This window comes from Muntiacus reevesi, chromosome 3, assembly GCF_963930625.1.
Source record: "Muntiacus reevesi chromosome 3, mMunRee1.1, whole genome shotgun sequence".
Lineage (NCBI taxonomy): Eukaryota > Metazoa > Chordata > Mammalia > Artiodactyla > Cervidae > Muntiacus > Muntiacus reevesi.
Window position 1 is genome coordinate 38,487,058 of NC_089251.1, and position 72,089 is coordinate 38,559,146.

General features: G+C 39.9%; 1 protein-coding gene and 1 pseudogene across 2 annotated transcripts; both read left to right on the plus strand.

The window, feature by feature from the left end:
- The first annotated feature begins 547 nt into the window (after positions 1-547).
- LOC136163969 (large ribosomal subunit protein eL13 pseudogene) lies at positions 548-25,534 on the plus strand (annotated as a pseudogene).
- Positions 25,535-34,066: 8,532 nt separating this feature from the next.
- C1D (C1D nuclear receptor corepressor) lies at positions 34,067-55,170 on the plus strand. Of its 2 annotated transcripts, none has more exons than XM_065929037.1 (5): positions 34,067-34,136; positions 49,142-49,288; positions 49,984-50,050; positions 50,496-50,551; positions 53,181-55,170. In XM_065929037.1, the coding sequence occupies exons 2-5, from the start codon at positions 49,151-49,153 to the stop codon at positions 53,343-53,345; spliced, it is 426 nt and encodes a 141-aa protein (XP_065785109.1). In that variant the 5' UTR covers positions 34,067-34,136; positions 49,142-49,150; the 3' UTR covers positions 53,346-55,170. The 2 variants fall into 2 exon arrangements, with proteins under 2 accessions (XP_065785109.1, XP_065785110.1); XM_065929038.1 differs by lacking the exon at positions 34,067-34,136 and adding an exon at positions 42,504-42,634.
- Positions 55,171-72,089: the final 16,919 nt, after the last annotated feature.

A 72,089-nucleotide genomic window follows, 5' to 3' on the forward strand; every position in this document is an offset into this window, starting at 1 on the left:
CCCTCGGCCGGGCACCACGACTCCTGAGCCTTTGCCTTGAGCCTCCAGCTGTAGCTGCTGCAGCCCACGTGCTCCAGCGCCTGCGTGCTGCATCTGAGTCCACTCACCACAGCTACTGTGCCCGAGTGCTGCAACTGCTGAAGCTCGCGTGCCTACAGCCTGTGCTCTGCAAAAAGGGAAGCCACCGCAGTGAGAAGCCTCCGCACCTCAACCAGAGAGTAGTCCCTGCTTGCCACAACTAGAGAAAGGCTGTGGGCAGCAACCAGACCCAGCTCAGCCAAAAATTAAAAAAACAAAGCAAAAAATCGGTTGTTGGAGCATCAAAAGATTGCTGTTAATTAAGAAAACCAGACATCTTAAATTAATGAATTTAGCACTATTTTTTTTTTTTTATGAGAGGATGCAGTGGTCACTAAAATCATCCCTTTGATATGCACCTTAACTATCTAGGGCCGGTATCCTATTCTTCTCCACCCTGAATTCCCTCAGGGTGCACTCTAGGGGCAGCTGCAGTAGCTGATGGCCACAACCCCCTCTGTTTCCTGATATGGCAGGCGACATTCTTCATCCACAGGCCCTAAGAATGCTCACTCAGGTGCCTTTCATAACAAATCAGAATTGTCAGCTCTGGAAGAGGCGTCAGAACCGGCTGAGACCGATGGGTTCATTTGGAGACAGGCCGGGTGCTGCGTCCCCTGACCCTGGCCTAGGGCTGTTCTCCACGCACTGCCCAAGGAGGCCGCTCTACACTCCAGTCCCCCGGAACCAGGACACCTCTCAGGCCTCAAGCCAGATGCCGAGATCAGGTGCGCAAACCACACCGTGCTCAGAGGCGATAAGAGTGAGCGAAGAAGTGACTGGAGGAAGAAAGGCAGAGGCTTGGCACTTAGCACCTGCAGATAAGTGAGTGTTTGACCTGGGCTGAACACACTCCTCATCTGGTGAGAGATAGCAGTCACACTCCTGTGCTGTGGTAAGAAGCTGGCCTGATTCTCAAGGCCACTGAACAGCAGGCTCGGAAGGATAGACAAGGGGAGGCTGGTAGCACCCACCCGGGGGCCCTGAGCTCCTGGGAGGGCTCAGGAGGGGGTCCTGGCAGCTAGGCTCCTTACTCATCTGTGCAGAGCCATCGGGCGTGCACTGGACTTCCCAAATCTGCTCAGTAAAACTTCTTAGGAGAAACATCCTAAGCCTCATCCTAGTTCTCACTGTTCAGGCTCCTGAAGCTGAAGAAAGCTGTGAAGAATGAACCCAGAGGGAAAAGAACACCATGAGTTTGTCTCTGGAGAGAATGACCAAGGTAACACAGAAATAATCACACTGACACTAATCACAGCTAGTATTTACTGCTTAGTGACTATGTGGCAGGCCCTATACTGTGTCCCCTCCCGCAGTAACTGGTTCACTCTTCCCCACAGAACTGTGAGGTCAGCACTACTGCTGTGGGCATTTGCAACTGAGCAACAGGCTTCAAGAGGTTAGGAGGTTTACCTAAAGCCCTGTGGCCAGGAAGCAGGAGAGCCAGAAGTACAGAAACATGGTCCAGGGTGGGGATGGGATGAACTGGGAGATTGGGATCAACACATATACACTATTGATGCTATGTATAAAATAGACAATTAATGAGAATATACTGGAACTCTACTCAATGGTCTGTGGTGACCTAAATGAGAAGGAAATCCAAAAAGAGGGGAATTATGTATGTGTATAGTTGATTCCCCGGTGGCTCAGATGGCAAAGAACCGCTGGCAATGTGGGAGACCTGGGTTCAATTCCTGGGTTGGGAAGATCCCCTGGAGAAGGGAATGGCTACTCACTCCAGTATTCCTGCCTGGAAAATTCCATGGACAGAGGAGCCTGTCAGTCCCCACTCCATGGGATCGCAGAGTCGGACACAACTGAACAAGTTTCACTTTCACAGCTGATTCACTTTGTTGTACAACAGAAAGTAACACGACATTGTAAAGCAATTATACTCCAATAAAAATTAACTTAACAAATTGCAATGTGATTTACCTCCTTTTAAAGAGGTTCCCTCTACACTACAAAGGAAATGAATCAGAAAAAAAAAGAATATAGACATATACATATATATATATAATTGAATCACTTTTCTGTACAGTTGAAACTAATACAATATTGTAAACCAACTATCCTTCAATTTAAAAAAATGATTTAAAAAAGAAAGAAATGTAGCTTGTCCATCTCTGGAACCCAGACTCTGAGCTTCATCTTTCTGATGTATCGGTGGAAGCTGCTGATGCATTTGGGAGGAGTTCTGGTGGGGGGAGGAGGGAGCAAGGAGCACTGCAAGGGGCGGAGGGGAGAAGGAAAAGTGTGGTTCACAGGTGGGCTGGGCAGCACTTTCCACCACACACAACAGTCCGTGCCCAGGGGTACCTCCTTCATCAGTAACAGAAGCCCAGTCTTTATCACAACCCATAATGGAGATTATATTTGCCGGCCTCCCCTTCAGGTAGGTGTGGGCAACATAGGGTAGGTGTGGGGGACCCCGAGGAAGAGGGTAGAGTCTAGAGGGTGGGGAGCCTGGGTCCTGATGACCTCGGAGCCTCCAGGCCCACACAGTCTGTTTACCTCGACTGCTTCTACCTGAAGACTAATGAACGTGTTTCTTGTTTAAGCCAGGGACAGCTTGGGATTCTCTTGTATGCAGGGATGCTAGCGCTAACTGCTAACTTTCACCCACTTTTTACAAAGGGGGCCTCAGGCTCAGGATGAGTAGATATCTTAATCCAAAGTTGTAGGAGTATTACCTAGTAGAGTTCAGATTTGCCTCTGTCCATCTGACCCTAGAGGTTCTGTCTTTCTAGCACAGTCTATATTAGCAAAAGGAACAGTGACATGCATGTATTTGGTGCTTTATAATTTGAAGACATTTTAAAAGATATTTTGAAAACATTTAAAAATACATTAGGCAATGTGTATGGTTTGGGATTTAGGATCTGCAAGCAACAGAAATAGATTCTCCATCAGGAGTCCCCAGCCTCTGGGGTCTGAGATGCCTGATGATCTGAGGTGAATCTGATGTAATAATAATAGAAATAAAGTGCACAATAAATGTAATGTGTTTAAATCACCCCAAATCCACCCACCCCCCGGCCCTGCCGGCTGTGGTCCCTGGTGCCAAAACAGCTGGGGACTGCTGCTCTAGATAACTTATACTAAAGAGCACTCTATTGGGAGGATTTGAGGTGGGTATCAGTAAGTGTTCAACCAGAGAAGCAGAGTGACTGTGGGCTTATTACAGGGGCTTGACATGCAATTGTGGGAACCGGTTAAGCTGGTTAAGTAGAGTCTGTAAGGCTGGTGTCCTCAGATCTGAAGCTGGAGCGTGGTGTCCACAGGCCAGACGGGGACCAGAAAAACCTGTCTACATGCATCTGCAGTCTTGGTTGCCCAGCCGCTGGCCTGCTTCTCTGCCAACATAGCCTGACTTCAATGTGGGAACTACTGCAGCCTTCATCTTGCTTGGAATCTTGGGCCTTGTTGATGAAAATAATAAATCAATAAATAATAATTCTATAATAGAAATGCAAGAGTTTTATTTGAGCTAACTGAGGACTATATGCTGTGCTCCGTAGTGTCCGACTCTTCGTGCACCTTTGGACTGTGGTTCACCAGGCTCCTCTGTCCACGGGACTTTTCAGGTAAGAATACTGCAGTGGGTTGCCATTTCCTGCTCCAGAGGATCTTCCCAACCCAGGGACTGAACCTGCATCTCCTTTCCTGGATTGCAGGCAGATTCTTTACCAGCTGAGCCATCAGGGAAGCCCAAGGATTATAGTCTGGAGACAGCTCTCAGATGACTGAGGAACTCCTCCGGAGAAGCATGATTTCCAGCGCGGTTCTATGTCTTGTCAGAACAAAGAACATTAAATAAGTCAGGTACACACTCCATCAAGATGTCAAAAAAGCCAGATCAGCACGTATACAGTGAGACACCACTATATTTTACATGAACATTCTTTACTTTTGGTCAAGGTGCCCTTTTCTCTAATAATTGAGGCAGATGGACAGTGCATGCTTCAGTTCAGTTCAGTCACTCAGTCATGTCCCACTCTTTGCGACCCCATGGCCTGCAGCACACCAGGCTTCCCTGTTCATCACCGACTCCCAGACCTTGCTCAAACTCATGTCTATTTTTGGTGATGCCATCAAACCATCTCATCCTCTGTCGTCTCCTTCTTCTCCTGCCTTCAATCTTTCCCAGCATCAGGGTCTTTTCCAATGAGTCAGTTCTTTGCATTATGTGGCCAAAGTATTGGAGTTTCAGCTTCAGCATCAGTCCTTCCAATGAATATTCAGGACTGATTTCTTTGAGGATTGACTGGTTTGATCTCCTTGCAGTCCAAGGGACTCTCAAGAGTCTTCTCCAACACCACAGTTCAAAATCATCAATTCTTCGGCGCTCAGCTTTCTTTATAGTCCAACTCTCACATCCATACATGACTACTGGAAAAACCATAGCTTTGACTAGACGGACCTTTGTTGGCAAAGTAATGTCTCTGCTTTTTAATTTGCTGTCTAAGTTGATCATAGCTTTTCTTCCAAGGAGCAAGCGTCTTTTAATTTCATGGCTGCAATCACCATCTGCAGTGATTTTGGAGCCCCCCCCCCCAAATAAAGTCTGTCACTGTTTCCACTGTTTCTCCATCTATTTGTCATGAAGTGATGGGACCCAATGCCATGATCTTAGTTTTCTGAATGTTGAACTTTAAGCCAACTTTTTCACCCTCCTCTTTCGCTTTCATCAAGAGGCTCTTTAGTTCTTCTTTGCTTTCTGCCATAAGGGTGGTGTCATCTGCATATCTAAAGTTATTGATATTTCTCCTGGCAATCTTGATTCCAGCTTGTGCTTCATCCAGCCCGGCATTTCGAATGATGTACTCTGCAAAGAAGTTAAATAAGCAGAGTGACAACATACAGCCTTGACGTACTCCCTTCCCTATTGGGAACCAGTCTGTTGCTCCATGTCCGATTCTAACTGTTGCTTCTTGACCTGCCTACAGATTTCTCAGGAGGCAGGTCAGGTGGTCTGGTATTCCCATCTCTTTAAGAATTTTCCACACTTTGTTGCTTGAAAGGCCACAAACAGGCTGTTTTAGTTGACATGAAATTCAAGTGAGCTCATCGATAAGCAGAATAACTTTCTCAGACCTCAGTATGTGAACTTTTCTTTTACCAGCCTGTGTTTTAAGATGGGAACACTCCTGTTCCCTGATCATTCTGGTTAGTTCAGGAGGGCCTGGGCCCAGCCAGGCCAGTGAGCCTTGGTCCCCAGAAATCTGGCTCCAAATCTCATGTTCCTTCTACAAGCAGGCTAAACGACTCAGGTGACAATGAATCATTACTTAGAGCAGAGAGATCCCCTGGGTTTAACTGAGCTTTTGCCACACTTGACTCCAAATTGACAGGTTATGCAGGTCCCCGTGGAGATTAAAAAAGAATTTTATTTGCTGTCTTTATTTACTAGGAAAAGTGGGATTTGGTTGGGTACTCAGCTTACTTGTCAGACACCGTATATAACATCTGTCACCAAAAGGGCTCAAGCCCCAGCCAGGATCCCTCCAGAAAATGTGAAGAGAGTCACTCCTAGTTTTATATTGAAATTCTAACTAAAAACCTTAATTTATCTACTTAAAAAATAATTGTAAAATATATTGGAACTATATGTAGTCTTGTTCTGTATTTTCCAAGTCTCCTGTAAATATGTTATCATATTTTCATAATTTAAAACATTTTTAAAAAGGGAAAAAAAGAAAGTATATCACTCCTGCTTGATCCTCACCAGGGACGGGAGAGTCTCAGCTGCTGATAAAGGTCTATCAATCTTCAGAGGGCTACAGGCACCACATTTATTCAAGAGCAAATATGGATCGTTAGGCGAAGCCGACCATGAGTTAGAACAGTGGTCTCTTAATTGTGCTATTGATATTCATCACTGTAATAAAATTGTCTAATTGAAAAAGTCCATATTGACAAACCGAAAAGAAGTGCATTGATTTAATAGTAGTTTTGAATTATTAACTCTACAAATTTTTATTCCATGGAGCTGTCACATTTTTCATCAGGCAGGTTATCTCTTAAAGGGGGCCAAAATGTTATCCTGGAAAATTCCTGAGACTGGAAGATAAGGAACTTTTGTGGGCCCCAAGAAAAGCTGATTTGTTTTTTGTAGGCACTGGTGTGTATGTGTGTGTGTGTGTCCACAGACTGATTTCCTTAGATGATCCGAGCCAAAGAGTTGGGAATGTCAAGTTCGCTTGATCAGTCCTGTGGACTGAGATCATTTATGGGTAGGAAAGGATAGGGAGTCAATGTATTAATACAAGGTCACATACCTGGTGGCACTGACCCCTGTAAGAAGGAAAGCCCAATTTGGGGATGGGCAAGGCCATTGTGGTGATTATCCATAGCACTTGACTGGGCTCATCATAGTAAGTACGCAGCAAAGACTGGCTTATTGGTTAAATGTTCGGAGGCAATGAAGTCATTTAGAGATTGCTTTCAGTTGCATGTAACAAAGACCCAGAAAGTCCTGGGTTTATTCTCAACACAATGGCAGTCAAGACGAAGGCAGTCTAGGATTGCAGGGCAGTGCTCCATGATTCTGTCTCCTTGCCCCTCCACAGTGCCTGTGTATGGTCTATCTTCTAATCACTTCATGGTCCAAGACGGCTACTGGGATGCTAGCCATCTAACCACTATGCAGGTTGGAGGGAGAAAAAAAGGCAGAAGAACCAAAAGAGGCATATCTTCCAGGAAGCAGTATTTCAGAACGCTCCACACAACACCTGCATTCACAGTTCTGTGGCCAGAAGGTAGCCCTGTGATGATATTTAACTGAAAGTGGGGCTGTGAAATGCAGTGTTTTGTTAGGTTTACCACCACTGTGAAACTAAAAAGGGAATCCCTTACTAAGAAATTAGAGGGAAATGGATGTTGTGCTGGTGTTAGTATCAACAGTTTCTGTCACAAACACTGTTATATTAGCATGGTTTGGGGGAAAGACAAATTGGTGATATCCATTAAAATGTGAAATATTCATACTCTTTAAACCCTCAAATTTATTTTATAAATCTTTTCTATAGGTTACTCTCACATATGTACACACATATACACATGATTATTATATCACTACACTATTTATATAAGCAAATTGGAAATAACCTAAATGTCCATTGACTACTAAATTGTTAAAAAAAAAACACTGCGATAATACTATGGAGTAGTATGCAGCTCTGAAAAACAATGAGGCAACTGTAAGTATTGAGATGGAATATGTGTGTGCTAAGTTGCTTCAGTTGTGAATGACTGTGATCCTATGGACCATAGCCCGCCAGGCTCCTCTGTCCATGGGATGCTCCAGGCAAGAATACTGGAGTGAGTTGCCATGCCCTCCTCCAGGAGAGCTTCCAGATCCACGGACTGAACCCACGTCTCTTATGTCTCCTGCATTGGCAGATGGGTTCTTCACCACTAGCGCCACCGGGGAGGCTCCCTGGGATGGACTATGATATGTTCTTAAACCAAAAAGCAAGCTGCAGGATATTATACACCTTGTAACATGTATAATATGACTCCATTAGTAACACTGTGTTATATATGTTCCTGGAAATGTATCAGAGTCTTTGAAGACAGAGAAATGAGCCTGTGTAATTTGAAAGAACTGCCAGAAATGCTAAAAATCAGTTAATGACTGTGAGCTAAACTCCTCATAAAAATAAAAGAATCAAGTCTGTGGTCAGAGTAGGTGGAACCAATCTGGTTTCCAGAAGAATTCTGCTGGGACCAAGTCTGCACCAAAATGTTGGATGGGCCAATCAGATGTGAAGTCTTTGCAGCACATTTTAAGGGTGAAACTGGAACGCTGCTGGCAGAATGGTGAACAGATGCCCTGATGTGATATTCCAATGGCATTAGCGCAGGATAATAATAGGCTTTGTAATACACTGAACTCTCACAAGAAATAGAGGGAGGGAATTCCCTGGCAGTCCAGTGGTTAGGACACTGTATTTCCACTGTAGGGTGCACGGGTTTGATCCCTAGTTGGGGAACTAAGATCTCGAACACCTCGAGGCAAGGTCAGAAAAATACAGAAACAGAAGGAAATTTCCAGCAATAACAAAATAATAGGACATACATATACATGCACAGTGAGCTAAAACTAGAATCAAGGGAGAAAAGCAAGGCTTGGAGGATCAATGTCAGTGTCAGCCTCAAATTCAGGGATTGGAAGCTAAGCCCTGAGCCTGCTACCAGGGCTGATAATCTCATTTTGAAGTTTAAAAGCATCCCCTGTGGGTAGGATACACGACTCCAGGAAAAAGTAAATGCAAATCCCTTTGGGGGGAGAGCTCAGTCGTTCAGTTGTGTCTATCTGCGACCCATGGACTCTAGCCCAGCAGGCTCCTCTGTCCATGGGATTCACTAGGCAAGAATACTGGCGTGGGTTGCCATTTCCTTCTCCAGGGGATCTTCCTGATCCACATCAGGAAGATCAGGAAGATCTTCCTGTGTCTCTTGCATCTCCCACATCTGCAGGAAGGTTCTTTACCACTGTGCCAGGAAGGTGTCAATAATTCAGGATTTCAAGATTCCTACAGATTAAAGACAACTAAATAAAAGATCAAAATAAGAAATTACGAAACAGCTTCAGTCATGCGACTGCTACTTAATTGCTTGTATGACCTTGGGTAAATCACCTAGCCTCTTCAAGCCTCAGTATTCCCACCTTTCAAATAGGGGCAATAAGTTCTTATCCCTTAGAGGTTTATAAAAGATATCAAACTTGTAGAGCACTTAGTAAATGCTCAGTAAATGCAAGAAGTAATTATTATAATTACTTTTATTCCTGGCTATCCCTTCCCTCTGGTCACTGTGTGCAATCAAGTCCACTGATTAGCATGTGTCTGGGTATAATCCACTCACTTTCATCTCTAGGTCCCCAGTGCATCTTAGCTTTGATGCCAGCACCCCGACCCTCTTCCTTCCACCCCCCTCTCACAAATATAAGTATGAACCATATACACGTGTGGTGTGGTGTGACCAAATATTTTTTAAAAAATAAATAAAAGCACATATATGGATGCTAAGAAGGGTTAAGTATAAAGGGCCAGAATCTTTGTGTTAGGGCCCAACAGATGTGGCATATGCTTCAGAATGTTTTTGGATGGTTCTCTCTGACTTTTGGGGGCCTCCCAAGTGGCTCAGTGGTAAAGAATTCTCCTGCAAATACAGGAGATTTGGGTTCCATCACTGGGTCGGGAAGATCCTCTGGAGAAGCAAGTGGTAACCCACTCCAGTATTCTTGCCTGGGAAATCCCAAGGACAGAGGAGACTGGCGGGCTATAGTCCATGTGGTCACGAAGAGTCAGACACGACTTAGCAACACAAGAAAGATGAAAAAGTTGACACTGAGAGTCTGGCTTGTCTTCAGCCATCAGTCAGGTTATTTGCTTTCACATCCAGGGCACTTATTGTTCTGTGCCCCCAGGGCTGGTCACCTAGGCAACCAACCCCCGCCGCCCTGCCACACACATCTGGGCATCTCACGCCTCTTATAGAGACTCACCCTCCTCAATCACAATCTTGGGTGATTTAAAACTGCTTCACCATGGTCCCAGAACACTCTTCCTTCTATAAAAGCCTGGCCCATTGACCCTGTCTACGGGCCTATGATTTAGCCAGCAAGCACGTATGAATATCTTTCAGGATAAGGACGGTAAAGCGTCTGCCTACAATGCGGGAGACCCAGGTTCGATCCCTGGGTCGGGAAGATCACCTGGAGAAGGAAATGACAACCCACTCCAGTATTCTTGCCTGGAAAACCCCATGGACGGAGGAGCCTGGTAGGCTATAGTCCATGGGGTCGCAAAGAGTCAGACAGGACTGAGCGACTTCACTGTCACTTTCACTTTTCAGGGTAAGGCCCTCTATGTGTTCCATTCCATATGTTAATGTTTAGTTGTTGGTTTACAATGAGTCTAGAGCTGAAAACAACACAGACGGTGTCTTGGGTAAAATTTCGTGGAAGCAGAGCTTGACACAGGGATCTGAGTGCATATGAGTCACTGATGGAGTGGCCATCAGAAAATAAATAAAAGAATAAAAAGGAGACAAGAAAGTCACATAGGGAAGCAAGACAGGCCTTTGTGATCCCTAGGGGTAGACTCTGGAGCAGTGCTGTCCAGGAGAAGTTTTTGCAGAGCGGAATGGTCTATGTAACTTGCACAGTACAGTAGAGTTACCACTATTTACATAGGGCCACTGAGCATTTGAAATATGACTAGTGTAACTGGCATATAATTTTGAATTAAATTACATGTGTACTTTAAATAAATCACCTAACTTTAAATAAATTACATAATTTTAAATAAATTATACAATTATGTGTGACTGATGGCTACTATCGGACAATGCAGTTCTGGAGTACGAACCTCAAGTCAGAATTGAGAAGAGGGAGTGAGCTTCTTGTGGTCTCATTGATGGCGGGCTGCCCTGGCTTTGGTGGGGCAATTTTCCAGGCAAAACTGTCAGCAGTGCTTTTCTCTCTACGTTTCTCCTCTTAACAGATGCTCTTCTGTGTCTGTGAATCTATTTATGTTTTTGTAAATAAGTTACAGAAAACAAGCTTATGGTTACCAAGAGGGAAGAGGAGGAGGGATATACTTGTAGTTTGGGATTAAAATATGCACATTACTGTATATAAGATAGGTAACTGACAAGGACCTACTGTATAGCACTGGGAGCTATACTCAATATCGTGTAATAATCTACAATGGAAGAGAATGTTTAAAAAAATATATACATATATATATATATATGTATGTAAACACTTTGGCTACCTGATGTGAAGCGCTGACTCACTGAAAAAGACCCTGATGCTAGGAGAGGTTAAGGGCAGGAGGAGGAGAGGGTGGCAGGGAATGAGTTGGTTGGATGGCATCACTGAATCAATGCACACGAGTTTGAGCAAACGCCAGGAAACAGTGAAGGACAGGGAAGCCTGACCTGCAGTCCATGGGGTGGCAAAGAGTTGGACTTGACTTGGCAACTGAACAACAGCAACAATAATGGAGTCACTTTGTTGTACATGTGAAACTAATACAACACTGTGAATCAACTATATTTGTATAGAAATTAAAAAAAAAAATCTATTAGCAGTGGACATTCAGACAGTTGGGAGCGTCCCTGGTGGCTCAGATGGTAAAGCATCTGCCTGCAATGAGGGAGACCCAGGTTTGATCCCCGGGTCGGGAAGATCCCCTGGAGAAGGAAATGGCAACCCATTCCAGTATTCTTGCCTGGGAAATTCCATGAACGGAGGAGTCTGGTAGGCTGCAGTCCATGGGGTCACAAAGAGTTGGACATGACTGAGTGACTTCACTTTATTCAGACAGTTGAGAGGGTGTGTGAGTGTGCGTACTGGTCAAGTAGAGAGGATCAGACACTAGCACGCCCCCTACAGATCACAGAATGATCAACTGGGTCACCCTGACACCCTATTTTCTTCCCATCTCACAGATTCTTCGAGAACTGAATTATAGCCATAGAATAACCTGAAGACAACACCTGGCCACTGGCTTCATGGAGCAGAACAAGTTTCCTGGTCCCCAGAGCTGGTTCCTCTCCCACCTCATTCTCAAATTGTCCCTGGCAATTCTGCTGGTTTGCTGGTTCCCAGAGGAGCGTCATGATGTATTGCACAAATACACAGAGGAAATTTTTCTGTGGGTTTCTGATTATTAGTTGTTTCAGCCATAGAGAGGAAATACATTTAATTTTACACTGTCTACTACAAGCTTTGAGATGGCTAGCCCAACAGCTCTAAAAAAAGAAAAAAAAATAACTCTGTCCTTTCTACACTGAAGTATCATAGATATGAAGTTATAAATGAGGAAACCTAGGTTCATGTTTTATTTATACCTATTACCTTTGATTTATGGTGTTGAAAAACACATTCAACCTAATTTATGCAGGAATTAACTTTGGTAGAGATTAATTTTGGATCTATGGCCCCTTCCTAAAATATATCATCTCTATTCATAATCTTGGCTTGCAGACAGAGATGGTAGTGAGGAAAAGAAGAAAAAAAAAAAAAACCTTCCAAAAGGGAAACACTTTTAAGTCCTTAAATGAGGATAACAGAATGTTTTTAAAATTAGGATCCCTTGCAGTTCAGAGCCAGAATTTAGAGCTAACCAAATGGTGTTTTCCACTGAGTTTGGACATTTGGTAGAGCATTTTAAATGAAGATACATAAAATAGAAGAAAATAAAAAACAGGACTGTGGCATACATTAATGCTTAATAATAAGTCATTAGTAACTCTGAAATATTTAACCAGTAACTCTTACGTTACCTATGTCCTATCTTATAGACTACTAAGCACGTGTGTGTCTGAGTGTGTCTTGGAAGAGGAAAAGGATAGAAGGAGAGGGGAAAAAGCAAAGGGAAAATTTTTAAAAATCAAAAAGAAGTACAAAATATAGCTCTGAGCCTCAGGACAGTCAAGGGAAAAAGGCTACAATGAATGTCATGCCTAATACAAGAAAGCATATTAGTTTGCAAAGAGGAATTAATTTTCAGAAAGTTGCCTCTGTTTTGAAAAACAAACAACATAGTAGATGGTGTCTCTTTTGCTTTTCTTTTCTTAGACCCCAACTGTCTTTACAGTTTCACACCTCACTGGCTGAGGTGAGTCACTCACTGACGTGACCTGCCTGACCCCAGTCCACACTTGGGCTTGTGACCCCTCGTCCTGAGGGTACCGTTCAAAGCTCATCACGCCTCTTCCTGTGGAAGCCTCGGGCCAAAGAGCCACCAGATGTGTAGAGGAGGAGAGAAGTGAGTGGTCCCCCACCCTCCCTACGGCGGGTGACCCCTCTCTCCACAGCCGTTAGTGCTTCTGGAACTCTTCTCTCCTGAGTCCCCTGCACAGCCGCCATCCCTGCCTCCAGCCAGCACTCACACATCCAGGCCCTCGCTGGTTATGGGATGGTGTACCCCAGGAGAGCATCTGGGGAGAGGGCCCCCAGAGAGCCTCCGTCATCGGTGGGGTTGTGTCTGGGGAGAGGGCCCCCAGAGAGCCTCCCGCATCGGTGGGGTTGTGTCTATTAGTTTTCACTTGTACGGGAATACAGGGGCATTCCCCTTGGCTATGTGTCTTATTGGACCAAAACAGAGAGTGTATAATATTAAGTCACTGTCCTGGAGATTATCTGACCAAGGGAGTGATTCCGGTTGGCTTCAATACTGTGTGCTTGACAATGGCATGCTTTAGTTCTGAAAGGGAAAACAAATCTCTCTCCTCTACCAGCCTGCCACAAAAAGCACTGTGCAAAGCTTAGTCAAGTGCTCAAATCTCTACTGTGAACTTTCCTGCCATATCTGGGGGAATTACTGGGCCTTGAAAGCTCTCACCAACAGATAAGAAGCAAGGTTATAACACGATTTGACACGCAGTTTTGAAGACCCCACTCGGAAAAGTGGAGAGGGCAGCTTTTAAGGCACCATTTCAGGAGATTAAGATTCGAAATTGTGTTGCTTTATCTTACTGTTCTCTTTCACAGGCTTTTCCTTAGGTCTTGCTGGGGAGTCTTTTTTTTTTTTCCTTCATTTTTTCTTTCCCCGGTGTACATATGAAGGTTTGTAACGCTTCACGCTTGAAGACTAAAGGAAAACTGAGTAAATTCAATATGACCGACTTCAGAGTCACTGGCTTCACATGCATTTACTTGCTGTGAAGAGAAAAGCATGTGAGGAAAATACACTGCCACTGCAGAAACGGATCTGTCCCACGTATAATAGCTCATTTTTATCCACCCCTCATGTCTTACCAGAATAGGTTACTAAAGTGGCTGGCCCTGCAGCACGGAGGCCTCTCAGCCTCAGCACTGTGGGATGGGCCTCATCCCCAGGCCTCCTTGCCTCCCCCGGGCAGACCCCACCTCAATGACATTCTGGAGCTTCTCTCACATCCTTTTTGGTTTGGGGTTGCACAGGGTCTTAGCTGCGGCACTCAGCACCTTCGTTGCGGCACTCGTGATCTAGTCGTGACCAGGAATCCAACCTGGGCCCCCTGCATTGGGACTCCAGAGTCTTAACCACTGGGGCATCAGGGAAGTCCCTTCTCACAGGTCTTGAGCCCCTGTACTGTTGGCAGCTGAAACAAAAGCTGAAAGAAACCCACTCAGATCTGTGATCGATGTACTTACTGTAGCCTCATCCACAGCAAGGGGCCAAACCCTTCCATTTTTCATCCTGCAGAGGCTGGAGCTGCTGGGCTCAGATCCCCGGGTTAATGGGCTTGGAGAAGTGGAGACCAAACTCCAGGGTCCACAGGGAAAGAGAAGATTCAGCCCCAACACAAAGCTGCCTCTATTTCCTGAGAAGAAAGAGGAAGCAACCACTCACCTCAGATTTTCTGGAGCAATCATGTCTTGAGCATCCTTATTTTGTGATCGATAAAAGTTCTTCTGTCTGATGAGAGCACATATTCTAACTGTGGCAGGGGTGAGGGGTGGAGAGGTTGGGGAAAATATACATCTAGGAGCAAACAAATTGATGTCGGAAAACTTTGTTCACAGTGAAGGGACTCCCTGCAACCATTAACGTACTGTGTTACTAAGAAGGGCCATGGACCAGCGAGGTGGCGGAGGCTGGTCTATCTGTTTGGCCCATTCTCAATTTCATCCTAAGTAGAAACTGGGGCTCTGATGAATGGTGGGGGCAGAAGAATGGCAGAGTATGGAGCTGGAAACACAAGAGAGGGCCTGAAGCCCCTAGCTGTATACCATTTGGTGTCTTGTACAGGTAGAGGCTTCCAGAGGGCCCTGGAGACCCTGGTTGGGGGGATGGGGAGACTCAACAAAATGAAGGACTGGGAAAAGCTTTGCCTGTTCCCTTGTTTCACTTAAGTCAATGCCATATCAGTAAACAAAGGATGATGTGGCCCTCAAGCTGTCAGCCACTGCAGCTGCCCCTGACTGAACCTTGAGGGGATTCAGGATGGAGAAAAATGGGTACTGGCCCCACACAGTTGAGGAGGATATCAAAGGAACGATTTTGCTGAGCCCAGAATCTTGCGTAGAAAACACAAAGTTCATTACCTTGAAACGGCTGCTTTTTCCTTTAACAGCTCTCTATTAATGTTTTGACAAGCTGGCTTTTTTGCAAAACCTCGTATATATGCTGGCTTCTCCCTCCTCTTTGGAACAGCCCCTCAGAGCTATCTATGAGTCTGGATCCCTAGTTTAAGTCCCTGACAAGTTTGCTGAATAAAATAAAATTCTCAACTTTTAGGTTGTGCTTTTTTTTTTTTCAGTTGACAGATTGAATATCTGAATAATGAATTAAAAATTTTGCAAGGAGTAAATAGTGACCTAAGATAGTAGTATCAGTGACGAGACACATCGCTGGGACTATTGATCAGTTCTTAGCAGTCTTGACGGCATGTGTGTTAGCAGAGGAAGAGACATCAGTCTGGTGTGACCCTAGGATTTTGATCATCCAGCTCCAGCTTCTCTTTCCCAGTTCATCTTTCCGTCTTCACACCAATTCCTTGCTTTTGTCTTTCTGAACTCTTCCCCATTCCCCGGGCACAAACTGTACTTACGTGGCTGTGCTCAGAGGATTCTGTCTGATAGAAGTCCTTCCCTTTCTGTTCTCTGAAAAAGTCTTATCAACTGTTCTTCATGTTCCCAGTCAAGTTGCTTCTATAATGGTTTTTCTAGCTCCTCAGAGGAAATTAATCCTATCCGCTGAAATTTTTTTGATGTGGACCATCTTTAAAAGTCTTTATTGAATTTATTACAATATTGCTTCATGAGATATCATGTTTGTGTTTTTTTGGCCTTGAGTTATGTGGAATCTTAGCTCCCCAACCAGAGACTGAACCCACAGCCCCCCCGCATTGCAAGGCGAAGTCTTAACCACTGGACTGCCAGAGAAATCCTTGAACTTTCACTTTATGGTACTATAGCATATGTGAATTATAATCATTCCTTCATTGGTGTTGCTATGCTAGATCATGTATGCTTTCACTGGGGAGATCAAAGTTAAACTGAATTGTCTTGTCCTGTATTAAACTAAATGAAAAGTCTGAAATAGGCAAGAATCTGGTGAAGTGAAAGTCACTCAGCCATGTCCAACTCTTTGTGAACCCATGGACTATACACTCCATGGAATTCTCCAGGCCAGAATACTGGAGGGGGTAGCCTTTTCCTTCTCCAAGGATCTTCCCAACCCAGGGATCAAACCCAGGTCTCCTGCATTGCAGGCAGATTCTTTATCAGCTGAGTCACAAGGGAAGCCCCAAGTATCTGGTAGGGGTTCATACAAGGGGGAAGGGAATAGAAGTGGAGAAACTCTGTCTCTCTTATCACTGTTGGATGCTGGAATGCACACACACAATGTGTACATATTCACATACACACATATAGATGTATTGAGCTATTTACTATCTACCATATACTGTACTAGGCGATTTTACATGGACATTTTAATTCAGTCCTCACAAGGACTTGTTTTGGAAGCAAGGAAAGAGACAGGATTAAGGGTTTAAATCCTTTGCCCAAGGTCCACAGCTAGTGATAGAGCATAAATTCAAATTCAGTTTTAGTCTGACTCCAAAGGCCAAGGCTTCATTTATTATTAACGACCTCCCTTCATCACCGCTCTAATGGACAGCTGTCATTCCCTTGGCTGCCTGCCTCCACTTTAGAAGCTGAAAAGCCCAGACATTGTCTCAGCCTCCCTTGCAGCTAAAACACAGGCAGGTGACCTGGGGTTGACTGGATGGATGCCTCTGCTACAGACTTTGAATTGAGAGCTGGTGACATAAAGAGGCAGAGACAGCAGAGAATCCAAAGGCACTGAGGGAGTGGTACAGGAGCAAACTGTGGCATCCATTTTTCAGAGGTGGGTCAGTGTAGTGGTTCCCACTAGGTGGATTAGGTGATATGGAGTCTACCTGTGGCACAGCTTCCCTCATCTGGTCTTTTTTTCTAGTCTGGTTTCAATCATTTTGGAAAGTCCTGGAACTATTTCATAACTCAGCAACAAATGCTTTTTTTCTGCTTAGTCAACCAGAATGAGTTTCTGTTGCTTACAGCCAACAACATTGACTGATATAACATATACTCATAATCTTGAATGTAGGTTGACTTTGCCATGCATCATTTTTACCTGGAATTAAAAACACACATGGACACAGAATTTTATGAAAGTTCGACAGAGTGGAGGGTGATGGTGGGAAGTCATTGGGAACAATTTCTAGCTCACTGATCTATTTATGATTCATGTTACAGTTTGCATGGATGATTATGGGACTTTTCAGTGTGGTTTTACAAAACTGGGATCCAGAAGTGGACTTTTACCTTTCAAGTGTAATTTGATTTCTGTCTAACTCGGAGCTTTAAAAATTTTGTGATGAATTTGGCCTTTGAATAATAAGAAAGAAAATGACTTAAATACATATCTTTCCTGTTATTATAAGCAAAATGGCTTCCCAAAATTGTACTACTTACAAAACTAAGATCACAGAGGAAGTTGAACTGCTGAATTATTTAATTGTAACCTGACTCACTGGAGGCTTAGCTTCTGAGATGGAAGAAGATACGATAGCTTACAAAAAAGTTACTGATAAATTCCAAGATGGAATTCACTTTGAAGAGAGTGAAATGTGGTTGGTGGGTAATGGATCTCTCTGACCTTATGCAATGAAAAGGTTGAATTTGCAGTTTGACAAAGGGGTTATAATTACAAGGCATCGCTGAACTTCTGGAAGAAGCTACTGCTGTAGATGGCCAAGTGGTCTACGGAGATGCCAGATATAAGACAGAAATAAACCTTACAGAGGCCAGGGGTTTGACCTTGGTAAGTCTAGACACGCTAATATGATTATCATCTCTCTAATCAAGTTAGAATGTAAACACACATTCTACAAAGCAAAGACTCTTGGGGTGATTATTTAGAGGATGATGAAAAGCTGCTTTCTGTCTCTGCTGAGAACACAATGAGAAGAAATGAGGTGACTTTCGTTAGGTCAGTGACTTTCAACCAGGGATGATCTGGCAATGCTGGTAAGAAGTGGGGAAAGGCAGAGTGTTACTAGCATCTAGCTGGGGGAGGCCTGGGATGCTGCTAAATATCCTACAAGGCACAGGGCAAACTCCCACAAGAAGAATTATCTGGGCCAGAAATGTCAATAGTGCTGAGGTTGAGAAACCCTGGGCAAGATAGAATAAAGAAATTTCTGAACCTGAGGTTGTACAAATCTCAGAATGCGTTTACAGCTCCAGGGCAACTGTGGGGTGAATGAAGCACTGGCCTCAGGGTGCATAATTTGAGAATGTCAAAAGCCCCAGTAATCAAGATAAATGATATATTTTAAAAAATCAGTGCAAAAAAATCCAGGATGATCAGGGTGTCAAAATTTTAAATAAGGACAGGATTCAACAGAGATGGGCTTTGAGTAGAGGAAGTTAATATAATATTTATCTTGATTACTGAGGAAGGCAAGGACCTCAGTCTCATTCTAGTCCTGGCCTATTGATTATCAAGGGTGTGGAATTGTTTCAGCTTAAAGGTGACTTGATTTGATTGTAATTAAGCCGGAGGTAGTTAAACCTGAGTGAAAGTGTTAGTCATTCAGTCGTCTTCACTCTTTGTGACCCTATGGATTGTAGCCCGCCAGCCTCGTCTGTCCAAGGAATTCTCCAGGCAAGAATACTGTAGTAGGTAGCTATTCCCTCTCCCAGGAATCTTCCTGGCCCAGGGATTGGACCTGGCTTTTCTGCATTGAAGGCTTCCCAGGTGGCTCAGTGAGTAAAGAATCTGCCTACAATACAGGAGACACAGGTTTGAACCCCAGGTGGGGAAACCCCCTGGAGGAGGGCATGGCAACCCACTCCAGTATTCTTGCCTGGAGAATACTATGGACAGAGGAGCCTGGTGGGCTATGGTTGGTAGGGTCACAAAGAGTCAGACACGACTGAAGCGACTGAGCGCTCACGCTCACATGCTCTTGCGTTGCAGGCAGATTCTTTACTGTCTGAGCCACCAGTTAAGCCTCATAGGAGGTAAATGAGAAGGTCTTTTCTGGTTCTAGAATTTTAGATTTCGGTGATTAAGTTAAATGAGGAAGCAACCCTCATGTTAAGTTGCATAGAATTTGTAAGATGGCTTTTTAATTTCTCTGATTTATAGCATGGCCTCGGTTAGCCAAGATCATCTCTGTTATGAAATGTAATGTGTGATGGCATCTGAAAGAAATTTGTGGCATTAACTGTAGTCTTTAGCAACACACTTCTATTGCAAATTTCTCTGCCAGGAAAAACTGTTGTGTGACTTTCCCATTTTATTATTTTTCATCCTCTCCTCTTCCCAGTCCCCAAACTTACATACTATTATTTTCTGGGATATACAGATATTGCCATTCTTCTACATTTCTTGCTTCTTTTGTTCCCCCAAATGCCGTGGATGGACTCTTTGTGTTTTGTATTTGTGTGTGTTTGTGTGTGGGGGGGAGGGCAGATTTTAAATATTTTTCCTTCTAATAGCCTTGGGGGGATAGGCTGTCTATATTTAATGACTAAGTTTATGTATGTGGGCTATAGTGTACTTAAAACATAATGCTGACCTCCCAGAAATGCCAGATGAAAGCTTCAAAGATAATTTACTACCCTGGGCAGGGCAAGATAGGCAGTTATAAAAAATTACAGTAATATTACTAATTAGGAGAAATGTGGTCTTGGAGCCGTATTAGAACAAACACTCTAACCTTTATAGATTGCCTTCCATTAATTTCCCTGGTTTCCATCTATGAGCAGCTCCCGTTAAGAGTACCTGCATTCAGCAAATGTACTCTTGCATGAAGTAACTGGATCTGGGACCTACCACTTTCCCACATCCTGTCACTTAATCTAACTGACATATGTACCATTCCTTTTGATCTATGCTAACCATCATTATCTCAATGCAGATCTCAACTTCCTATCTGTTATTTTTAAAAATGCTTTAATCAGAGGGTAGCAACAAGTTGGGTTGAATTATAGGGTTTGTTTTGGGTTTAGAATTTTTTTCATTCTATTAGAAACAAAATAGCGTCAATCTTGGGCTCCTTCTTCCCAGCCCCTTAGTGGTTGCTATTTTGATGAGCTCTTTTGTGTTTATTTCTTGAAAAATGAACAAAAGGAAAACAAAAGAAAAAGGAACTAAGTGGTAGATGGGTAGATGAAGGATAATGGAACTACCAAAGCTAGACATATCCAAGTGCTTTCTTCTCTTTTTTCTTCATACTTCTCATTTTCATTTTTCATCCTGGTCCAGGGTGAACAGAAGTTCAAGTAGACTGACCGCTACTTAAGCAAAGGATGTGTTTAATTGTTTAGGATTTGGGACTATGAGCTGTCTGGGTGTGTACTTTGCTGAAGAAAATCCACCAGGATATCACAGGATGTAAATGATCCATGTGTGCCTAGGTCCTCCAGTTTTCAAGATGGTGATGAAGATGTTCAAAGTTTCCTTTATAATAAATAGGCTACCTGAACGTTAGGTTTGTGGGCTTCCTATGGCAGAAAAGAAATTATATTCCCTGGATAATTTTAGTTACATCCTCAGAAAGAAGATTAAGTGAGACAAATGGGGTATTTCTTCCCTTTTCTATACTCCTGTTCTTTAAACAGGTGTTACTCCACCTATTTTATAGAACCCTACAAACATATACTGAACAAATGGAGGAATAAATAAATGAATCAGAGTTCATTGCAAATGGTAAGGATTCTTTTAGAAAACTTTGATCTTGGTCATAGATTAAGTATGAGTCACAAGGTAAAATGTATTTCTTTTTACAGTGCTTTGCATTAATGACTGCTTAAAAGAGAGTATCATACAAATAACACCGCACCCCGCCCCCCCAAAAAAGAGAGAGAGTACCATACGACTTTTAAACAGAATCTTACAACTGCTAAATAAACTGTTACTTCTTTATTGGAGGCATAAACTTAGGGTTGGGACATTTTCCTTTAATCACCCTGCTCCCTATGTTAACAATATAATTTCAGCTATGTTAAAAACAACTCCCTCGATTGTACTATTGTGCTTCTGTGCATGTTTAAAATTTTTCATAGAAAAAAAATTAAAAGCTTCCCACCCACTATACCAATTTATTGTTCACAGTAAATAAATCAGGGAGTGTCTCTCATGTCTAATACTTTGAGACAAACTCTTTTAAATGCCATCTGGGTCGTCTCAGGGCCAGGTTCTGTGCCCTAAGTTGCAGCTTCTGTTCAGGTCTGTTTCAGATTATGTCTGTAGGATGGGAAACAATTCGTTACCACAGTAAGTCAGTACCTTCTCAATATACAAGTTCAGTTATGATATTCTCACAGAAAGCTTCCATTGAAAGAAACTGACAAAAATAAATACTAGGCTCTTAGGAAATGATCATTTAGAGGTTGTCTCTTCTAAAAGAGTTGTTTTCTTCTCCTTTATAGATTTACTAGAAACTCAAAGGAGGGTGAACCTCACGTTTGTAGGACACTTGTACACCAGGCATGCTGCTAGGGTCTTTCGCTCAGTACCTCCATACTCTCCACTGCAAATGTGGGGTGACTGGTATCAGCCTCACCTTCCAAGCGAGAACTGAGGCAGCTGAAGTTCTGACCCCATTGCTTCTGGTGAGGAGGACCAATGGCGGACCAAAATATGGCTAAAAGCTTTGTGAGGAAAGAGCTGTGCATCTACAAGGGATAACAGGATGACAGGAGCCAGTCACCTCCTCTGGGAGGACGCGAATGATGTTGGAGTCCTCAGGTTAGCCCCTCAGGAGGTAGAAGCCACCTTCCTTATTCGAGGGCTCTGGGTTTCACACAAAGGCCATCTCCTTTGGTGGGGTCTCAGAGTGCTGTAGAAGAGGATACTGACCTTCAGAAATGATGCCTCAGCACCCACATGTGCTAAATTTATTAGGATGATTGATTTGTTCCGGGTCACCTGTGACTGTCCCATTTTAGAAGTTACGGTCCTGCATCCGGAGAGCCCCATCAGTCTTTAGCAAACTGAGTTGGTTGGGTTCTAACACGGCTTTGTAAAAGTTAGTTGTTTGATTTCCAACAATCACACTGATATGAATCTCATGAAACACACCAAGCCATTGTAAAGACATCAAATTCATAAAGGAAGGCTTAGTGGTAAAGAATCCACCTGCCAAAGCAGGAGATTTGGTTTTGATCCCTGGGTTGGGAAGATCCCCTGGAGAAGAAAATGGCAACCCACTCCAGTATTCTTGCCTGGGAAATCCCATGGACATAGGAGATTGGCAGACTGTAGTCCATAGGGTCCCAAAAGAGTTGGACACAATTTAGTGAATAAACAACATAAAGGAAATAAAGTATATTTTCAGTGACTCCTCTGCCACAGGAGAGACTAAGCCTTTGTGAGTTGGCTTTGATAGTGGTAAAATGTAGTCACCACAGCTCATGCTGGCAAATCAACATAATTTCTGGGTTCCTCTAAACCTGAGGAATTGATATTTCTTTCACAGGTCAGTCCTGCCCCAATGACTGCACTATTCCTATTTGAATGAGTGGGTAGGCTAAACACATAAAACTTAACTTCGTGTTATACCCACCATTAAATAAGGACAGAGGGTGTAATTTCATAAGACAGAGTGGGGTCCAGGGAGCCATTTCCATTTGACATCATAACAGCATTAGCTTGGAAAATTATCTGGAGCCATGCAGAGAATACACTGGGTTTAGTTCAAACCCACTAAGTCCAGCTGTTTATAATAGATTCCTTTATGCAGTCTCTGGACACTTGACATGAACTATGAAGTATACTTAGCAGATCTCCAAAAAGGGAAAAAGTATTTGGAGGTATTTAGTAAAGTGAACTCTTTGTAAGAAGGAAAAACAGAAAGGGTAAAAAAATAAATCCATCAGGATGAGAAAGGAAAAAAATAGGAATGGAAAGTATAGGGAAATATAACAAGTTTCAGTTTAGATCTGTTAGTTTATCTTTTAAAACCTATTTTGGGCCTGAGTTATGTTGTAGCCTAGGAATATTTAATCCAGACAAGGCTAAATGGTAAAGACAGATTGATTTTTATAGTAATTCATTTAGCATTAGATGTCTGTGTCATTTTCTTCCTGACTGTTTTTTATAACTGTGCTCTGGGAGTCCCCAAATAGCAGTTTGGTCTTCAAGTCTTTCAACTGGTTTCAAATAATTTTTCAGATAGGCAAAATGGTTTGTCTTTCAGAAAACTTCTCTCCTATTATTTTTTTAATAATAATAAATATCAGGGAGAGAAATCATCTACATCCTGAAGACAAAAAGAACTTAACATCTATTAAAATACGATCAGCATGGGACTTCCCTGGTGGTCCAGTGGTTAAGACTTCAAGCTCCCAATTCAGGGGGCCTGGGTTCAATCCCTGGTCAGGGAATTAGATCCCATATACTGCAACTAGCATAGATAGATTGTCAGAGTTCATTTAAATAATGGGAGTTCTGTGAGTCTCAAAGTGTGGTCTGGAACCAGCAGTATGAGTGTCCCCTGGGAACCTGCCAGAAATGAAAATGCTCTGCTCCCCACCCCAGACATGCTGAATAATTAACTCTGGGGGGAGTGGAGAAGGGGCAGCAATCTGTATCATAGCCAGTCTTCTGGGTAATTCTGATGCACAAGCAACTTTGAAAATCACCGCATTCATATATCCACAGTGGTGGTTTTATTTCCTAACTATTCTGTTTTATCACAAGGACAGGCTTTACCAACCAGGCAACTAAACTAAAAAGTTCACTCAATCTTCAAAAATTGGTCACATCTTGCCTGATGCTGCCTCTGGTGGCAGCAGAGTCTGCAATCTACAGAATAACTCTAGCATATTGGTCATATTGTCAATCATTATTAAAATCCTTACTAAGGATTCTTTTCTAATTTCAAAATTTGTTGAGATATAAATGACACACAACATTGCCTATATCCTGCACACATTTTCTTTCTTACATGTTAAATCATCTCTGAATTAGTTACAATACATCATACAATGTAAATGCTGTGTAAATAGTTGTAAATACAATGTAAATGCTACATAGATGGGCTTCCCAGGTGGTAAAGAACCTGCCTGCCAATGCAGGAGACATAAGAGACGCAAGTTTGATCCCTGGTTCTGGTTTGATCCCTGGGTTTAGAGGAGGGCATGGAAACCCCCTCCAGTATTCTTGCCTGGAGAATCCCATGGACAGAGAAGCCTGGTGGGCTACAGTCCATAGAGTTGCAAAGAGTAGGATATGGTTGAAGTGACCTAGCACACAGCATGCTATGTAACACGTGCCAGTAGGGAGCAAATTCAAGTTTTGGTGTCTGAAACTTTCTGGAATTAAAAAAAACTTTTTTCCCTTTGATTTGCAGTTGGTTGAATCCTCAGATGTGGAACCTGCAGATTTGAAGGGCTAAATCCCTAACTATGTTTGTATGATGCAGGGGCTTCTGCTTTTCTGGTTGAACCTTGACTGATACAAATTGGCAATAGTGTCAAGTCCAACCCAAGGCCTGCTTTTGTATGACTCCTGAGCCAAGATGTCTTTTATGTTTTTAGTGAGTTGTTAAATAAAGCAAAGAATATGTGACAGAGACCATATATGTCCTACAGGGTTGAAAATACTTACTCTCTGGCCCATTACAAAAAGTTTACTGACCCTTGTAGGAAAAGTAGGAGTGTAAAATGCTATGGCTACTTTTTGAACAGTTAGGCAGTCTCTTAAAAACATAAGCACAAGGCCGGGCTCACTACCATCCCAGGGTGCTGTGGGGTAGCTCCTCCTTCCCGGCCGTGAGCCCTCGGAGGAGGCCTTTCGGCCGCAGCCAGGCGCCCAGCCGGAATGGCATGATCCTGAAGCCCCACTTCCACACGGACTGGCAGCGGCGCGTGGCCACGTGGTTCAACCAGCCGGCTCGCAAGATCCGTAGACGCAAGGCCCGGCAGGCCAAGGCGCGCCGCATCGCCCGGCGCCCCGCGTCCGGTCCTCTCCGCCAGTGGTGAGACGCCCAACGATCAGGTACCACGCGAAGGTTCGCGCCGGCAGAGAGCTTCAGTCTGGAGGAGCTTAGGGTGGCAGGCATCCACAAGAAGGTGGCCTGGATCATTGGGATCTCGGTGGACCCGAGGCGCCGGAACAAGTGCACGGAGGTCCCTGCAGGCCAATGTGCAGCGGCTCAAGGAGTACCGCTCCAAGCTTATCCTGTTCCCCAGGAAGCCCTCGGCCCGCAAGAAGGGAGACAGCTCTGCTTAAGAGCTCAAACTGGCCACTCAGCTGACCGGACCTGTTATGCCCATACGGAATGTCTATAAGACGGAGAAAGCCAGAGTCATCACAGAGGAGGAGAAGAACTTTAAGGCATTTGCCAGTCTCCGCATGGCCCGCGCCAACACCGGCTCTTTGGCATCCAGGCCAAAAGGGCCAAGGAAGCCGCAGAACAGGATGTTGAGGAGAAAAAATAAAGTGCTGTTGGCAACTTAAAAAAAAAAGCACAAATTTATCATATGGCCCAGAAGTCCTGCTCCTATGTATTTTCTGAAAAGAAACGAAAATTCGTGTCTGTACAAAGACTTGTACCTAACCGTTCCTAGCTATTTAATTCATAATAACCAAAAAATTAAACAACATAAAGGCCCATTAACAACTGGATAGACAAATTCTGACACATTCATAGACTAAAAAGGAATTAACCACTGATACCCAACAGAGAAAAACATCAAAAAAAATTATGCTAAGTGAAAGAAGGCAGAGACAGAAGAACGCATATTGTATGATTTCCACTCCTTTTATAAGAAGTTCCAGAATTTATGATATCAATCTCTAGTGACAGAAAAAGTGCTGGTTGCCTGGGAGGCCAGTGGGGTGTTGATCTGAAAGAGCTTGAGTGAACAGCCCAAGGAACGTTGTATATCAACAGCTTGATTGAAAAGGTCTCACATGTGCCAAAACACATTAAACTGAACAATTAAGGTGCATAAATTACACATCCATGAAAGCGTTTTTCACTCAGTTGTGTCCAACTCTTTGTGACTCCATGGACTATAGCCCTCCTGGCTCTTCTGTCCATGGAATTCTATGAACAAGAATACTGGAGTGGGTGCCATTCCCATCTCCAAGGGATCTTTCCAACCCAGGGATCGAACTTGGGTCTCCTGCATTGCAGGCAGATAGATTCTTTACCATCTGAGCCACCAGGAAAGCCCTATACCTCCAAGAAGCTGACTTAGAAAAAAAAGCCACAGATACACATTGGTTTAAAACCTAAACTTCCTATTTAGGCCACCTGGGTAACCTACACGGCAATAGCTGCTGTGTTAGTTTCCTAGAGTTGTTCTAACAAAGTCTACAAACTGGGTGGGCCTAAATGGCAGAAATCTGTCTCAGAACTTTGGAGGCCAGAAATCCAAGATCGAGCTCTTGGCAGCATTGGTTCTTTCTGAGAGAACCTGTCCTGTGCCTCCCTCCTAACTTAGGGTGGTTTGCTGTCAATCTCTGGTGTGTTTTGCCTTTAGATATATCACTCTGATTGCTGCTTTCTCCCTGTGTATGTTTCTGTCTCAATTTCCCAATTTCCCCCATTTCACAAGGACACTGGTCAAGCTGGCTTAGGACTCACTTTCAGGATTTCATCTTAGCTTGAAGATCTGCAAAGATCCTATTATCAGATAAGGTCCCACTCACAGGTACTGGAGGTTAGGGTTGTAACATCTTTTGGAGGTGGTGGGGAAATAATTCAATCACAAATTGACAGTTGTTTACAAATTAATGTAGACATGTAGGACTTGGCCTCATGAATTTGGTCATCTCAACAAATTCCTCTTTTCCTTAAGCCATAAGTCTTCAGAATCTTTGCCCATCTTTCCTGCCTAGCATGTTATCTTGATCTAGGTCAAGTTCTACAGGGTAAGCAGAATTTAATTGATTTGGGAGGAGGCAAACATTTACACAGAAAAAGACAAATATATATATTTAATATGCAGCTAACCCATTCATTGATTTATATCAAGGCTTTAAAGTAAATACTACCTATTTAGAAAGGTTGCTTTACCTAAAATAGTATGGTTGCAGCTGCAGCTACCTTTACAAAGTCTATTTTTGAGACTTCTGAATCTGCCATAGCCACATGTGTGACCAATAAACCAATAGTAAAAATCATTTCTATTAATAATACTTTGCTCCCTTTTACAGAGTGGAAAGTTTCTAAGGCTGATTTCTTCGTTGTCCATTTATTTTTAAATGAAATGCTCTAGAATACTTACTCTAAAATTCTCTAGTGAAAGAGTTAAGATGTTTTTAATGGACAAAGCTATACCTCCCTTGCTTTATCTTTGCATCTCTTAATTTCAACATAATATAAAATTTTCACAGAATAGAGTAATTCTATTGGAAAATAGAAGGAAAAGATCATCCAAATGTAACTATATTTTTTTCTGAAATTCTGTACACACACCATTTAGATGTACTGATTGAACATATTTTTTTTCCTTCATAATATAGATGTTCTTCTTCCTGCTAGCTACTTTGTTAGTATAACATTTCCACTGCAGTTTTGTTCACTGAGAGGAAAACAATGTCAGATTCCTTTCTTTAGATGAACCTGGTTTACACATTTCCTAGCCTTTTCTTTGTATAATAGCTGAAAAGATGAATCTAATCATCAACTAGCCAATCAATGACTAGATGGGATTATAGTAATATTCCAGGCCCTGAAAAGAAATTAAAGAGGGAGAAAAGGGGTCACTGTCCTTAAGAACCGGGAAGTCTAGCTGAGGAGTTTACGAAAGAAGTGTCAGGTCTGCGTGCTGATCAGATTCCCTGCTGTGTTTATCTGCACAGTATACTTCTATGCCACCTCCTCTGAACCGCTATTAGATGACAGCAGCTAAAGGTCAAAGACACTGATGAAAGTGTTCATGGAAAGGAAGCAATAGAGGTGTCAGCCTGGAGAAGGTCCCCCAGGGCTGTTGTGTGTTGGCTGCCAAGGGAAAAGATTTAGTGTGACTTGATCTCTACAAGATATTTGCTCATGAAGCTAAACAGGTGCTTGAGGGAACGTCTGTGAAAATAATACTAATAAGCTAGTGAGATGTCATTTACAATTTAATATGAAAGGAAAACTATGCTATTGACATACTATATGAAAACAGAGATTCCTCTCCATTTGAAATGAAAGAAACTCACGTTGACAGCTGCTAATGAAAAAGAAATTTCTACTCCCTTCCCTGTGAGACAAAGCAAAACCAGCAAGTAGAATCACATAACACCTACCCTCCTTTCACATTAAATACTTAATTTCTGGATGTGGAAAATTAATTATGCTGTTGATGAGATGAAGTCCATTTTTTTAATTTGGATTTTTAAGCTCATAATCTCTTCTATCCAGATGCTAATATTTCATTGGAGGGACAGAGGTTTTATAGATGGAGAGGGCCCATGAAGAATTGTTTTTTTTCTGATTAGTGGAAGTCAGGGCACAGGTCAAGTCCAAAACAGTTAAGATTACTAGAAATGCCTCTACTGAAACATTTCCAGTCTCGTTTGAGTCTGGGGTCATTGTTTCCACGTCCTAGCTTAATTTGTTAGCATGAACAGGTTTTTGAGTTTATCTGAATTTTTTTTTTAACTTTCCAAGTTCCTTTTGCCTACAGGGTCCCAGCCTTTCTTTCTTTCTTTTCAATATCATTCATCTGTTTGGTTGCACAGGTCTTAGTTGTGACATGCAGGACCTGTGATCTTCCTTGTGGCATGTGGGATCTTTAGGTGGGGCATGGGGATCTAGTTCCCCAACCAGGGGTCGAACCTGTGATTTATAATCCTATAAAACAATCTGCTTGATTAGGGTGACTGGGGCAAAATTCCCCAGTAAATGATTAAACACCTCGATGGGACACACTCCCCATCAAGGTATGTTTAATGGAGCTATTAACTCTTAGTGAGGAGCAACCGGAAACATTTGCATTTCACCCTCATGGCTGGCTCACTCACTGGGCATATGAGATTGTCATAATGGCCTCATAAAACAAAACTGATAGTCTCATTCCTCAATTAACATCTTATAAAGTTGGTGATATGATTATGACAGAATAGAATCATAAGTGAATTTACATTTTTGTCTGCACACACCATAGTTTCCTCAAAAGAATGTAAGGAATAGTGTGGTTAGGAAGGGGGCTGTCAAGCTCCTTTAAGCCTTTAAGGAAAATAGCAAAGTTTAGTGAGTGCAAACAGGTGCTGTCAATGGGAAGGAATCTTAGCCCTATGACTCTTTAACCAGTTTCATCTCTTTAGCATATACCGTTTACAATAGCCAAGACCTGGAAACAATCTAAAGGTCCACTGACAGATGAATGAATAAAGAAGATGTATACAGTGGAATATTACTTAACCATAAAAAAGAATGAAATAATGCCATTTGCAGCAATGTGGATGGACCTGGAGTTTATCATACTACTTACTTCAACTTACTTATCATAATTACTTCAACTAAGTGAAGTGAGACAGAGAAAGATAAGTATCATATGATATTGCTTATATGTGGAATAAAAGAAAATGACAGAAATAAACTTATTTACAAAATGGAAACAGACTCACAGACATAAAAAACAAACTTAGGGTTATCAACGAGGAAAGAGTGGCGGCGGAATAAACTGGGAGTTTGGAATTAACAGATACACACTACTATATATATAAAATAAATAAATAACAAGCACCTACTCGATAGCCTCCCTGCTGGCTAAGATGGTAAAGAATCTGCCTGCAATGAAGGAGACCTGGGTTCAATCCCTGGGTTGGAAAGATCCCCTGGAGAAGGGAATGTCTACCCACAGTATTGTTGCCTGGAGAATTCCATGGACAGGCGATCCTGGTGGGCTACAGTCCATGGGGTTGCAGAGAAGTCAGATACGACTGAGCGACCAACAGTTTCTTTACTTTGTTTTCACTGTATAGCACTTCAGTATCTTGTAATAACCTATAATGGAAAAGAATATGAAAATGAATATATATATCTGGGGCTTGGTAGCTCAGTGGTAAAGAATCCGCTTGCTAATGCAGGAGACACAGGTTTGATCCCTAACCTGGGAAGTTTCCACATGTTGTGGAGCAACCAAGTTCATGTGCCACAACTATTCAGCCTGTGCTTGGAGCCTGGGAGCTAGAACTACTGAGCCCATGTGCTGAAACTACTGAAGCCCTCACCCTAGAGTCTGTGCTCTGCACCAAAAGAAGCCGCTGGGATGAGAAGCATGGACACCACAACTGGAGAAGAGCCCCAGCAGGAACAAAGACCCAGAACAGCCAAAAGGAAATAAATAAATAATAAAATTTAAAAAATTAAAGCCTTTTAAAAAAAGAAGATATAAACCTGAATCCTTGATCATAAATCAAGAAAACTCAGGTTATTCTTCATGTGGAAATCGCAGGAGATAGCTTTGAATCGGAGAACAGAGCTACATGCAATTCACAGGGAAGTAATTCATAGGAAGGGTTCATTCTGAGTAATAAATACATATATATATTTATTTACTTTCAGCATGTCTATAAACATTGTTTTTTTTTTTTGAAGAGTGCTATTAAACATCTAGGTTTAAAGGAATATGACAGGAATAAATTTTTTAAAATAAGCATTGCCTTAGCACAATTATGTTTCAAGTGGCTAACTCTAGGAACATTTCCAAATCCTGTCTTATTCCATTTTTTGTGTGTAAATCTTTTAGGATAATAACGCACAGAGAGATACAGATGAATGGTATGGTCTGGGTATTTACATATTCCCCAAATTCCTACACTGAAAATCTAATGCCCAAGGTGAAGGTATTAGGAGCTGGGTGGGGCCTTTGGGAGATGATTAGGTCCTAAGGGTGGAGCCCTCATGATGGAGTTATCTCCCTCATAAATAAGACCCAAGAGAGAGAGAGAGAGCTCCCTTCTTCCTTCCCCAAGTGATGATATTAATAAGAAGTTGGAAATCCTCGACTGGAAGATAATCCTCATCTGACTATACTGACACCCTGATCTTGGACTTCCAGCCTCCATAACAGTAAGAAACAGATTTTATTTATAAACTGTTATTTATAAACTACTCAGTCTATAATATTTTGATACCAGCATAAAGGGACTAAGACAATAATGGAACAACTATCATTCTTCTGTGTTTTTGGAATGCCTTATGAGCTGACAACCTATTTAAATATTCCCATCTCACCAGAATGTTTCTGATCAATCAAATACTGTAACACAGGGCATTGGGGTGGGGAGAAGGAAGGAAAGGACTAGGCAATAGAAAGAAAAAGAGGAAGTGGCTTATATACTGAGGTTACTTAGGCAAACAGTAGAGATGGTGAGGCATCAATTCCTCATTCTCTAAAAACTCCTTTTGTTGGTTTCAAGATAGAAAGCCTCACCATCTGGGCGCTCTCTGGCAGCAATACTCAGGCATGAATCTGGAAGTTTTAAATGTTGAAATCAGGAATTACAGGAGAAAAAAGTGTGGTTAAGGAAAAGAAGAGGGAAGGAAAGGGGATGAAAAGGGAGGAAGAGAAGAGGGGGAGGTATTCCCAACTGGAAATTTGAATCTAAGCTCCATCCTGAGGAGGGTCTTTTCTTCACTGCTCTACTTATAAGACGTAGAATAGAGTCTGTTATTTAACAGAGATTCAGTAAATATTTGTTGAACAAATCATGGGATTGTGGTGCTAATGTGGATGGTTGGGTGTACAGCAGGTCAGGAGGTGAACCCCTCAGATCTCCCTTTAAGAAAGAATTTATCATTCAGTTGTACAAGCGCACAACTTGTACAACTTAACTGAGAATCACTAATTGGCCGAATCTTTAGGCTCTGCTTCAGTTTTTAAGTTGAAGGCACAATCTTGCCAATGACAGACCAGAGAAAGTGAAAGTGAAGTCGTGTCTGACTTTTTGCGACCTCATAGACATTAGCCTGCACCAGGCTCCTCTGTCCATGGGATTTTCTCGGCAAGAGGACTGGAGTGGGTTGCCATCTCCTTCTCCAGGGAATCTTCCAGACCCAGGGATCGAACCCAGATATCCTGCATTGAAAACAGATGCTTTACTGTCTGAGCCACAAGGGAAGTACGCAGACCAGAGAAGTGGGTGCCAATTCCTGGCCATCTCTCCCCAGTGTGGTCTTCTCTGGGGAGTTCTTTTGCTCTGGAACTTGTTGTTGGGGTGGCTGACACACTCTCAGATATCTGAGACTGCTGGTCTGAGACTCTTCTCAATCCTGCTTCCTCCCTCTTTATCTTTTAGAGACATCCCTACTTACCCCAATCCGAAACCTCTTGTACTAACTGCATTTCAGTGTTTGCTTCCATGACTTAAGCCTAAAGGTGTGACATTTTGCCTTGACGTCTCATCACTTTGTGCAGGATGATCTGTCAGGTTCTGAGTTATTCTGGGTGATGTTTCAGTTTTTCCAAATCTCAACAGTCTTCCCGGTAAGGTTATGTATGTAACTTTCAAGGATAGTGCTACTGAACATGTGATTTCTGGACTGGTGCCGATCCCCAAACTATTTGTTATTACCTGTCCACAATAAGATGAGGGCAAAAACTGAGAATAATAGTTTAAAAAATTTTTATGACAATTTGGCATCCCTCCAGCAACCAAGATCAGAGAACTGGTTTTCTTGAGTACAGTATAGATTAGTCTGGATGTTGTTGTGTGTACTAGTCATGTGTTGTAGGATCACACTACGATTTGTGATATTTTAAGGTTTGTAATTATGACTCTAACAATATATAAAATCTGTAATCTTTTGAGATAATTCAAAAGATAAAGTGTTTAAAGAATAAATTGTTGGAACTGGCAATAAATGAAGAATTGAAGGATTTTGAAAATGTCACCATTTGTTTTAGCTAAAAGTTAAAAATGAATATTCTTAGCTTGCATAAATTGATGTGAAAACTCTTTCTATTCCCATCAGCTTATTTCTGTGAAACTAGTTTCCCTACTAAGTGTAAAAACAAAACAGAGGAACAGTTTGGATACTCACCACTCTCAACCAGAAGCCTTTTTAAAAAATTTTTTATTACTCCCACTAGATTGGAATAACAAATTAGAAGAAAGCTCATTTGCGACTTAAAAAACATTAGATATTGACACACACCTTGTTTGTTCAAAGTGCTTTTATAGGCGTTTAAAATATGGAATCGTATTTCATACATAAATTTGTTAATCATGATTGTGAAATAATCAGGAATGTAAGAATGAACAATATGTACAGTCTTCGCAATTCCCCTATGCTCGTTTGATTGTATTTGTTGAAATGTAGTTCTCTGCTTATTGAAATAATTTGAAGTCTGGGCTTGTATTTTGCCTATCTTCCCCTCACCCCCAGCAATTTTTCAAATAACTTATTTTTACTGTATTTTACAAAAGTATCTCTGGGTGATGGATAGATTGGAAATCCATCCTCTCACCACGGATAACTTGGAAAGCTGCTGTTGAAGAGCTTTTTTTAGAGGCGGAAAATAGGAATGTAATAAGACCCTATGCCCTGAAATGAGTTTCAGCAGACGTAAAATAAAAACCAGGACAAAGCTTTAGTAACTAACATTTTTTTTCTGGTTAAGTAGGCTCAGCTTGTATTACGGTATGCGTTGAAAGTGTTAGTCGCTCAGACCTGTCCGACTCTGTGACCCCATGGGCCGCAGCCAACCAAGCTCCTCTGTCCATGTAATTCTCAAGGCAAGAATTCTGGAGTAGGTTGCCATTTCCTTTTCCAGGGGATTTTCCCCATCTAGGGATCCAACCAGGGTCTCCTACATTGCAGGCAGATTCTCTACGGTCTGAGCCACCAGGGATACAAATCTAGAAAACCTGACCGGCGCCCCGCATCTCCAGCATACCCATTCCCTCCCACAGCTTCAGACGGTGGGGTCAGAGAAGATCGCCCTTGAGGGCGGAAGGGAAGGGGCAAAAGGGGTGTGGCGAGAAGCGTGAGGTCATCAGAGAGCGCCGCTCGCCCGGCTCGTAGAGCCGGCGCGCCACTGACGTCACCGCCGCCGACTGCTTTCCGGAAGGCAGACGTCGAAGGCCAGTGAGGTATTATTCTGAACTGGGGTTGGAATTTTTGTTGTGCTTCTGTCTAAACCCGCTTCTCCTGGGAGCCTCCTGTCATGCTCCCGCTGACTGTGAGAAGCGGAGCCGTGCTGCCTAGCCTTCCGCGAGTGCGACGGTTGGGGTAACCTGCAATGGGGGTCCATTGCAGGACCCCCACTTCCGCTTTCTTAAGGCTGCTTGCTGGCTTCGGCTTCTCTCGGCCCCTCTCGTTTCTTTGGGTCCGGCCTTTCGCTTTTTTTCGGCTGTTAGCTCCGCCTCTCAAGTATTGGTGGGTGGAGAAATTAAAAGCTCGTGACTTCTCCCTTAATTTTCTGCTGCTTTCAAACCTGGTTGAGAGAGGAAAGTCGAAGTGGAAGATGTAGGAGAGTAGCTTTCCCTTGTCATCCGCCTTTATCATTTAAGTACATGATCATTCCCTGCCTGCTGCAGCAATATTAACCCACCTGAGATGGGAAGCTAATTTTGATCCTAAGTTGAATTCTAATGGAATCTTTTAAAAGTGTTTTTCTTTGTGGTCCAGGAATAGTGCGATTCAAACTTCTGTTTGAAAGTATCTTTAATGTCTTGCTGTTTGTTGACTGCAATTCATTTTTGGCTTGATAAAGATGTCTCTGTCCCAATGAGATGTTTGCTGCCCACCTGTTAATCTTTCTGGACTGATAGTAGAGTGACCCGAGACTTAGCCGAATGTTGACTTTGGATCCGGAAATAACCAGATAATCCCTATTGAAACTCCGGGAACCGTTTGTGATTGATGGAAATGATATTGTTGAAAGAGAAAATAATGATAATGTGAACAGTGGTTTTTCAAAATAATCAAAACAGTTTATATGTCATATTTCAGTTAGTGACTGTTTTCAAACTGTTGACCTTGCAAGTGTGGCTCTAAGCGGCCCCCAGTGGATTGGGTGTTTGAACATTTTCACATTGGTAAAATAAAAACTAATATTACTGATTAATATATTGAGTCCTGAGACAGGCATTGTTCTAAAAACTTTACCTGTATTGTCCACTTAACCTGCACAGTACACCTGAGATGAAAATCTTGTCGTAAGCAAATTCCATAGTTTTGGAAGGTAATTTTGCTGCTTCACATGAATAATTATGAAAACACTTCGAATGAAACTTTGGAATTAACAGTAGAATTAATTTCATTTTAATCCGATTTAATTATTTGTCTCAATCTTAAGCAACATCTTTTTACTTTATATCTTTTTCTATTATGAGACCTCAGGATAATTTTGTTTTTAGAGGTTAGCATCTCTACCTTTTCTCTGGGATTTTACTTAAATATGAAGGAGAGTTACAAGTGACACTAGCATGGACTGTCTGCTAAAGACAATTTTTGGAGAGATCCTTGTATGGATGGTTCACTGTTATTTTCTAAGGTAATGCTGTGCAAAAAAGTCATTATGTTTAAAGAATTCTGCTGCAACATCTGCAGAGATCTCTCTAGTTTTCCTCCAAATAGTATATTGCTTTGTTTCTGATTTAGTTCCTAATTGTATGTAACTGTGCTTGGCATAAGGATAGAAACAGCCCCGGGATACATTATTGTATATCTTGTATAATGTATATATTGTATATATACATTATTGTATATCTTCTTTTGAATCTACATGGTGACTATCCTAATCTGGTATTGAGATTCTCCAAAATTTGGTTCCAGTTTACTTTCATTGTTTTTAGTTAATGAACAAATAGTTACCAAATACTTAATATGTGGCAAGACTTTATGTTAATCATGTGGAGATAGATTGGGAAATAACCAGTGGAGAGTTTTGAGCAGAGGAGTGATATGATCTGACTTAGGTGTTTAACAGGATCACTCTGCCTGCTGTGTTAAGAGCAGCTTGTTGGAGAGAGGGGTAGGGCAAAGACAGGAGACTAATTAAGAAGGTGTTGTATTCATTCAGATGAGATAGTGTCTTCACAGCTGAAAGAAGTGACTGGTGAGTAGCCGTTCAATTTTGGCTGTACTTCATAGGTAAAGCTAACAGATTTGCTTATGGATTGAGTGTGGATTGTAAAAGAGCTGTCCAGGTTTGGGACTTCGAGCAACTAGAAGGGTTAATTCCCATTAACTGAGAAGTGGAAAACTATGGGAGCAACAGGCTTGTGAGGAAAAATTGGGAGTTTATTATGATATGTTAAGTTTGAGATGTCTGTTAGTTATCCAAGTGGAGATGCTGTAGGCAATTGAGTACCAGGTCTGGAATTCAGTGGGGAAGTCATTAGTGGAAAAGGTCAGCTGGGAGTAGTGAGATGGCAATTAAAATTGTGAGCCTGGAGGCAGGTGCCAAAGGACTGTAAACAGAAAAGCATTAGACCTGAGTCCTTAGGCATTTTGGGCTTTATAGGTTTGGGGCATAAGGACCCAACAAAATAGACAGAAAGAACAGCCATCCGGGGACAAGGACAATTTTGAGAGGCTAGTGTTGTGGGATTCAGGGTGGAGTAACGTGTTCACTGTTGTCAAATGCAGGTTATGGGTCAGATAAGTGAGGATTGACATTTTCAGGTTTATCTTGATAAACATGAGAAGGAGTGTTATTGATGGATAAATGACAACAGTATGGTAAATGTTAGGAACAAAAAGGAAGAAGAGACTACTTTTGCTTGGGAGATATGGAAGCCTTTATAGAGAAGAGGGCATTTGACATGGGTTTTAAAAGATTAATAGGTTTTATTAGGCCCAGAAGACAGGGAAGGAAATCAGGGGAGGAGGTATTCCAAGCAGAGGAAGAAGCCTTACTTCTCTCCCTTTAAGACCATACCTCCCAGGCAGCTGTTTTTGCAAGTCCTTTCTCTTGTGTCCATTAGCCAGTGCCTCATTTTGGATTACCATTCTTGCTGCAGGCCCACTGAACCCTGCTAAATAAATTTACAAAAGACCCAAATTAATGATACCCTACTTCAACTGAGTCCTTTCTCGATTGCCTGAGAGTTGCTTTATTTATCCCTGTTTTCTTCCCAGGTTGCTCAGTAGTAAAGAATCCGCCTGGCAACACAGGGGACTCTGGTTCGATCCCTGGGTCAGGAAGCTCCCCTGGAGGAGGAAATGGCAACTCCCTCCAGTATTCTTGCTGGGATAATCCCATGGACAGAGGAACTTGACTGGCTACAGTCCGTAGGCTTGTAAAGAATTGGACATGACTGAGCATATATGCACAAACTCATGAATGCACACTCGCATATGCACATGACACACGAACTCTTTTCCCACCACATAGGCCTCAATGCCATGTAACTGTGTAACATTTACGTAGCATTGACTCTGGGCTTCTCGGGTAGTTCAGGTGGTAAAGAATCCGCCTGCAGTGCAGGAGACCCTGTTTTGATTCCTGGGTCGGGAAGATCCCTGGAGATGGAAATGGCGACCTACTCCAGTGTCCTTGCCTGGGAAATCCCACGGACAGAGGAGCCTGGCAGGCTACAGTCCATGGGGTCGCAAAGAGTCGGACACGACTGAGCATCTAAGCGCAGCACAGCATTGACTCTAAGCCAGATACCCAGCAGTCATTTATTTAATAGATACTTATTCAGCCTCTATGCTATGCTGCCCTGACACTTAGAATGTATGTGAGCAGACTTGCCTTGCACCAAGGGGCTTACAGTCCAGTGTGGATGATGGACATTAATCAAATCACAGAAATACAAAATAACAACAATGATACGGAGAAAAATATGGTGCTGTGAGACTGCATCAGTGGTGGATATAACTTAATCTAAGGCAAGAGAGAATGCTTCCTTGAGAAAGCATTGTTAATGAGGGAGCAGGCCAGATAGGGTGGTGGCTGGGAGTTCCCCAACAACTCAGGGAGGAGTTTCTACAGAGAACGAGGCTAGAAAGGCTCTTGTACCTTGAAAACAGGGAGAAAGTGGTCTTATGGTAGCTAGAAAATTTAGGTGTAGGGAAGGCAATCCATTCATCTGGTTCTTTGAATATAACAGAACTAAAGAGTGTAGGTTTGATTGTAATTGCTAAGCAGGGTGGAAATGACATTTTATCTGGCATATTTGGGACTAAAGTAAAATCAGAATTTCAGATAGTTGAAATTTTTGTTTATATACGTATGTACTGTTGTATTACAGATATTATTTAGAAATCTTAGTTCTGAGAGTATGACATAAAATGTGATCCTTCACTGTACTGCTTTGTTTTCCCAGAAGTAACCCTAGTTAAGGGTCTCTTTTGTATTTTTTAAGAAACTTACATAAAGAAGTATACCTCCACACTCATTTCTTTCTTCTTAAAAACAAGTGGGTTGTACTATAAATGCTATTCTTCATTTTCTGCTCACTTAATGTATTTCAGGAATTGAAGCTCTGCTTCTTATTTTTCTCTGCTACACAGTATTTTATTGAAGGAATATTTCATAAGTTATGTAGCCAGTTCTACTAATGAGCATGGAAGTTGTTTCTTGCTTTAAAGTGTATTTTAAGAAGTGTTGCAGTGGACATCCTTAAAGTGTATTTTAAGAAGTGTTGCAGTGGACATCCTTAAACATTATCTTGTGTGAAAATGTACAGTTTCAGAGGTAAAATTTCTGGGTCAAAGACTTTGTGCATATACAATTTTAAAGCATAGGGCCAAGTTAGCCCCCCAGAATGCTTGGTTTACACTCCAATTAATAGTGAATGAAAGGCTGTTTCTCCTCACTTTTGCCCATATTAAGTACTATCAATCTTTTTGATTTTTGCTTGTTTGACAGGTGAAAAATGGCATCTTGTTCTGGTGATTTATGTTTCTTTAATTATGAGTAAGATTGAGTAGCTTTCATTATGCCTCTTGGTCATCTGGATTCCTTTATATGTGAACTGCTGATTTTCTTTGTTCATTTTTCTTTTGGGTTGTAGGTTCCCCCCCCCCCCATTTTATTTATTTTTGTTGGAGTATAGTTGCTTTAAAATTGCAGGTATTCTTATGTGTTGTTGTTAAGTTGATTTGCAGAGGCTACTTTTATCTGTCTTTATGTTGCAAATATTTTCCCCTAGTTTTTCATTTGACTGTAGGCTTGGTTTGTTTATTTTTGCATGCATACATTTTTGTAAGGACCAGGTAAAATGTACGGCATCAGGGTTTTTTTAAGAAGGAAATTTGTGACATTATGAAAGTAATAGATACTGGAACAAAGTGTTTGTTGGAAATGTTAGTAATATAAACCTCATTTGAGGCCACTGGCTCTGTCTTATTTTTGTAAGTTGTTCGGCAACTATTGCAGCTGGTGAACACCCAGTAACCTGTGTTCCCCTCACCCTAGATTATATTTGGAATTGGAATGAGATTGTAGGCGAGTATTCTAGACTCTACTTTCTATGTAGGTGTTCCCCAATTTATGGACTAGGTTATATTAAAAAAGTTGATGGATTGACTATCTAATATTTCTAATAGAACTATTCTACATGGATTCTTAACTTTGTTCTCAAAGCATGATTAATCCGTGAAGACTAGCTTTTTTTTTTTTTAAGGTAAATTCAACATGTTCTTTAATTTTACCCCATATACGTTATTGTGTTTGTGTGTGTGTGCGCTCAGTCGTGTGTGACTCTGTGCGACCCCTTGGACTGTAGCCTGCCAGGCTCTTCTGTCCATGCGATTTTCCAGGCAAGAATACTGGCGTGAGTTGCCGTTTCCTCCTCTAGGGAATCTTCCTGACCTGGGGATCGAACCTGCATCTTTTGCATGGCAGTCGGGTTCTTTGCCACTGCACCACCTGGGAAGCCCATGTGTATCAATCAGTGTCCGATAGGAGTATTTTCTTATGTAATTGTGATGTCATTTTTATAGCTGAATTCTAATTTCCTAGCAAAATTCTCAATAATTTCTTAGTGTCATCCAATACCTGATCCAGATTCAGGATTCTTTCAAAGATATCTTTTTACACTCAATTTTTTATTTGAATCAAGATCCACACAAGGTCTGCACATTCTGTTTGATTGTTAGATCTCAAGGTAGACCTTTTTTTTCTCTCCCTTCTCTTAGTTTTTCTTCATGCCATTTACCTGTTATGGAAATCAGGTCAGTTTTCCTGTGCAGTATTTCTCATTCCAGATTTGTGTATTTGCTTTCTTGTGGTGTGAACTTCTCTATCTTCTATATTTTCTATAGATTGGAAGTTAGCTCCACAGGCTCAATTATATTCAGATTCAGCTTCTCAGGGGAGTCGGAAGTGCCACACGGATGGTGCTGTGTTTGTCACAGGGCTTCACATCAGGAGGTTCATGATGTGTTTATGTCCTGCTTGGGGTGGTGCAGAGTCATTTGTGGGTTCAGGTATTAACAGCCTTACTCTTCTGTTGTGAGCTTCCCCTTTTATCTGTGATCAGTATCTGAGTCAGTAATTTCACTAGGGGTTACGAAACGATATTTATTTTTTTATTTTAAGTTATCGTTTCTTCCACATTTGTTAACTGGGATTTGAACTCTCGTTTTGTTACTTGGGTACCTGACGGTCATCAATAACATGGCTATTGTGGAAAAATGCTGTCAGAGCAGCAATTTGTGATGCCAGGAATATACCTTTTCTGGCTGTAGTTCTGGAGGCTTACAGCAGTGTGATGGTCTTTTAGATTCATCAGCTTGGCTAGACTGCAGCCCCCAGACATTCAGTCCAGCACCACGCTAGGCATTGCTCTGAAGGTATTTGTAGATATAATTGAAATACACAAACAGTTGACTTTAAATTAAGGAAATTATTCTAGGTAATCTGAGTGGGCTTGATCCAGTTAATTGGAAGGCTTTAGAAGCAGAGCTGAGGCTTCCTTGACGAAAAAGTTCCACCTGTGGATAGCAGTTTTGGCTTGCAGCCAAGAGTTCCAGCATGTTCTTTCTTGCTTCCCTGCCCTGCAGATTTCAGTGTTACTTAGCTAACCTCCACAATTGCACTAACCAGTTTCTTGCAGTAGTACATCTCTTCAAACTACCTCCTCCTGGTTCTGCTGCTGTGGTTGAACCCCAGCTGGTATTGGGAGCCACTTCCTCGGCTCTCCTGTTCTCTGACAAAGTCAGGTGAGGAGTAGTGAGAATCTCCTTTTGTTTAGGGTAACCCTATAATTTGTTGCTCAGACTGGGACTTCTGAGAGAGAAATGGGGAGCAGAGCAGATGGTGAGCTGAAACAGCAGGCGTAAATGAGGACTGTCATGGGCAAGTTGAGACATAAAACCATTCTGGTGACACATCAGTATGACACCACCTCCTCAGGGGGCTTGTAGTCAAAGTGAAGTAAATCAGCAGGTGTCACCAGATCGTGTTTTAGGTGACATGAGAATGTGTGGTCGTGCTCACCTAGACGGAGAGAATGGAAAGATGTGGCTCAGAGAAGCCTTATCCACTAAAGGAAACCTGATCTTACCTGCAAAGATACGCAGGGTTAGTACAGAGTGAAGTGGGAAGGGCGGTTCCTGTGTCGAGAACCAGATGGGCAAAAGATATTTGGAAAGTTGCCATGGTGGCTACAGCTGTAGGATTGGAAGAGGGGAGAAATGAAACATGAGGCTATTCAGACAAATAGGGGCCACTGGAAATGAGCTTGACATCCATATAAGAGGTTTGGAATTTATTTTCAAGGTAGCCGGGAGCTAATGCAGTTATTTGAAGCAGGGGTGTACCATGACCAGACTATCGTTACAGAAAAGTCATGTTTTGTAACATCTTAAAGTTGAGAGTGGAGAAAAACTGACAGTAGGGAGACTGCCTTAAATGACTTAGTGAAATTTAGTGAGAACGGAGGAGAGCTTGTGGCTCAAGGAGATTAAGAGGCCGAATTGGCAGGACTGGTGGGACTGGAGCCTGAGGAAGGGTGAGGATGACTCCAGGTTCCTGGCTGCACTGAGCTCCCTGAAGCAGGGGATGGAGGGGAGGAGGTCAGTGATGATGTCCTGTCCCCCTCCTTTTCTCTGGTGGGTGTTGCGGCTCTCATCACTGGCAGGAGCGGAGGGAAGGAATGGCATTTCATCCCGTAAGGGTTGCTGGTAGGGATTCTGCCCTCTGTCCCTGCTTCTCGGCCAGACATTCCTGAGAGACGGAGAGAGGCAGCTTCTCTCCGGCCCTCTTCAACTTTCTCCACTTCTGCGGTCGACACTCCAGAAGTAAGGTAGAGGGGTGAGGACTTCCTATGGCACCAGCCAGGGAGTGAGGAGCAGTGGGTGAGTTCTGTCTTTCTTTCCCTACTTTGGAGTTTTACTATGCACAAGCTTGGGCAAGTTACGGAACCTCGTGTGGTTCCATGTGTAGTTGTGAGGAGTAATGAAGAACTGTGTGTGGATGCTGAGAGCGATGCCTGGTTCACAGGCGGTGGAGTTCAGATGTTGGCTGCTGCTCCTGATCTGTCCGTTCACAGCTTCTTCACGGCGTCCGAGTAACGAAGGGGACAGAGGGCAGTGACTGCAGCTCCTTCCTTGCAGTGCTTCCTGTGGGAGGAGCAGATACTCAGGAGCTGTCTGTGTAAAATGTTTGAAGAAATCATTTGAATTGGAGGTAATTTCTGGTACTAGAACAATCTTTATTTTCCAATATACATTGCCTTTGTTTTTTAGTTAGGAAAAAGGCAAGTGGTTTGGTTCAGATTTAATGAGAGTCATTATTCTTACTGCCTTGCTTTCAGTGTTCACCCTAACCCATTTCAACAATAAATAACTACTTGCTTATTGGGGCTTAGGGACAGGGTATAGTTGCAGGAAAAATCTATGTCATGATTCTTGAGGGGAAATATTTTCTAATAGAAAAATCAGATGAAAAATTTCACATTTAAATAAAGGTCTTTTTGTGTTTTCTATACTTACAGTATTTTTGTTAAAAGCCAAAATGCATTATTAAAGTATACCTTTTTAAATTTAATGATTGTTTATTTTTATTATGATTTTAATACGTGTGTTTTGAAATAACAAAGTTTGAACAATGAAGAGTGAATAACATGAGTCTGCGCTGATCCCATTCCCTAATTCCTACCCCTTCTGAGAGAGAATGGCTGATTTTGTATGTCTCCTTCCAGAGGTTTTTCAACATTTGTTGTTGTTCAGTCACTTAATTCATGTTCGACTCTTTGCGACTGCAGCACACCAGTCCTTCACTGTCTCCGGAGGTTTGCTCAAATTGACATCCATTGAATCAGTAATGCTTTCTAACCATCTCATCCTCTGCCACCTTCTTCTCCTTTTGCCTTCCATCTTTCCCAGCATCAGGATCTTTTCCAGTGAGTCAGCTCCTCATATCAGGTGGCCAAAGTATTGGAGCTTCAGCTTCAGTATCAGTCCTTCCGGTGAATATTTAGGGTTGATTTCCTATAGGATTGACTGACTTGATCTCCTTGCTGTCCAAAGGACTCTCAGGGGAGTCTTCTTCAGCACCACATATCTACATATATTTAATTGCATCTGTGTTATGTGTTACAGAATATGTTCTATGACTTTTTTCACAACTTATTGTGTATTACTATATAAAGGTTGGGAAGGGAAATGGCAACCCACTCCAGTGTTCTTGCCTGGAGAATCCCAGGGACAGAGGAGCCTGGTGGGCTGCCATCTGTGGGGTTGCACAGAGCTGGACATGACTGAAGTGACTTAGCAGCAGCAGCAGAATGTAAAGATTAACTTCTTTATTTTTACTATTATCTTGGATGGATGTGGTGTAATTCACTTAACTGTTCCCCTGTTAATGACTATTTAGATTATTCTCAGTTTTTGTTCTATATAGTTTCTTCATTCAACAGATGTGTATCAACTGCCTGGCAGTGGTAATGAACAAGACACAAAAATTCCTGCTCTCATGTGTCAATATTTACTGTCTTTTGGAGGTAGACAGACAATAAATGAAATACATCAGATGCTGTTGAGGACTGTAGGAGAAGGAGATAGGAAGCTCTGGAATGAGAGGAGTGGTGTGCATTTTAAATAGGGTGGTCAGGAAAGCTTTATGAGTAGTAGACAGCATTTGAGTAGAGATGTAGCAAAGGTGAAGTCGTGAGCTCTGAAGCCACTGGTCCTGGAGAAACGTTTCTAGGAAGGAGAGGAGTCCAAAGGCTCTGAGGTAGGGGTGAGCCCGATAAGAGCAGTGAGGCCTTCATGGAGGGAGTGGAGTGAGCTGGGGCAGAGTGAGAGGAGATAAGGTCACAGAAGAAGTAGCAGAGAGTCAGGGCTTTTTCAGTCAACATAAGGACTTCGTCTCTTCCTGAGTGAAGCAGCAAGCCTTTCAAGGTTTCCAAGCAGAGGCTTGTGGGAGTCTGACTTAGATTTGGGATGATCGTTTGCTTTCTTGATAATAAACTATTGGAATAGAAACAAGGAGGCCGTTTAGGAGGCTGTTGAAACAATCCCAGTAAGACACAATGATGGCTCAGACTAGTTTGGATCAGGGTGGTAGCAGTGAAGGTGGTAGGATGTGGTTAGGTTCTGAATGTTTTAAAGATAGGGTGGGAGAGAAGAGTCAAGGATCATTCTGTAACTTTCAGTTCAGTTCAGTTGCCCAGTCGTGTCTGACTCTTTGCGACCCCTTGAATCGCAGCACGCCAGGCCTCCCTGTCCATCACCAGCTCCCGGAGTTTACTCAAACTCATGTCCATCGAGTCGGTGATGCCATCTCATCCTCTGTCGTCCCCTTCTCCTCCTGCCCCCAATCCCTCCCAGCATCAGGGTCTTTTCCAATGAGTCAACTCTTCGCTTGAGGTGGCCAAAGTATTGAAGTTTCAGCTTCAGCATCAGTCCTTCCAATGAACACCCAGGACTGATCTCCTTTACGATGGACTGGTTGGATCTCCTTGCAGTCCAAGGGACTCTCAAGAGTCTTCTCCAACACCACAGTTCAAAAGCATCAATTTTTCGGTGCTCAGTTTTCTTCACAGTCCAACTCTCACATCCATACATGACCACTGGAAAAGCCATAGCCTTGACCAGATGGACCTTTGTTGGCAAAGTAATGTCTCTGCTTTTTAATATGCTCTCTAGGTTGGTCATAACTTTCCTTCCAAGGAGTAAGTGTCTTTTAATTTCATGGCTGCAGTCACCATCTGCAGTGATTTTGGAGCCCAGAAAAGTAAAGTCTGACACTGTTTCCACTGTCTCCCCATCTATTTGCCATGAGGTGATGGGACCAGATGCTATGATCTTAGTTTTCTGAATGTTGAGCTTTAAGCCAACTTTTTCACTCTCCTCTTTCACTTTCATCAAGAGGCTTTTTAGTTCCTCTTCACTTTCTGCCATAAGGGTGGTGTCATCTGCATATCTGAGGTTATTGATCCTTCTCCCAGCAATCTTGATTCCAGCTTGTGCTTCTTCCAGCCCAGCATTTCTCATGGTGTACTCTGCATATAAGTTAAATAAGCAGGGTGACAGTATACAGCCTTGACGTACTCCTTTTCCTATTTGGAACCAGTCTGTTGTTCCATGTCCAGTTCTAACTGTTGCTTCCTGACCTGCATACAGGTTTCTCAAGAGGCAGGTCAGGTGGTCTGGTATTCCCATCTCCTTCAGAATTTTCCATAGTTTATTGTGATCCATACAGTCGAAGGCTTTGGCATAGTCAATAAAACAGAAATAGATGTTTTTCTGGAACTCTCTTGCTTTTTCAATGATCCAGCAGGCCTGAGCAGTTGAAAAGGTGGAGTTGCCATGAAATGAAATGGGGAAGACCGCAGTAAGCAAGATTAGTTGTTTTTTTTTTTTAATTGAAGTGTATGTGTGCTCAATTGCTTCAGTCATGTCCGACTCTTTTGTGAGCCTTTCTGATTCTTGTGAGCCTATGGACTGTAGCCCGCCAGGCTGCTCTGTCCTTGGCATTCTCCAGCAAGAATATTGGAGTGGGTTGCCATGCCCTGTTCCAAGGGATCTTCCTGACCCTGGGATTGAACCCTCGTCTCCTGTGTCTCCTGCATTGCTGGCGGATTCTTTACCCACTGAGCCACCTGGTATAGTTGATTTATATTGTGGTAGTTTCAGATTTATATCAAAGTGATTTGATATGAGTTTGTTCTAAAAGGGAGATGGAATATGGGACTTTAGCTGGAATGGGGGATATGAAGTCAAGGTGTTTGTTGTTTAAGATGGAGGATGAAAGGTTTTAAGTTGATGGGTAATGACCCCACCAGGGAGAAAAATGGATGAGAGGCAGAGTTCCCACTTGAAAAGTTTGAGGAGTCCATTTTAACAATTTTTTTTATGCATGCATACAAGGATTTCTGTAGGCTGCTTTCTCAAGAGAATTTCCTGAGTCAAAGAGTGTGTGCATTTAAGAAATCTGTACCAGTTTATATTCTGCCTCTAGTGTAAACCGTTGCTAATGCCGAATTTTGCCAGTCTTTAAAATTATTGCTGGTCTTATGAGTGAGATTTTCATTATTTTAATCTTTTATGCTTTGTAGGAAGTTTTTATATCATCTAACTAATCTTTTGTTGTGTTTTGGCAAATATTTTTCTCCCAGACTGTTTCTTGCCTTTTAACTTTGCTTAAGGTATATTTTTACAATACATATTTTTTTTTTCAGTTTTTATGTAGTTAAGTCTGTCAGCCATTTCCTTTTATAGCATTTGGGTTTCATTTGGATCATGTAAATATTTTATATAATCTTTTAATACATTTATACAGAATTTACCTTTAAATTCATCTGGAGTTTATTTTTGTGTATGTCATGAAATAGGTATCTTAAGTTTTTCATCTCTTTTTGTGTTCTTAAACAGTTAAATACCATAAGGATTAACTGTTTTTTGAAGGTTTGGAAAAAATTTCCTGTAATATCTTCTAGACTTGGAACTTTTTAGGAGCATAGATTTTTGACTTCTTAAAAATTTTTTTTGTCGTTAATTATCTGTTTGGTTTATATACTTCCTTTTAGGTTAGATTTGATAACTGGGCTTCTCCCCACCCCACTCCCACCCCCGCCCCGCACCTCATCCTTATTAGTCAGATTTTTCAAGTTTATTGGTTTAAAATTCTATGTAACGAAAAATACCATCTCTGTATTTATGTCTTACACGTTTATCTGGACAGTAGATGCTGGAGCTGTCCTTTTGCACATCTGGAGGTTGGCTCAGCTGCTTTCAGCCCTCAGGGTTCAGCTCTTACTGTCCTTCATCTTGAGTTTGTTCCTGGGTTCTCCTGTTTGGTCTGTAAAGGGCTGTATTCTCCTTGCTTCTGTTTCCTGTCAGTCTAATCTCATTTGCTGTTTAGTTTATAAAAATGTCTGCTGTTGAGGTCTGCTGATGGATAGGTGCGCTTCTTTGTTCCAACATTACTGTGAATTTATTTTTGTATTTCTTCTGTCATTTTGGAGAGATTTTTGGAGGGCAGGATGAGAGGCAAATCCATGGTTTTAGTTATTATTAGCCTTTTGAAACAGGAAGTCACAACTCTCTCCTGTGTGCTTTTCTTTTCTCATAGTCCTTTGTTTAATTGCTGTTTGCACAGTAGTTGATAGTAATTTTATAGCATGTGTAGTGATAGTCTCCGGGACTTCATCTTTTTTTTTTTTTTTTTTTTAAATTTTAAATGAAACCAGATGTTTCTAGACTTGTTGAATAGAAATGTTGATGTATTATGACTAAATAATCAAATAGTACTTTTAATGCTTAAATGACATAGTCATAACATTTAGAACTATTAGGGACTTTACAGATCATTAGACCAACTGCCTTTTTATATGAATGAGGTATTTGGAGCCCAGAGAGATACAGTGATTTATCTAAGGTGACAAAGCCAGTGACCAGGCAAGATGGAAAGCCTGAGTTTGTTTACTTCAAGCTGGTTATGCTCTTTGCTATTTTACACATTCTTGATGTTCTCCTTAGTGATGTAATGAAGGAGGAATTTTCAGCTAATAAAATTTTTTTAACCTAAGGATGGTTTTTAACCATTTTTTTAACCTAAGGCTTAGAATTGCTTCTGAAATTTGATCTTAGATAATGATATTAAATACAGTGATGTGGAGTTTTCTTTTTCTCATATAGATATTAAATATTGTTATAAGGTAAATATGAATTTTAACTAATGGGCTGTCAAGGTATGCTCTGGCCTAAATAAAAACCATGTAGTTTATTTCTCCTAAGTTTCCTCTTTTCTACTTATAGGCTTTATCTGATTTATGGCCTCTTGAATTTCTTATTAATATTTTAAGCTTAAGGAGTATGTATATATAAATATAAATATAGGCTTGAAAAGTGATTTTAGTGATAAATGATTGTAAGGTACTTCAGACCCAAGATTTCTAATTTTTTGGTTTAATATGCTGAGTTCAAATGCCTAATTCAAATTCTAAATTCAATGCCTGAATTTAGAAGTGCTAAAATATGTTTTCCAAAGAAAGAGCTTTGCTTATCATTGTTTTCGACAAGCATTAGGGGTAGGATATATTTACTTATCACACTTCCATTGCTTTCTTAGTCTTTAACATCAGCCAGCCCTTGGCTTCCCTGGTGTTTCAGATGATAGTGTCTGCCTGCAATGCAGGAGGGGACCTGGGTTTATTAATCCCTGGGGATCAGGAAGATCCCCTGGAGAAGGAAATGGCAACCCACTCCAGTACTCGTACCTGGGAAATTCCATGGACAGAGGCGCCTAGTAGACTGCAGCCCATGGGGTCGCAGAGTCAGACACGACTGAGCGACTTCACTTTCTTTCTTTACTTTTTTTAACATCAACAAAGATTTTTCAAAATGTAGAGTATTTATCATTGATATAGCATATTTGGTAGTCATGTCTCAGTTATTGAGAAACATTGAGGGATTGATAGGTGTAGCATTAATGAACTTGGGTGGGTCCCCTCCTGGGACCCCCCTCTTTCTCCCCCCTGCCCCTGACCCCACCAGGCAACTTAAGAAGAGGGTAAGTTTGAACATGGTTGATCCAGAATTATATTCTAAGAAGATTAGTTAAATTATCTTCAGATTTTAACTCTTTTAGCAGTTTTGAGAGACATGATATGACCTATTGATTTTTTTAATAACCTAGTGAGCAATCTCTGTCTCCAATGTGAATTTTAAGAATTTAATTTTTTTCCAGTTGATCGTAATGGCAGGTGAAGGAATTAATGAAGACTATCCAGTAGAAATTCATGAATATTTATCAGCATTTGAGAATTCCATTGGTGCTGTGGATGAAATGCTGAAGACCATGATGTCTGTTTCTAGAAATGAGTTGTTGCAGAAGGTATTTTAAGTAATTTCTATTATGCCCATTTCCCCCCTTTTTTCCCCTCTATGTTTTTAAGTGTTTAGATATCTTTAGGGGGAAAATACAACAAAACTCCAACCTTAGAAAATGCTTCTTAACTATATTTTTATTTTGACCTGGTTTTGAATTAAAAAAAGCACTCCCCACGTTCTTTCTGACAGACTCTTATCTTTGACCTTTTAAGTATTACTGTGATGTTATCAGGCTTTCTGGAAACTCTATAGGACAGAAAGAGTAAATTGACTTTGACAGTCTAAAACAAATCTCATTATGTTTCTTCTGTCTTTGGTATTGCCTAAGCATTTTAGCCTGCTTCTTATACATAAATGCATCATGTACAATGTTTATATTGACAAATTACTTTTGACATACAAAGCCCAGATTGTAACTCCTGAAATTAAAGTAATTCAAAAAGAACTTCTTTTTTTGTTTTTGAATTTTACACATTCCTTGTTTAACTAAAGATGATACCCTGAAGTGAAAATTTGTGGGCAAAAATCACCAGTTAACAAAACTTTACTTTCTCAAATTATTTCCAGATTATTTGGTTATTGGATTATAGGAAGTGAAAAAAGCATTTCTTTGATACATTGTGCTTGGTCAGCGTTTAAAATATTTGATGGTACTCAAAGTTTATTTCTTTTTTCTTTCTCTTTCTCTTTTTTTAATAGTTGGACCCACTTGAACAGGCAAAAGTGGATTTAGTTTCTGCTTACACATTAAATTCAATGTTTTGGGGTATGTATATTACTTTGGAATTAATTATAAAACAGATTATTTATTGTGTTAAGGTGACATTTTAAAAATGCTAACAATTTATATAGAATTATACTTTATGGCCAGAGAAGACAGTGGCAATCCACTCCAGTACTCTTGCCTGGAAAATCCCATGGACGAGGAGCCTGGTAGGCTGCAGTCCGTGGGGTCGCAAAGAGTTGGACACGACTGAAGCGACTTAGCAGCAGCAGCATACTTTATGGCAGTTTTAATTGTCAAGTATTTATTTCTTTTAAATCAGAATACCAGGTGCCTATGAGCCACACATGCATTTAGAATTACAAAGAGGTTGAATAACTTAAGATTTAATTAATCATTTGTGTGACGTTTCTTTTTTTGTAACAAGTTTCTTTAACGCCTTTATTAATATATACTCATTTCATTCTGTGAAATCTTTCTCTTGTAGTTTATTTGGCAACTCAGGGAGTCAATCCCAAGGAACATCCGGTAAAGCAGGAATTGGTAAGATTGCCGTGGATTGATTTCTTTTCTTTCACGTGTATGTCTGTTGTAGTGTTCTTGCAGTTAAAATTAGAGTACCTTTATCATGCTAATTGTGGAGAACAAAATTATTTAGGGTTGAAATTATGAAAGTGACCCAGATTTCATTGTGTCTTTAGTTTCTCTTTCTCTCACCTTTGTCAGAGAATGGTGTTCCATATATTATATATATATCTCTGGATGGGAAAATGTTACGATTCTAGTAATTATTTATAACTTCTATATTATTTTTCCTATAAATTCTTGAAATCCTGTTCATCTCTACAACTGCCTTTTTAAAAAAAAAAACTCTTACACAATTCTTAAAAGTATATTCTAGTTGATTTACTAGCAAAGACGGGAAAGTTTCTCCTCCACCTTTTCAATTCTTCCATTAATTCATTTTCTCAGCAGTAAAGAATCCAGTTCAGCAACAAAGCTAAAAGCTTTTTTGGCACCAGTTGTATGTGTATTGTCCAGTAATTCTGCATTAGTGACATATTTACAACCTGTAATAAATCTTCTAGGTTTGTCTTTGTATTCCATTTAGATGTATAAGTACAGTATATAAGGTCTGGTATCTTGGAGTTTTTGCTGACTTCAAAAATTAATCAAATCATTCAATTTGAAAGAAAAAATTTAGAAATCAAACATAAGGTTACCTTCTTGACTTGGCTTTATGAATAAGAATGTTAATAAATTTATTCTTTGTGTTTATAAAATATAAGGTAAATATATATGTGAAATACACTTGACACTGTATTATTGTTCTAAAGTCTTTTTTTTTTTTTTTTTTTGTTCTAAAGTCTTAAGGTGGTTGATATGTATGTATTTTATAACTTAGTAAAGTACTTGGTCATTTATTTTAAAAAAAAATGAGTAAAGCCAGATATGTTGTCTTCAATTTTTAAGTGTACAGACTGAGACCTTTTCTTCTTTTTAATTTCTTGGAGGAAAAGTAAAAAATAAATATTTTTTAAAATACAGAAATTGTGAAAAATACTTAGAGCAAAATATATAAAGCAATATGGTCCATAGATCTTGATTTGACAAATGAGATTGGCCTTAAATCTTAGGAAGAATGCACTGTATCATCTGTGTTCAACTTTCTAATGTAGCCTTTATGTTTATAAAATTCCTCTTTTTTCTCTTAAAAACAAAGTTATTTGGAGTAGTTTAGTACTTGATTCTATCATCTGTCTTCTTTTCTCCTCAGAATCCTGCACTTTATGCAGGAGTGCATTCATATTTTGGACAAGGGTGGACAAATTAACAGCATCCATAAACCTATTCCCCTTTTCTGACTTTGTGACAGATGTCACTAGTTGATCACAGAGTTAGGGTGTGAGAAGAAGCCTATCTGCTGTCTATATCATGAATGGGGAAAGGCATTGAAAATAGTCAATTCATTCATTCAGGAAATATCTGAGTGCCCACTAGAAGCCAGGCTTTATTTCCAAGCAAGATAGTTCCTCAGGGAATAAAGCCACTAACATATGCCTGCCTTTGTGGCAGGTGCCACACTGTCTGGTGGTGGGAAACAAGCAACACATAATACGGATGTTAGAGGGTTGTATTGTGGGGATGAAGAAGTAGCACAGGGTAAGAGGCCCTGGACTACTTGAGTAGGATTGCGTTTTCAGTCATGACTATTGAACTATTAGCACGGTGAACATTTGATGGGATTGGAAGGAAGAGAGGGTGTAGTGTTGTGAGGGATGATCAATTTGGGGAGGGCTGGGCTGGGTGTGTGAGTGAGGACTTTAACTCATGAGAGCGTTTTGAGTAGAGTTGTTAGTTTTTTAAACAAAAAATCCTAAGGTTCTGCATTTTTATGTGTATGTTTATAAAACTGTTTTGATAATTTAATGAAACTTGCTTTTAAGTGGTGATCAATCATTTACTATTTTGTGGCTCTCACACCTTTGTTTCTCTAATTGAAGTAGAGAAATAAGCCTTTATTCTGATTAATGGCCTCAGAAGATTCAAACTGGGCAGAAACCTAGTATGTTTCTCACTGTGTAAAGTCTGATAAGAGCCGTAGATTTCATTAGAAAATATCATGTGCTTATCAGTTAGAACTATGACATTGGCTAAAAAGGTCTTGTATTTTCATTCTACTTAGTTTAATTGCGACACTAGAAGGTAACACAAAAAAACAAATAGTTAAAATGCTGCCTTAGCTGTTTCCTGTTTCACATAATTTCTGGAGAATTTAGTTTGTATATTGTAAGCCTGTGAAAGTTCTATTTTAGATTATAGACTTCAGATATAAGATAGTTAGTATGTGGATTTAGGTAAATTAAAAAATTTAGTGTAACCACATATAAACATTTCAGTGTTTCCATCTCTGTAGTGTCTAGGTTTTCCTCTTTTGAAACACTCAGAACACTTCTGAAATGACTTTCTAATGTCTGTGTTTCCCCTAGACTGAGACTCCAGGAGAAAGTGGAGTATGTTTATCCTGTTCACTTTGCACTTAACTAGCACCACTTAATAGGCAATAAATACATAGTTGTTGAATTTAACTGAGGTGTAGTATAATACAGCTTAGTGGTGATGAACAGCTTGGTAAATCTGTTGCCTTTTTTCTTTTTTTTCTATTTTTAAGGAGAGAATCAGAGTATACATGAACAGAGTCAAGGAAATAACAGACAAGAAAAAGGCTGGCAAGCTGGACAGGGGTGCGGCTTCAAGATTTGTAAAAAATGCCCTTTGGGAACCAAAACCTAAAAATGCATCCAAAGTTGCCAATAAAGGAAAAAGTAAAAATTAACCTTTCAGTTTTGATGTACACATATTTTAAAAGTACATAATTTTTATTGTTTTCAACAAAATGGATGATGATTATGTGGCACTGTAAAGTTTAAATGTATTCCTTTTTGAATTCATGTATAAAACTTGCATTTGAAATTTGTAATGGTAAAAACTTTTCCCTCCAGAAAGATTATCTTTATTGGTCTTCCTATAGAACACTATGAGGTTTTTAACATTGTAGTGTGTGTGTGTATATATATATATATATATATATATATATTTAAATGTTTTATTTTGTATGGGAGTATAGCTGATTAATAATGTGATAGTTTCAGGTAGACAGGGAAGGGACTCAGCCCTACATATACATGAATCATTTCTCACCCAAACTCCTCTCCCATCCAGGGTGCCACATAACATTGAACGGAGTTCCATTTGCTCTATAGTAGGTCCTTGTTGGTTATGCGTTTTACGTTTATGCATACATTTACAGCAGTGTGTACATGTAATCCCAAGCAACATTGTAGTATATTTTATATTTATATTTTACTGTCTCTTAACCAGACTCTTATTTGTTAGGTCAGTCTTTCAAGTGCCATTTTATAAGCAACTATTTTTTTTTTTTTAATTAAATTTTATTTTATTAGTTGGAGGCCAGTTACTTCACAACATTTCAGTGGGTTTTGTCATACATTTATAAGCAACTATTAAGTTTAAGTTAAATGTTCCTCGTAAACATTTGTCTATTTTGATGAATAATGATTTTATGATGTATGCTGAAGTTATAAATACATCTGTTCTCACTATATGATATTAAGAAAGAGTGAAATGACTTAAATGTCCATTTTTTCTCTGTAGTTATTTCATTATGCTTTCATGATTTTGGGAATTACTGCTTTTTGTGGTATTTGAAGTATGAAATTAAGACTTTAAGGTTATTCTTTAATTCTTGGCACTTTGCCACTATGTCCCATTTAAAGTAAAATACATTCTCATTAACTTTAGATGGGAAATGAGGTTGTATATTGATGGCTGAATTTTGACATAATAGCTATACCCTATCAAAGCTATTAATGTATGGCTGACCTGTTTTTAATTTTTCTCTTTTGAGTAAATGTTCCCTTGAAATTAGGAAGGTTGGTTTTAGAAGTCCTTAGAAGTGGAGGAATCCATGAGTTTTTGTTCTTTGTGCATAGTGCCGGTAGTTAACTTGGCCTCAATTTTTTCAGATTTTTTTTTAATATTTATGAGGGTATAACAAGTATGTACAAGTATTTTGGAACAACTTTGTATGTTATATAATGCCACTTAATCAGAGGAGAAATCTGAAGGAGAGTACATTGTATTTTTTTTCTGATTTGTTTTTCTGTAATATTTGTTACTGAGAATTCTAAATATTAAAGCTTTTTAAATGTCTAAGCCCAAGAATTTTAATTATATACCTTTAATGCTTTCAGTCTTTGAATTCACATCATTATGTATAGGAATGCCAAATACAGTAAAGTACTTGTACTTTAATTTTTGAAAAAGAAGTTGTTAAAATTTTCTGTGCGATTAATTCCCTATAAGTAACCTTGAATAAATGGATTTCTTGATTTATGATAGCAGATATTGGAAATGGTCTTAAAATATAATGGATTTTGTAAAGCATGTTGAACTCTTTCTATGACACATGAAGAGGAAATCACTGATAAATGCAGAAAGTCTTCTGGCTCAGATGTCAGGCAATTTTTGAAGTAGAAGAACATTTATAGTTATTTCACTCCTTGTTTTACCTTTATCTCTTCTAAATTCCAATTTTTTTAAAGTAACTTCATGAGAGAAATAAATGTTATTAATATCAAGTGTAGTGGCTTTGTTATTTATTGCAAAGAAGGTTATGACTTGCATTTCTGTATGTTTTTTCACTTCATCAAGAAAAAAAGGTTGAATGAAAAATGTCACAGAGTTGCAGAAAATCATTGGCCAAGTTACTGGGTTGTGAAAGTCCAGCTCTTCATTCTCTTACTTTTTTTTTTTTTAACTATTTTATAGTGGTTGGTTGGTTAACAACAGTTGGTTGACAGTATTGTGATAGTTTCAGGTCTGCTTTTTATTCTCTTAAACTGGGAATTCTTTAGTGAATAATTCTTTTAAGTGTTTATCAGAAGTAAAAAAAAGCAGTTTGATTGTGTTCCATTTTATTAGGTATGATTTTAAATACTATTGCTTAGCACATAGTAAAGAGCTGAATGATAGTAAGTGCACTGGGTTGCTTATTTTCTATTTATTCATTTCACAGATATTACACCTAATGACATTTACATTGCTAAATACTGTGTTAGGTTCCAGATAAGACTACTCTGGTCTTTTTCTATTTTAAGAAAGTATTACAAAAAAACTAATCTTTCATTAAGTTGAGTTTTTCAGAGTTACTGGAAAGTTTATGACAAGTTGTGCTCATTAAACTAGTCAGAATCATAAAGGGTGATGGGTTGATCTATTTGACCATGAAACAGTTATTAACAATAACTATGTTAACTATGTTAACAACATAGTTTGTTCCAAATGACAGTCTGCTCTAAGTTTAGATGTTAATTACATCTTATATTAATCTCTCTGGGAATTAACAAGGTGGAGAGGTTATAGCTATAGATATTTTTTAGATTAGAATTATGGACTATTAACCTAATAATAATGAGATTTGGTCTTCTAATATATTAAGTACAATTTTCTTCTTGTTCATGATTGCAAGATGGGAAGTAATTTTCGTAAAGTAGAATATGTTAAGAGAAATATTGAAGCTTGAATTATGGTTTACATTCCTGGAATTTAAGGTTATGTCAACATGATTGGTTTTTAAGATACCCTGCAGATTAAAAAATTGTTCTACTTGGCAATTAGAAATGGATTAGTGTTGCTTCTAAATAAAACTTTAAAAATTGACTAGAGGTGTAGGAAGTACTTAAAAATGGACAGTATATTGAATATAGATACTTTTTCTCAGATATAGGTTATTGGAGAAAAAGCTGTTTTAGGAAGCAGTTTATGATATGGTTAGACCATACTTTTACACATTTAAATTATCAGAAATTCTGGCTTTAGTGAGTGACATTAACTGAGAAAGGTTTGAATAGTGATTCTGAACTAAGTTTGGTAGATAAAGGAGAAAAAGAGGCACTGGCATCTTTTTCTCACTTCATAGCATAGTTAGTAAACTTGCTCTGATAAAGTCAAAGGTTCTTTAAACTGAATAGTAACCTATTTTATATAAATGTGATCTGAATGTACTTAACTAACAAAAACATTTCCTTTTCCCTATATCCTGGTCTAAAACTCATCAGTTTTGGAAATACAAACCATATTTTGTTGATTTTTGTATATTAGCATTTTATAGTTGTCATTAACAATTACGTTGGGGGTAAAGTATACAGGGTTTTATTATATTCTGTTGATTTGTTTTATTTGATTAATTTTCTATTATGTTGCTTGTGAGTAGGATTTCAAGAAAATGCTTTGAATGATTTTGGTTTGCAGATTCATTTTCCTTTCAGAGAGCAGCCACCCTCTGACTTGACATGCCCTTTTCAAATGTTTATTTTATGGTATAATTTCAGTATAACCAGAAAGATTAGTTAAAGCTGTCCAGGAAAGGGAGTAGCTATAGTGATATCTATTGGCAATTGAGGCTTAATCTTAACTCTGTTACCTCCTACTGCCCCCCTCCCCCGCTTAGGCCAGAAAGCAAAACCAGCCTAGCTCTTTATTACTCATCTGTTACAAAAGGTAACAAAAGATGCCAGTTCTTCCCCCCCTCCCCCACCCCTGATAAACCTTGAAGTGTGGCAAATGTGTCATGGCAGAATAATTGCAGGCAAGATGTCAGTTTTGTAAAGTGATATATTTCAGATAGTACACAAAATTTGATGGCAGGAAAAATAAGCTTTCATAAATGAAGCATTTAAGAGACTTTTTATTATTTGCTTTCAGTTTAGTGTTGCCTTTAAGGTGTGCCATTTCAGTTTGGCAGCTACAATAAATGACTGAAGGAAATTGAAGATGATAATTCAGCATTTCAAGATGCTCCTGCTGAAGTAGACCTATCGAGGGCTTGAATTTAAAGTTTATAGTAATATAGTATTTTTAAGCCAACTACCCAGGAAATTCATGGTGATAGGATTTGAATGAGATGATTAGGAGAAATAGAAAAGAATTCCTTCACTTGTTATTATGTGGGTATTAGCTATTGACAGGCTGTGTTGAAAAATGTAGTTGTAAAAAGGATAGAGGCTTTTTATATGCAATTTACTATGGAATATAATTCATTGTGGACCTTGTCCAAAGATGTTTGGTTATTAAAATAACAAAAAGAATAATTATAACAAGGAGTCACTTCTGACTTAGTGCTGTAGCATTTTGTTGCATGTAGACCATGTTGTGCTGTATTTGGCTGATACTGGTTTTTTTTTTTTTTATATACTGTTTCATTTAGTGACTGTTGCTTTCTCTAATAACACATTCCTTAACTTATTTAAATTGAAATTATTTACCACACCTTTTCTGGTCCTTCTTTATTATTTTTCCCTTGAGAAGGTAATCATTATTAAAAGTATATAGAGACATTTGGGTTGCGTGCTTCTTTTCAGATTCATGTTTTAGTTTTTTTCGAGTATAAAACCAGGAGTGGAATTGCTGGGTCATATGGTAGTTCCATTTTTAAGTTTTTCAGTGTCTACAGCAGCATTATTTACAATTGCCAAGGTATGGGAGGAACCTAAGTGTCCATCAACAGATAAATGGATAAAGATGTGGTGTATATATATATATATACAATGGAATACTCCTCAGCCATAAAAAGAATGAAATTTTGCCATTTGCAGCAACATGACTGGATTTAGAGGGTATTATGCTAAGTGAGATAGGGAAGGACAAATACTGTATGATGTTACTTACATGTGGAATCTAAAAAGTACAATAAACTAGTGAGTTAAAAAAGCAGACTCACAGAGAACAAATCAGTGGTTGACAGTGGGTAGAGGGAAGGGGGAAGGGCATTAGAGGATAGGGGAAAGGATGTATGTTGCTGGGTTTTATGGGTTTTGACACTTGTGAGTTTCAGCATTTATGATTTTGACTATTGGTGAATGACTTTAGATGTCCATGGAGTGTATAGTATTTTGCAATTTTGCCCAGGCATAATCTTAATTCTTTCTAACTTCTATACAGGAAGGCCTTGTTCAGTTAATGATTTAGCCTAGCTAACCTCTCATTATCCAAAGTTGTTTTTCCTCACTTGCAGTCACGTTCATTTATTCACTCATTCGGTCAGCAGATGTATTGAACTCCTCACGTGCGCCAAGTTCTGTTGCAGGCATGGGAAGTTCAGCAGTTATCCCAGTAATATTTTGCGACCTCATGGACTATAGCCTGTAGTCCACGAGGCTCCTTGGTCCATGGAATTTCCCGGCAGTAATACTGAAGTGGGCTGCCGTGCCCTCCTCCAGGGGATCTTTGCAACCCAGGGATCAAACCCAGGTCTCCTGCATTGCTGGCAGATTCTTCACTGCCTGTGCTACTAGGGAAGCCCAAGAACACTGGAGTGGGTAGTCTATCCCTTCTCCAGGGGATCTTCCCAACCCAGGAATTGAACCAGGGTCTCCTACATTGCAGGTGGATTCTGTATCAGCTGAGCTACCAGGAAAGGTAGGAGATATCAAACTTTATATGAAAAATGGCCACTCCGGCTTGACTTGTGTTCCCACAAAATGTGTATGTGGAGGTCCTGGCTCTTAATACCTTATAACCCAGAAATAGGGTTGTTGTGGATGTAGTTCGTGAAGAGCAGATAATAGAGTGAGCCCTAATCCAATATGGTGAATGTAGACTCCTGGCAAAAACACCATGTGAAGAAGAAGGCAGAGATAAGGGTGTTGCTTCTATAAGCCAAGGAACACCGAAGGTTGCCTGCAGGGCACCAGGAGCAAAGTGAGAGGCGTGGAATAGATTCACAGCTCTCAGAGGGAACCAATCTTGCCGATAGTGATGTTGGACTTTTATTAGCTTCCAGAGTTGTGAGGCAAATATATCTGTTTTGTAAGCCACCCAGTTTGTGGCACTTTGTTATGGCAGCTCTAGCAAACAAATGGCCACTTCAGTTCAGTTCAGTTGCTCAGTCATGTCCGACTCTTTGCGACCCCATGAACCGCAGCACGCCACTAGATGAAATGAATTTAAAGGTTAAAGGGGTGGGATGGAGTGGGAGGTGGGAGGAAGGTTCAAGAGGGAGAGGACATGTGTACCTGTGGCTGATTCATGTTATGTATGGCAGAAACCAACATAATATTGGAAAGCAATTATCCTCCAATTAAATTTTAAAAAATAACTTGGATGTGAAAGTATGTGTAAGAACTTCATGATACAAGATGAAAATGTAATTCTTAAGAAAAACAGGAAATTGTAGACTTATCTAGGACTGTTTGTGAATATGAACAAAGATCTCAAAATTTAGAACTTGAAATTTCAAGGGTCTGTTACACTCTTTCTAAAGCCAAGATGTTCAGATCTGTAGTAGACATTGTTAGTTTTGATGGAGTATACCATCTTTTTTTTTTAGCCACACTGCAGGGCATGTGCGATCTTTGTTCCCAGACCAGGGATCAAGCCCACACCCCCTGCGTTGGAAGGGTGGAGTCTTGACCACCGGACCACTAGGGAAGCCCCTTGAGTGTACCATTTTTAAACTTAACTTGGTTTGAAGAAACTCGTTTCCCTGCAGGAAAGAAAGCCCTGTCAGGTTTCCACGGAAGAGAGATTTTCACAAAGACTGTTATCATGTGCCATGTGGTCTTTCCCTAATACAAATAATGAAATAAATACGGTTCAAATAATGAACATCAAATAATGAAAATAAATACGTAAAACATCTTACACAAGTTGTATGTAATTTGTGCTCATCCAAGAGTACAAACCACTTAAAAAATCGCTTATTGAATTCATCTGGATACAGACTTTTTTAAAGCCCTAAAACATTTTTTTCCCGCCTGCAAATTCTTAACTCGATAGTGTACTGTTCATTTTTTTGTTGTTGTTTTCTTTAAAGTTAGGTATTAGAGAACTCAGAAATGGGTTTTTACTCTTAAAAGATTTGGGACCAATTAAAAAAAATTGTAAATGTTGCTTACTGGTTTTCAGCTTTTACAGTCAGCCAATAGATTAAACAGAAGACAAGAATATAAAGGAAGACAACCTTGATGATGTAAAAGTGAGGTATGGTAGACTAAAGCAGGTTATAAATGGCCAGAAACCCAGATGCTACAGCACTGATGGGTGAATGTGCTTTTAAATAAGTTGTAAAGGTAATAACCATATTTTTTCTTTCTTTTTCTAAAGTTGAAGTACAGTTGATTTATAATATTATGTTAGTTTCTGGTGTACATGCAAAGTGATACACATGGATATATATATATATACATACATATACATATATATATATGTATGTATGTATTCATTCTCTTTAATTCTGTCAAAATTTGGAAGGAGTGAGGTCAGGGGAGTAGTATAAACTAAATTCTTGTTTTTAGGATGGTGAGTCAATAGATGAGGGCCAGCAAATTGGTGATGTAGGTGTGTGTGGTGAAGGTAACCTGCAGAATTAAAGACCAGTTATTTAAAAGATATAGTCCCTCGCATGAACAGAAGTAAAGTGAGAGCGAAGATTTTTCTTTTCTGTTTTGTTGTGTACATGATTTATTTGGTAAAAAAGAAATGAGAAAAAAAATTATGCCGATCAAAATTTGCTCAAAGAAACAGTAGGAGAATCAGATAATCTAGTAAGTGCTAGTTATTCAGCTTGTATAAATAAATATGCAATAAGTAAATAAGCCAATAAGTAAAATCCTTCCGTGACAAGGAAGTAGCATAAGAATGCTGGAGTGGTATAGCAGATATTTCATTGTCTTTAAAAAAACAACAACATTGCATATATAAAAATGTCTACTGGCGCTTAATAATTTTCCTACATGTGGGCCCATTTATTTTTAATTGTAATGTTAGACAAATTACATTCAGATATAGTCAGAAAAATGAGAATTCTTATTTGAAAGGGGCTCATTTTCTAGCCTGTTTCTATACTCTTTTGAAACTTCTATGTTTATTTATGATAAGGTTATGTACCCCAAAAATATGGTTATATGTAAGTGATAGTGTGTGATCTTTGCTTGACTGTCTTAATAGTGCTGACTCGGAAAAGGGAGCTTATTGCACCTATTTTTGTAAAGCGAGGTCAGCTTGTAGGAAACATGCTTATAAGTTTTTAAAGACCTGTTTTCTCACTGCAGTCTAACTGGATTGTAATTGAAATTAATTGTTCAGTATCAGAAGTTATACATGTCGGAAGTGCAGCAAGATATAAGACCTGTTTTAGAATTTGTTCTAAACACAATTTAAAGGAAGCCTTAAGGAATTGCAGTTGCTAGATTTTTATCTCTCACTTTTTAGATTTGTAAAGACAGTAATAAAGACCAAAATAGTAGTGTTTCCTTAATTATTGATGACATAAATTTTAATTTGAGCGTAAGTTATTATTTGAGCTACATGACTGTAGTCTCCAGGCTGCTTTGTCCGTGGGATTTTCCAGGCAAGAATTCTGGAGCAGGTTGCCATTTCCTTCCCCAGGTTATTTTCCCAGTCAGGGCATCAAACCCACATCTCCTGCATCTGGTGCATCCACAGGTGGATTCTTTACCACTGAGCCACCTGGGAATTCCCACATTATATATACTTAGCTATATTATACTGAAATACATAATATTAGAAATATTCGTGATTAAATTTCATTCACCTACTTAGGTAGGAATTTAAAGTAACTTAAAATAGTTTAAATATATAACATTGAAAAGAAATGTTAAAAGCAGCTTTTGGGAATAGTGTTAATGTGTGTTTTAATCCTTTAAGGGAAGTACTATTTTCAGCTTAATAGATATCTTCTTAGACTGTGACTTGTTAGGCTTAGTTCTTACGTGCTGCCTTGAAATTTACAGAAACATTTGAAATAATCATGTTAAGGCAAATAGATGGGGAAAAAATGAAAACAGTGAGAGACTATTTTTTTGGGCTCCAAAATCACTGCAGATGGTGACTGAAGCCATGAAATTAAGAAATGCTTGCTCCTTGGAAGAAAAGTTTTGACCAACCTAGAGAGCATATTAAAAAGCAGAGACATTACTTTGCCAACAAAGTTCCATCTAGTCGAAGCTATGGTTTTTACAGTGGTGATGTATGGATGTGATAGTTGGACTATAAAGAAAGCTGAGTGCCGAAGAATTGATGCTTTTGAAGTGTGGTGTTGGAGAAGACTATTGAAAGTCCCTTGGACTGCAAGGAGATCCAACCAGTCCATCCTAAAGGAAATCAGTCCTGAATATTCATTGGAAGGACTGATGCTGAAGCTGAAACTCCAATACTTTGGCCACATGATGGAAGAATCGACTCGTTGGAAAACACCTTGATGCTGGGAAAGATTGAAGGTGGGAGGAGAAGGGGATGACAGAGGATGAGATGGTTGGATGGCATCACCGACTCAATGGACATGAGTTCTAGTAGGCTCCAGGAGTTGGTGATGGACAGGGAGGCCTGGCGTGCTGCGGTTCATGGGGTCGCAAAGAGTTGGACACGACTGAGCAACTGAACTGACTGTCGGACTGAAGCTATATTTATATGAGATGTGCTTGTTGCTTTGTACTCTCCTTTCCTCTTCTTTGTAATTTTAATAGATTAATTAATGCACTTTAATGTTTAGCTTTAGTTTCAAAAAGTTTCCATATACCTCCTTTTCCCTCCCCTCCCCCAGCCTCCTGACTAAGGACATCTACCACCAGAGTGGTACATTTGTTACACTGGATGAAACTACGTCATTATCACCCAGGGTTCGTAGTTAACATTAGAGTTCACTCTGAGTGCTCTACATTCTTTGGGTTTGGGTAAATATGTAATGACATGTATCCATCATAATAGTATTGTATAAAATAGTTTTAACTGCCCTGAAAATCCTCTCTGTTCCACCCATTCATCTGTTCCTCCCCCGAGCCTCTGGCAACCACTGATCTTTTTACCGTCTTAAGAGTTTTGCTTTTTCTAGAATGTCTTATTGTTAGAATCATGCAGCATGTAGCCTTTTCAGCTTGGCTTCCTTCACTTAGTAATATGCATTTTAATTCATCCATGTCTTTTCAAGGCTTGAGGCTCACTTCTTTTTTTTGTGCCAAATAATATTCCATTTCCTGTATGTCCCAAGTTATTTATCCAGTCATCTACTGAAGGACATCTTGGTTGCTTTCAAGGTTTGGCAGTGATGAATAAAGCTGGCATAGCCATCCATGTGCTGATTTTTGTGTGAACACACATTTTCAATTCCTGTCCAGAGTGTATGATTGCAGTAAGTTAAGTATATTACTTACTTACTGCAGTAAGATAGTAAAAATATCTTCAGTTTTGTAAGAAACTGCCAAACTTTTCCAAAGTGGCTGTACTGTTGTATTCTCACTAGCAATGAATAAGAAGAATTCCTGTTTTTTTCACATCTTTGGTTGCATCTGGTGATGGTGTAATTTATTTTTGAAGTTTTTATTTGTAGATTCTGATGTACATTTTTGTAGAGGTCCGATGCAACAGTATTTGAATAATCAAAGGAAATGTAAAAAATCTTGAATTTTTTTAATGATAAAATTGACATGTACCTAGGGTCTGCTTCCTGAGAAGCTGGCGACTAGAACATTTCATTCTGAGTAAGACTTGGGCTTTCATTTCAAATGCACCTTAAAATTCCTTGAATTTCCTAACTCATTGGAAGATATCTTCAATATATTCAAATTTCTATGAGGCAAAGCATTAGAATTCTCTTTCCCAAACATATATTTTTGTCAAAGAGAAATAAGATATATACGTGTTGATACGTGGGTTGGAAAGCAAAATTGAATTTATTCGGGCTTTGTTTTTAATGTTGTGCTTTCTAATTGTTTTAAATATTTTTGCCTTTTATCAAGACAAAGTAGAATAAATGATATCATGAAATTCCCACTGGATTGACATTTTCACCGCTGGAATCTGGGTCTATGTTTACTCTTTTTATACTCCTGTCCATAATTAAAGCAGAGTATTCCACTTAAAAAATGATTTACAAATGAGTAGAAAGATTCTCCAATCATCCCTTCCTCTCTGAATATTGATTGTTCTATGAGTGTGTATGCTGAGGTCATGCCTGGTCCTTGTCTGAGGGTCTGGGCATTTATGGCAGCTAACCTCAGGTCCTGGCCGCCAGTGGGCCAGACCTGTGATCTCTCATCTGTGATCTCTACAAGCCAACTTGAAGTGGGTATTTATGTCTAAGAGCACACAGTTAGTGAGGCTGGGATGTGAGTTCACTCTGGAGACTACACCTCTAGCGCTCTCTCTGCCCTAAGCTTCATAGAAGCACCTGTCGGCCCAGAAATTACACACAGGGAGGGGCTTCGCAGGAGGAGGAGCCGGTCAGACGTGGGTGCTGTTTGGTGGTTGGTTAAACCTGCACTGAATTTTCAAACGTTGGAAAGTGGGCTTCAGTTTTGGTTTATGTAGTGTGGATGTTTAATTTGCACACCAACTTTGGAGCTGTATAACATCTCTGACCCTGTGCTTTATCGCTTGTGTTGGTGACAGGAAAATCATCCTGAATTTCTGACCAAGTTGTGTCAGACTCCTGTGACCCCCATGAACTGTAGCCCACCAGGCTCTTCTGTCCATTGGATTTCCCAGGCAGTAGTGGAGCAGAGAGCATCTTAAAATGGTTCAAGAAAAATGCTATCGATACCCTTGGCATAGTCTTCAGAAGCAATTCTTTCCTTAAATTAATTGGTTGAATTTATTGATTCCCCAGGCGTCTTGGCCATAAAACATGCTCTATATAGAAAACAAGCAGAAAGTCCTCCACCCCCACTGAAATAATTGACTTATATTCAGAATATTTTTTAAGCCTATTTTCTATTTACATTCAAATGCAAGCACTGCTTTTTCATTGTGTTTTTATTTTCCCACTTGATTATGATAAGCATTGGTTTTCTTTTTTTTTGGCCTCTTACAATCTTAGTCCCCCCATGGCGGGGTGGAACTGTGCCCTCTGCAGTGGAAGTGCTGAGTCTTAACCATTGGACCGCCAGGGAAATCCCTACAATAAGCATTTTAATGAAACAGATTAAACATGTAGTTGGTTAGGCTAAACAGGTGCTGAATAAGTTCCAGTTTGGAGTCTAGGAAGAGTGAAGCACCGAGTTCCCACTCTTGCTTGAATTTGTAATCTAGGGGAGGTTTTTTAATGCAAAATAAAGGGACCCTTGTTCATGTAACTGCCTGCTTCAACATTTATCCCTTTTCAGAATTTGCATTTTCCTGCTTTGGATTTTCTTGAAGATGTGTTTGTCTCTTTAAATTTGTCACCCTTGCACTCGCTGATCAGAGCCACGGGGTGGCAGCAAAAGAACATGGAAGGGCTGTTTCGCTTTTGCGGTCACAGAAGTGAACAGAAAGCTCTTCTTTGGATTTTATGGGTGATGAGAAAATAAAGTGATTAAAACTTGACACATAACTAAAGCAGATGAGACTCCAACACGTCTCATCACTGGATGTATGTTACTGTAGTGACATAAAAGATTAAATTTATGCTTTTTTATTACCAAAACCAGATTGTAAAGTTCTTTTTCAGTTTCTTTTAGTCACAAACGTATCTTTCAAAATTCCTATGCCATTACTTTTGTCTTTATAAAAGTGAGGGGTAAGAACCAAACTAGATATTAATAAAAACTTGTTTAGCGAGAAACTTGTGAACAGAGAATGTCAAGGAACAATGGAAAGGGGTCATTTTCTTGATAGCCTGTTTTAAAGATCATTCTTGGAAAAAAATTCATTGAGTTTGGGGATCTCATTTGTGGACAAGAATTTGTTTTCCTTTTTCTTTTAAAAAATTGCTAACCAAGCATATACAGTAATGAGTCTCTTTGAAGATTTCATTCCATATCTATAAAATTATAGAGGCTTTAGTTCTCAGTTGAATATACCTTATAAATGATAGATAGCTCCAACTGAAAATGTGAAATGAGGTTGAGGCAATGACAACGTAACAAACACTTGTTTGTTTTATTTTATTATATGACTTTGTACACATGCATGAGATTTGCTTAGGTAGAAATATAGCTGTCCCTTTTTACCAAACGTTTTTCAACATAGTACTTTAAAAGAATTTTTAAAGTTTTAGACAAAAATATGTTTTCCACCTATCTGAGAGCTTCAGTAAGTTGCATTAAAATAGTAAGCACAGAATGGAAAGATTACTTTTGTCCAGAAAGCTGAGTATCCAGTGAAGCCAGGGTATTCTGGGGCTTGTTCTCAGAGGATCATGGAAGATCAGATTATATGTTTCTTCCCCTGTTGAACTTGGGACCTTCCAGTTGTGCTTGGAACCTGAACCCTTCTTGATTTTATTTCTTATTGGCACATTATCATTGCCTTTTGATGTATGTATGATATGGATCAAGTTGAACCTTATGTTACTTAGCTCTTAGTTGAAATGAAGTTTTGGAAGAATGGGAAAGTTTTCCCTCCGTAATGAGTTTTATTGCCACCAGATTCTCAGTGTCACCTTCAGCAGTATTTACAGGTACTGAGATCTGAAACCCCAACCTGAAACTATAGCTGATAATCTAACCAGATCTAGAATCTGGCTGTCAGTGTCTGCTGTAAACCGAGACCAAGGAGAGAGAAATAATTCTTATTTTCACCATTCGCTCCTTTTGGAGCTATTTTGTGTGTGTGTGTGTGGCAGGGTAAGGGGCAGCACTGAAGCATATGTATTATCTTGATGCAAGACAGGTTTGTACAAGATGTATTTAGTTTCTTTAGAAACTATGTGGACGCACTATACTGAAAGTGTCTTGGTTGCTCTATTTGGGGGTCGAGGATTTTGTAAATTCTCTTGGAAAATTTCTAGGAAAAATGTTCTACATACTTCTTCAGTAATAGTCACCTATACATCTCCCCTGTGTCTATCTTCGGCCATGTGATTTTCATTCATTTGTATTGGCTATCAAGATATTAAAGGAAATTATACATGTAAAGACTAGTGGTAAAGAATCCACTTCCCAGTGCAGGAGACACAAGAGATGTGAGTTCCGTTCCTGGATTGGGAAGATCCCCTGGAGTAGGAAATGGCAACCCACTCCAGTATTCTTGCCTAGAGAATTCTGTGGACAGAGGAGCCTGGCGGGCTACAGTCCATGGAACTGCAGAGTCAGACATGACCGAGTGACTGAACAACAACAAATAAATATAATGAAACAAAGTTTGTAAACAAAGGTAAAACTAAAGATCAAACGAAATATAATTTGTAGCTGTCATTAAAACCATAGGAACCTAGTTTTCAAATTTGAGCATTTATTCTACTCGACTTACTTTTATGGCCATTTTAAATTTCATGGAATTGCTTACCTGGCTTTAAACCACTGGTTCTTAAAATGTATCTTGGGGTAAATATCTCAATAGAGTATTTTTGGGTATAAATTATAGAACTTCATAAAAACATTACAATAGTTTTGATTTTCTTAATTTCATCAGTGACTGCTAGCTTTGAGATAAGTCACCAAAATTTTGCCTACATTTCTCCATCTATAAGGTGGACACAACCATGCCCATTTTTCCCCATCAAGTATAAAAATTCAAATAAAAAGGAGTAGGGGTTTTGGAATAAAAGGCTATTTAAAATGCTATGTTGATGGTATTAAAATGAATATGACTTACATTAACACTGGACAGATTTAATGGAAAGTTTGTCTTTTATTTTCTTTGTCCCAAATAAAGTTTCTAAGGTAACAGTTGAAGAGTTCCTATTGGGATGTTAGTGTTCTCAGACCTCCACATGTATGAGTCTTTGCCTAAAAACGTGGCCCTGTAGTCTTTGACACTGTGTATAGCTAAGGTTTTCCTAGATTGTTTAAAATCATAGGTTGATCCTTGAAGGAGTTAAGCAGCGAACACTTTCTAACAAAGGAAAAGATACTATATTATATGAGAAAATGTCAGCCCTTCTCTAATTTATTTGGAGAAAGAAGGCCACACCACAAAGAACAGATTCTCTTGCATTGGTCCTAAGTGGGAATTTTTCTCTTGACTTCAGAGCAGCGTCCAGACCAGTGTTTCTGAGTTTGGGCTCCACATCACTCGGAGCTTAAAAAAAATCCTCAGGCCCAGGAAGAACAAATCAGACTTCCTAGGCACAGGGGGCCAGGCATTGATATTGTCTGAAGGTCCACGGGATATGTCATGACTATCCAAAGTTGAGAAGCACTGATCTAGAGACTGCAGCGGAGAATAACAATTTTGTAAAAGGCTTAAAAAGAGAAGAGGGACTCCCCTAGTAGTTCAGAGGCTAAGAATCTGCCTGGCAATGCAGGGGACGGGTTTGATCCCTGGTCTGGGAATATCCCACATGCTGTGGAGCAGCTAAGTGTGTGCATCACAGCTACTGAAGCCCGCGGACCTGGAGCCCGTGTTCCACAAGACAAGCTAGCGCAAGGAGAAGCCCGTGCGCTGTGAGGACGAGTCGCTCCCCGCTGGCTGCAACTAGAGAAAGCCCCGCACGCAGCAATGAAGTCTCCTCGCGGCCATAAGCAAACAGCCTTCAACATCCATTACTTGTTCTTGCTTTTGTTGTCTTACTTTTCCAAAGAGAACCTGTAACTTGAAGACAAACAACATATAGCAAAGATGCGTTCCAAGTCAGAGAGCAAATCTCGTTAGCTAACCATGGGCCTTCCTGGGACAGTTCTAACTCAGCTGCACTGCTGTGAGAGAAGGGGGTCATTCCTTGCAGCTTATCTACTCATTCTTCTATTAAAGCCGACTGAAAAATGAACATGAAATTCATCTAAGCCCTCTCAGATACTGCTGAAATTTTTAGATATTGACACAGAATGAAAGATTTTCCCCAACTCGAACATGAGCCGTTTAAAAAGAAAGAAGAAAATAAATGTTACTACTTGAAACATTCAAATAATGATGTAAAATAATTTGTATATATGCATAAATAAAAACACATGCAGGAGATATCCGGTGTGGGAACACAGCTCTTGCTTTCATCTTGTGGTATGAAGAAGATCCACCTGGAGGATAGACAGAGATTCCGGACCTGGGTTGCTCCCGGCTAGGATATTAAATGCTTTTTATTCTCACTCAATTTTAATTTCCTCACCTATTAAAGGGAGTTGCATTTGTGATTCTGGCAAGCCAGAGACTTTATCTGCTACTTCTATGATCCTTATTGACTTCTCAAATTAACCCAGCTTATAGAGATATGAAGTCCCAATTAGCTGGAGGCATGCTTTAGAGAAATTCCAACCACAGGTGATAATTTTTGCTGGGTGAGTAGAAAAGAATGTTGATGTCATTTACTATCAATTGCATTTGTCCCTTTTTATGAGTAAGATAATGCAGATGTCGGATTGAATTTCAAGGCTGTCTTAGACAGACACATTATACTGAGAACTGGGAGACAGTCTTTTCACTGATTATGTTACAGACACTGATGTTTCATTTGACACATAAGTCAGCAAAGGACATGAGCAAGAGTCTGACATATTTTTATAAGGAACCTAGCAATATACTTATGTGTTTGATACATAGTTAGTGCTCAACAAATATTTCTTAAATGGTGAATGAAAGATTGAAAGGCAATTTCTCAACCTCAAATGCTGATCTGAAGAGGTTCTAAAAATCAGTGGTTTTGAGTCATAATTTATACTTTTGATTTAAATTGAATTTTCTGAAATGGTTAAAATTTGAATAAAGTTGGAAAACTTGAGACAAGAATGACGGTCAATTAATTTGATAGTGCTTGGATTAAGATACTTTTTCACTTTGAAAAATTGGTGACAGTTGAAGCAAGCTTTGAAATATCTTTAACCGTTTTTATCAAAACCGTAGTCTGAGTGAACAACTCTCAGGAAGTTTTTCTTGTGGGGCATACTCCTGTTAATAGTTATTGTTATGGTTACTCAACTATGATAAACTTTGTGTTTCTGAAGCACAGTTTTGTTAAGATGTTGAAGAAATTGGAGGTCAAATTAGTATTCTGATATAACCTATATCTTAAACTTGTACAGGGCTGTATGTCAAATATATCTCAATAAAATGGAAAGAAAAGGTATTCTGATATAGCCATTTGTTTAAGTTAACGCTTCTTAAAAGACATTGATTTGGTCAAATGAATATTTGGTTGTGTGTGTGTGCTCAGTCATTCATGCTCTACTCTTTGTGACTTCTATGGACTGTAGCCCACCAGGCTCCTCTGGGTCCCAGGGGGTTTTCCAGGCAAGAATACTGGAGAGGGTTGTCATTTCCTTCTCCAGGAGGTCTTCCTGGCCCAGGGATGAAACTCACATCTTTTGTGTCTTCTACATTGGCAGGCAGATTCTTTACCACTGAGCTATCAGGGAAGCCCGAATATTTGATTACTTCAGATTAAATAATTATAAATAGATGAAATGCTTGATAATAGGAAGAGTTAGAAAGCTCCTTGTTTTCCTAGCTCCTCTTATTTAAGATTAAAAAGAAAGGATGAAATTAGGTGTAAATGTCTTCTGCTTTTAGTAATGGTGGACAGAGTTACTTAGACTCATCCCCCGAGCCAATAAGCTAAGCTTGTGCCTCAAGATGTTAGAAGAAAATGTCAATTTTTATTTAGAGAAGGAGAAAAGGAAGAAATAATAGAGTAGAAATTGATGAAATAAGAAATAAATGTATAATAGGGACAATCAATGAAATAAAATTTAAAAAGTCTTTAGCATTACAGACTAAGAAGAAATTAGATAAGATATAGACCACCAATGCTAGGAATGGAAAAGGGGATATTATCATAGATCATCTCAATTGATGCAGAATAAGCATTTGATGAAATTCAGCATCCATGCATGATAAAATCTCTGGGTAAACTAAAAGTAGAAACTTTCTCTGTCTGATAAAGGGTAACTGCAAAAGCCTAAGGCTGGCACCAGAATTCCCCTTTGAGTTTCAGAACAAGATAAGAAAAAAGTAAAAGGTATAAGGACTGAAAAATAAGAAAAGTGCCTTTATTTGAAGATAGGATTATGTACATAGAAAATTTAAAAGAATCTATAAATAAATTATTATAATTTATAAATCAGTTAAGAATACTAATTATCCAGGAATAAAAGCCAAAAAAACTTGACCCAACACCTTTGTTAATATACTGAATGTATACCTCCAAAATTTATGTGTAAACCTTGATCCACAGTGTGGCTGTATTTGGAGATGGGGACTCTAAGGAAGTAACTGAGTTTAAATAAAGTCAAGGGTGGGTCCCCAATCTGATAGGATTAGTGTCCTTATAGGAAGAGACATGAAAACTCTCTTGCTCTCTCTGCTCATTCTTAGAAGAAAGGCCATGTGAGGACAAATAGGCCATCCACAATCAAGGAAGTGACACTCACTAGGACCTGAATCAGTTGACACCTTGATCTTGAACTTTCAGCTCCAGAACTGTGGGAAAATAAATTTCTATTGTTAAGCCATCCAGCTTGTGGTATTTTGTTATGGCAGGCTACACTGAATAATAAACCTCACTAAAGAAAACTATAAAAAATTACTGAGAACCATTATGATGAACCTAAATAAATTGAATAAGGTAGCTGTTAATGGATTGGAAGATAACCATTCTCTTCCAAGTGGTCTACAAAAGTACTTCTCAAAG

Bases quoted from the DNA above. Each gene is read 5' to 3' on its own strand.
- C1D (XM_065929037.1), top strand. From the start codon at position 49,151: ATGGCAGGTGAAGGAATTAATGAAGACTATCCAGTAGAAATTCATGAA. The intron at 49,289-49,983 runs GTATTTTAAGTA...TTTTTTTAATAG, and splicing joins GAAATGAGTTGTTGCAGAAG to TTGGACCCACTTGAACAGGC. The intron at 50,051-50,495 runs GTATGTATATTA...TTTCTCTTGTAG, and splicing joins ATTAAATTCAATGTTTTGGG to TTTATTTGGCAACTCAGGGA.